At 52.2% G+C, this 69,387-nt stretch overlaps 3 protein-coding genes across 4 annotated transcripts; 2 read left to right on the top strand and 1 right to left on the bottom strand.

Moving 5' to 3' along the window:
• The first annotated feature begins 2,919 nt into the window (after window positions 1-2,919).
• UBL5 (ubiquitin like 5) lies at window positions 2,920-4,507 on the top strand. The gene is made up of 5 exons (XM_044255402.1): window positions 2,920-3,015; window positions 3,293-3,359; window positions 3,558-3,641; window positions 3,790-3,827; window positions 4,318-4,507. Exons 2-5 carry the CDS (start codon window positions 3,304-3,306, stop codon window positions 4,359-4,361), a joined length of 222 nt encoding a protein of 73 aa, XP_044111337.1. The 5' UTR covers window positions 2,920-3,015; window positions 3,293-3,303; the 3' UTR covers window positions 4,362-4,507.
• A 6,490-nt stretch (window positions 4,508-10,997) lies between these two features.
• On the top strand, window positions 10,998-22,495 carry PIN1 (peptidylprolyl cis/trans isomerase, NIMA-interacting 1). The gene is made up of 4 exons (XM_044254263.1): window positions 10,998-11,079; window positions 13,096-13,308; window positions 20,868-20,978; window positions 21,871-22,495. The coding sequence occupies exons 1-4, from the start codon at window positions 11,022-11,024 to the stop codon at window positions 21,978-21,980; spliced, it is 492 nt and encodes a 163-aa protein (XP_044110198.1). The 5' UTR covers window positions 10,998-11,021; the 3' UTR covers window positions 21,981-22,495.
• Window positions 22,496-26,303: 3,808 nt separating this feature from the next.
• OLFM2 (olfactomedin 2) lies at window positions 26,304-69,152 on the bottom strand. Of its 2 annotated transcripts, none has more exons than XM_044254260.1 (6): window positions 69,004-69,152; window positions 30,054-30,203; window positions 28,951-29,097; window positions 28,495-28,714; window positions 28,047-28,153; window positions 26,304-27,017 (listed from the first exon to the last, which is right to left on the bottom strand). In XM_044254260.1, exons 1-6 carry the CDS (start codon window positions 69,136-69,138, stop codon window positions 26,340-26,342), a joined length of 1,437 nt encoding a protein of 478 aa, XP_044110195.1. In that variant the 5' UTR covers window positions 69,139-69,152; the 3' UTR covers window positions 26,304-26,339. The 2 variants fall into 2 exon arrangements, with proteins under 2 accessions (XP_044110195.1, XP_044110197.1); XM_044254262.1 differs by lacking the exon at window positions 69,004-69,152 and adding an exon at window positions 45,332-45,343.
• Window positions 69,153-69,387: the final 235 nt, after the last annotated feature.

The following is a 69,387-nucleotide window of genomic DNA, read 5'->3' as shown; positions in this document are numbered from 1 at the left end:
GCTCCCTGCTCAGCAGGAGGCCTCCTTCTCCCTCTCCCACTTTACCCTACATGTGTCCTCTCTCTCACTGTCTCTCTCCCTGTCAAATCAAGGAATAAAATCTTTTTAAAAAATTAAATTGTCAAATTTGGGGGCAACTGGGTGGTTCAGTTGGTTAAGCATCTGCCTTTGGCTCAGGTCATGGTCTCGGGGTCCTGGGATCGAGTCCCACATCAGGCTCCCTACTCATCAGGGACTCTGCTTCTCCCTCTGCCTCTGCCCCAATCCTTCTGTTCCTGCTAGCTCACTTTCTCTCTCTCAAATAAGACAAAATAAAATCTTTAAAAGAAATAAAAATAAATAAAATTGCCAAATTTGGTTTAAATTGCACCCCTGGGGCAACAGCTTTTAAGTTCAACAAAACCCAGGTGCTCCTGCCCCTGGGGCTCAGTTACAGGGTGGGTACAGAGGGTTCCACCAGCATACAAGGGTGGAGGGAAGGAAAACACACATATAAACTCCTTCCTCTGGGTCAGAAACCCAAAAAACAAGTGGGGAGAGAAGGCCTTCCCAGCTTTCTCCTTGGGCTGTACCCAGAACTCTCCCTCTCAAGAAGCACCTCTCTCCTCACCCCAGCACCTCTGACAGCCAACCTTCTGCTGCTCAGACAGGGGGATGGGGCTGCCCTTGTTCCTCAAGGGGCATTCACTGAGTCCTTTCATGGGATGCTCCAAATTCTAATTACCAGGGTGTGGGGAGGGGTCTCTAAAGTGAGGTGCCATATCTCTCAAGGCCCCTCCCCCTCTCACCTGAATGGGGGTAGGTGTGGAGGGGTGGGGTGGGGGGCAGAGTGGGGGGGCGGGGGGGCACTGTCATGCAGCAGTGACAGCCTAGTCCTGGGACTTCCCATTGCCCACCACCCCCCTCAGGATGGTTTAGCCCAACTGGGGTTGGCAACCCCCCAGTGGATCCTCACCACCTCTGGAACTCAAACTCCCAACAATCCCAGATTTATTCTCATCCCCAGACTTCCCGTTGCCCCTTCACCAGCCTGTAACTCAGCATCATGATCCTGTGCTTGAACAATCTTTGAATCAATTATTGAGAAATTAGAATTTCTCGTTTTAAAAACGTTACATTTACTTTTTTCCCCTGATGACAAGAGTAATATATGTTCATTGTAGATAATCTGGGAAAACCAAAAAGTGCCAAGGAGGAACAGGAGATTCAGCAATTCCACCATGGTAATTCCACAATGGTAACCACCACTAACATCTTGCAGGACACAGTAAATAATGTAAATGCAGTGATTTCCGAAGTTCCCTCAGCTCACCTTTGACATTCCAACCTCTCCGCTTGGCTCATCTGTTCTCGTGCAAATTCTTTAAAAACCGTCAGAAGCTGGTCCAAGACCAATCCTTACTACAATCCTAGGGTGGGAATTGCTATCCATTTTCATAGATAAGGAAAATAAGAATCAGAGAGGGGGGTGCCTGGGTGGCTCAGTGGGTTAAGACGCTGCCTTCGGCTCAGGTCATGATCTCAGAGTCCTGAGATCAAGTCCCGCATCAGGCTCTCTGCTCAGCCTCTCTGCTCAGCGGGGAGCCTGCTTCCTCCTCTCTCTCTGCCTGCCTCTCTGCCTACTTGTGATCTCTCTCTGTCAAATAAATAAATAAAATCTTAAAAAAAAAAAAGAATCAGAGAGGGTAACTGTCTTGCTTGAGATCATACAGTTTAATATTAAGGGGTAAGATTGGGTTTTTCACTCATCTGTCCAAATTCAAAGCTTGTGTCTCCAACCTGAGCAAGTCTTCCATTCAGATTTCCCACCCTCTGGGGCGCGCACAGAACTCTCGGAGAAATGACAGGTCCGAGTTCTGAGCAGGAAGGCCCCTGAGTCTAGTGTTTGTGGTAGGACCTCTTGGGCCAGCTCCCTAAGTCAGGTCAGCCCCCAAAGGGTCACAGAGCGTCCGCTCTTTCCACAGGATGGTCTCTCATGTCTTCCACCTAATCTCACATCCCAGTTTGAGAAGGTGGATTGGGCAAATCAGAAGCAGTGGCTCATTTTCAGAGCAAATTCCTTTAGGCTCAACAAATTGGGAAAATCCCGTCTGCTGAATGGCTCCACGGACAACTGTTTGGTTGAACTTAGAGAAGGGTGCTCCCTGTCCCACCAGCTCTGGACAAGCAGACCAGTCGAGGGGCTGCTTTGGGACTCAAAGCAAGGTTGAGATCCGGTACAAGGAGCTCCCTGCCGGGCCAGGGCGATCTGCTTGAAGACACAAACCTGGGTGATTTTGCCCTTGTGCCGTTTCCAGGTTACTTGCCTGAGATACTGGTCGGCGCGCAACTTGGGCTCCATTCTAATAAATGCTGGGATCCAGCACGAGATCAGGCGGCCCCCCTGCTTATTGACTGTAGTCTGCGCCCCAGTGTCCCGGGGGTTCAGGAGCGATAGCCAAAGAAGAGGGGTGAGCAAAATGCTTCCAAGGCCCGTCGGGCTCCGAATGAAGGTAGCGGGCCAGACGAGATGACTGCACGGCTCCACCCACGCTCCCCATAGCCCTGAGGCTGAGTCTCAACTAGGAGGCTTCGTCGGGCTCAGAAACGGGCAGTCACTACCCCCCACGGGACGTCCCCGGGCTCCCCTGATGTTCCTGTCAAATCCCACACATGACGACGTCTCCCCACATCTAAGGAGCCTCAACCAACAGCTTCCAACGGACTGGGCGCCGACCCCTGACCTCTGACTTCCCTTTCACGCCACTTCCCCAGCCACGCACAGCCCAGAACCCCAACGTGGCCCCACGCAGCGACGTACACGAATCCGCACGGGCCCCCGAAGCCGTGCCTGGGAACCGCAAACCCCTCCTGGAACTTGGGACCGGAAAGAAGTAGGAGGGGTGTGGAGCGGGGAACAAGGAACGGGCACTTCCGGTTGCTCACTTCCGCTTCCGGCTCTTAGAACCCAGTCCGACCCCGGCTCCGCCCTCGAGCGAGGAGGTTGTGGCGTCTGCTGGTTCCAGGCGTTTCGAGGTGAGGGGCCGCGTAGAGAGGTCCGGAATCGGGGGAAACTGATGGGACCCGGCCCTCAAGGGTGTGCGCGCCTGCGAGCGGCGAGGCGGAGCCTTCAGGCGACCTGAGTGGGGAGGCGCGGCTGCCTGGGGTCCGCCGTCCTGGGAGTTGAGGCCCGGAAGGACTCGGATCTGGGAGGTTGAGGAGGGGTAAACGTAAGACTCAAATCCGGAATCTTGGGTCTTTGGAGACCCCTGAAGTCCTGACTCTGCTGCCTTCCACCCCACACCGTGTGTAGCTCCAGACAGGATGATCGAGGTTGTTTGCAACGACCGTCTAGGGAAGAAGGTCCGCGTTAAGTGCAAGTATCCACCGGCGGCGGGGAGGCAGTGTTTCCCGGGGTGCTTGACATGAGGCCGGCAACTCAGTCTGTGTTGTACGGTGACTTTAGTTAAACCCGGGAGAGAGGGCGGTGGGGTCCTGGCAGGGGGCGTTCAGCCCTGGAATGTTCTCTTGCACGTTCTCCCTCTCCCTTCCATTTTCCTTAACTCGTCTGCGCCCAGCACTGATGACACCATCGGGGACCTTAAGAAGCTGATCGCAGCCCAAACTGGCACCCGTTGGAACAAGATCGTCCTGAAGAAGTGGTGAGTGCCGTGGTAGAGCTGGGGGCTGGGCAGGACTAGGTCAGGTCTGGGTTGGAGAGCCCTGCCGGCTCAGGGCGGAGGTTCCTCAGCTTGCCAACAGGGTGAAAAGCCACCTTCGACTTCTGTCTGAAAGGTTTCTATCCCACAGGTACACGATTTTTAAGGATCACGTGTCTCTGGGGGACTGTATCCTTTGTGTGACTTCTTGAGGAAGGGTCTGCATACCAGACTTGGTTCTCTTTGTTCAGGGCTGGCAGTGCATCTATATGAGATGGTGCACATAAAATGTTTAACTTAGTATGCGGCACATGGTAAGCATCTGGAAAATGGGAGCCATGTAATTGTTTTGTTGGGGGAGGAGGGTGGTTGGTGAAATACTTTGACTTGGCTTAGAAGACCCTAAGGTCAAAATATATACATTACTAAACTCTACCTGAGTGTGGACAGGAGGTCAGGGTGGAGTGAGACTCAGGCAGGTCTGTTGTGCAAAGGGAGCACGAACTTTTTTTTCTTTTTTTTTTTTCATGGTTTGGGTTCTTTCCACATCAGAATGACCCAGTTCCAAATGGCTTCCTTGGCCCAGGGTGGAGTCCTCGGGCCACCCTGACCTACCCATGCAAGGTGAGAGGGTGGAGATGGAGGCCACAGTGAGAATTCCTTAACACCTTTACTTCAGATGAAATCCATGATGGGATGAACCTGGAGCTTTATTACCAGTAGAGGAGAATTCCTTCCCCCTGCTGTACCCTGCCTTGTCTTCCCTTCCCCTCTTCTTCCTCCCCCAACTCCTCCTCTCCCATCGTCACCCCCACACAGATATGGATACTTGTTTTTAAAAACTCATGTTAATAAAATCCTAGAAGTTGCTTCATTGTTGTCATCCTTGAGTGAGGCCTTATCTAATGTGGGGAGGGTTGATGACTCGTTGTCACTGTTCTCTCAGTACGCAGCTGCTCAGTAAGAACGCAGCATCAGCTGGGTTGATGAGGGAAGAGTAAGCAAGCAGCCTGGGAACCCCGCCCACAGCTCTGGGATTTGCCATGGGTCCCTGAAGGTCCTAATAGATCAAGGGCTGTCTGGGTACGGACAGTAGATATAGTAGAATACAGGTTCTGGATTCAGACCAAGTATGGTTGGAATCCCAGCTCTGCCACGGAGAGTGATTCTGAGCAGGGTAATTAACTTATCTACACCTTCATTTCCTTATCCAAACTGGAACTGACAGTATTTACTTCATTGCCATGTTATGAAATGCAGATGAGCCAAAGCATGGTGGGTTATGCATCCACAGTTCTGGACTTTTGAAATCCTAGTGGAGAGAGTGAGACAGTGTGGCATAGGCTGAACTTTGGTTATAGTGGTGGGATTTGGGGAAGCTAGCTAGCCCTTTGATCTTCAGATCAATAAAGCACCATGGTGGCACCCACATCTCAATGAGATAATGCAGTCAAAACAGCAGGGTGTCTGGCACAAAGTGTTTTTTAAGCTGTCTTCAGCCTTCCCCCAGGTGGGAGTAGACAGGACACCAAACACCCCATCTGTGTTTCCCTGGCCACAGATCCTAGGGTCGATGTTGGCCTTTCCCCGGAGATGCATTCTGGAGCCTTTCTCCAGAGGTTCACGCAGAAACTTGCCCCATCCCTTTTCCCCTCTACTGTATTGACCTGGCTGATTTCCCGCAGTACATTAACATGCTCAAATCTAGCGTACTGCTCCTTCCCTTCCCCCTAAACGCTATCCAGTCGTCTGCCTTGATTTCACTACCAAGCTTCTTGGGAGGTGGACCTGCCAGATGCCTAGGGTGCTGCTGGCCTGTACCTCATGGAGGATGATTTCTCCTTAGACACCTCTCTACCTGTCCTCTTGGCTTCCCTTCTGTCTTTAGGACTCAGAAGTGTCTGTTTCCTGGTACCTTGCTCTCCCTACTCTTAGAGCTCTCTCTGTCTCCCATATTTGTCTATTTAAAAATAAACCCGACATGGGGCGCCTGGGTGGCTCAGTGGGTTAAGCCGCTGCCTTCGGCTCAGGTCATGATCTCAGGGTCCTGGGATCGAGTCCCGCATCGGGCTCTCTGCTCTGCAGGGAGCCTGCTTCCTCCTCTCCCTCTCTCTGCCTGCCTCTCTGTCTGCTTGTGATCTCAGTCTGTCAAATAAATAAATAAAATCTTAAAAAAAAAAAATAAACCCGACAGGATTTTTCTGATAACACCACAGCCTTGACAAGGTGATTACTTGTTAATTTCAGACAGCATAGAAAAGTACAGGCTGAAAGTAAAATGCTGCTTGTCCCATTCTCTCTCCTGAAGTCAGGTCTTTTCCCATACATTTTATAGAAACGTCATTCTTATTTTTAAAAAATGACCATGCTAATACCTACTTGTAAAAACAATTCAAATGTTTTGTTTAGTAAGTTTCTTAATAACAGCACCCCTCCCACCAGTGGCAATTTTTGACAATATTTGATTAAATCCAGAAATTTTTAAAAATACAACCTATAGTTTTTATACAATTGGGATAATTATGCATTCTGTAATATACACTATTATATATACACCATTTGGTGCTTTTTTGTTTTAAGTAGGCTCTATGCCCAATGTGAGGCTCAAACTCATGACCCAAAGATCAAATCACATTCTCCACCAACCAAGCCAGCCAGGCAGCCCAGTAGCTTGCTTTTTTATGCCTTATTTTTCACCTTTCCACATAAATTACCTCATTCCTTTTCATTAGTTTATTGATACTTGCTTGTTTTTCTCTTTTTACATAAAAAGGAAATATGGAGGGATTTTTGTGATGGAACTCCCCTGTGTAGAACTGTGGTGGTAGATGAAGGACTTTGCATTTGTCAACCAGGATGTAGGAAGAAAGAAAGATGGCTGTGGAATGAATCTGCCTGTATTATAAATGAATCCTGTTTTTCTGAAAATAAATAAATTGAAAAAAATTTTTTTAAATAAATAAATGAATGAATGAATCACATGACCACACCAAAAGGGATTGGGAAGAAAAGAGCTGACCTAAGTAACTTTTGAAAAAGTATTTTAACTGGATACTGTAAGGCTAAAGACAAAAAAGAAAAAAAAAAGGCATTATATGCAAGCCCTGTACTCTAGTTAAGTAAATTCATCAGTGTTATGATCAAGAAATTCTGGGACTACTTTTGTACATATACAACCACACACACACACTTGGACGAATGGGTAGATATATTGTAGATAGAGCCAGACTTCTCACTGCTGGAAGAAGAAGTTACAAATAAAACAAGGTTTGATTTAAAAAAAAAAAAAAAAAAGGAGGTGGCTAGAGTAAACCCTGTGAGGCTGGATTAGAGTTGGAGGCATCAGTATGGACTCATACAAAAACTAAACTTTTTAGTATGTATACAGACATGCAGAAATGCAGATATGTATGTTTGTGTTTCCTTGCTTTACCCACTTGGACCAGAAGCAGTGATACTCCAGTAGCAATGGACATACCCAGCACCTAGATCTTGGTTTCTAAGTACCATTCTCCAGTGGAAGGAACCAAGCCTTAGAGAAGTGATTGGTTCCCAGAACTAGGGCAGAGAATATACAAACTGAGCCTAGAATATCTTGTGGTGCCACAAAGTAAAAAGTGCTCTAATAGAAAGGATCGGAGCATGTAGAAAGGGCACAGAAGCCAACCTGTGATAGAGCTCCCAGTGGCCAAATTTGGAACAACCTGAAAAACCAAATAGTAGTATTGGGCTATGATCAAAAGAACAAAATAAGTATCTTTGAGCCCATGCTTGTATCAAGAAATAATTGAGTGTGTAAATAAATGGGGGAGAAAGGACAATTCTTTATTACAAAAGATTGCAGTTAAATGTAGAAGGAAGGAGGGAAATAAATCACCACTGCATCACCATAGTAATAACTGCCATAGACAAATATTGATAGATGCTAAAATCAGGCAAAAGTTTAAGCAGAAGTAGGATATTAGCACAGCCTCAAAGTATCTCCCAAAAAGAAGAGTAAGTTGACAAGAGGAAAATAGTAAATTCATTACAAAGAAAAATAATAAGTTTAGATACTGCTTTAACCAAGTGATCAAAGTTAATAACATCACAGACAAATTAGGTGGTCCCTAATGATCCTCTTATCCTGGTATTCACATGCTTGTGTAATCTCTTCCTCTTGAGCATAGACCAGACCTAGCTTCTAACAAATAGAACGGTGGCAAAAGTAATGGGATATCATTTCTGGGATTAAGTCGCAAAGAGACTTCTCTCTTGCTTGCTGTCTAAACTTTCTCACTTGTTCACTGATGAAAGCCAGTTGCCTCATACAGAGGTCCTGGCCAAAGCTAGTGAGGAGCTCTGTTCCTCGTCCATGATCCCCTTAGCAACTAAATCCACTGAACGTGAAGGAGCTTAGAAGTAGATTCTGCCCCAGTCAAGCCTTCAAATGAGACCACAGCCATTCCTGCTGACACTGTCTAAACTGTGCCTGGATTCCTGACCCATAGAAACTGACAATACATGTTAATCCACTAAATTGTGGGATAATTTGTTAGGCAGCAGCAGATGAAAGTGAAACCTTGCAACATCATTGATCACCTGCTTTGACACACTGAGAAGGGCACATTGTCTCTGTGATATCCTTCCCAATAACATGTAACTTCAATCAAATCATGAAAATATCAGACAAACACTATCATGGCAAAGCATCAGAATGAGGGACATTCTGCTTTCTGAAAGTATCAAAGGTAATGAAAGTAAGAAAAGACCTAAAAAATATCATGTACTGGAGAAAACTAACAATGTGCAAAAAACTTCCAATGTGCATCCTGGAACATAAAAACAATGTTAGTTGAAAAATAGGAAATTCTTTTCTAAAGTCTAGTTTAATTAATAGTATTGTACTAATGTTGATTTCCAATAGTATTTACAAATGTTTGATAATTATTCTATGGCAGGGTTTCTCAGCTTTGGCACTGTTGATATTGGGGCAAGATAATTCTTCATCGGGGTCACTGTGCATTGTAGGATGTTCAACAACATCCCTGGCCTCTATCCACTAAATGCCAGTAGCATTTCCCTATCCACCATTTGTGACAGCCGAAAAAGATGTAAGACATTGCGAAATGTCCCCTGGGGAACAAAAATAACCCCTAGTGATCTCTGTTCTATTACTTTTTAAAGATTTTAACCAATCTTTACATAGGATGTGGGGTATGAACTCACAACTCCAAGATCAAGAGTCACATGCTCCACCAACTGAGCCAGCCAAGAACCTCACCACCATTCTGTTATTATGTAAGATGTTAACATAATGGATGGCTGGGTAAAGGTATATGAAAAATCTACACTATTTTTGGAACTCTGTGCTAAGTTAAAATCATCTTTTAAAAAAAGATTATGGTTATGATTATGTGCTTAAAAAATCAAAATGTTACATTGAAATTAACATTCCTCAATTTTTCCTTCCCCTGAATTACCAGTGGTAATCATTAACATATTTGAATGAATCCAGAAATTTTGTTAGTTTTTACACAATTGAAATAATTATACATATTCTACTCATACTGTTCAGCAGCTTCCTTTTTATGCTTTTTTAAAGCATTGATAGCTTTCTATAAGAGATCTAATTCTTTTCAATTAATTTTTGTTTATTTTTTGTTTTGTTTTGCTATGCTTTCATACATACTATAATTGCAACATTATACTGTGACTAGCTTTTCTTTTAATCTATCAAACACATATTCCTGCTATGGGCCAGACACTTTTGAGAGCATTCTATATATAGATTAACTCATTTAATCTTTGCATCAAAGGTATGTATGAGATCTATACTTTTTTTTTTTAAGATTTTCTTCTTTTCTTTAAGGTTTTATTTATTTGACACAGAGATACAGAGTACAAGTAGGCAGAGCAGTAGGCAGAGGGAGAGGGAGAAGCAGGCTCTCCACCGAGCAGGGTGCCAGATGTGGGGCTCAATCCCAGGACCCTGACATCATGAACTGAACCAAAAGCAGCCGTTTAGCCGACTGAGCCACCCAGGCACCCCAAGATTTTATTTCTTTATTTGACAGAGCACAAGTAGGCAGAGAGGCTGGGCAGAGAGGGGGAAGCAGGCTCCCTGCTAAGCAGAGAGCCCCATGTAGGGCCAATCCCAGGACCCTAAGATCATGACCTGAGCAGAAGACAGAGGCTTAGCCCACTGAGCCACCCAGGCGCCAAGATATATATTCTTATCCTCATTTGCAGACGGAGAAGCTGAAGCACAGAGTAATTGTTCAAAGTCATAGCAAATGGAGGGCCAGGCTTTGAAACCAGCAATCTGGCTCCTGAATGCTCTTAACCTACTTCGTGTCTCAGATTTCTTGTTGCTGTGTTTCCCTGCGTTTCATATGACTGCGCCTCATTCTTTTTAATGGTCGGTCACATGGGGTCTAGTTATAGATGAATTATCATTGAACTCTGTCCTATTGGTGTTTTTGCCTCTCCTATCTATCTCCAGCCTGTCCCCAGGCACCTTCTCAGTGTCCCACAGGTGCTGCACACTCAATCATAAATCGATTCAAACAGCTCATCATCCTCCTGTCGGCGCGTACTCCCGTGTCCCCAGCTAAGTGGCCATGCCAACACCCACCAGTCACCCAGGACGGAGGCAGGAGCCAGACTGAGAGGGAATAAGTTAGGTAAAGTAGGCTCCAAAGGAAGTAGAAGATGTTTGGGTCAGTGGCATAGGGAAAGGGTTAGTCTTGCAAAAGAAAAAAAAAAAAAAAAAAAAGGTGGGGGTATAGCTTTGGACATCTGGAGGAAACAGGTGGGAAGAGGGAGGATGGAAGAGCCAAATTTAGGCTTCTGGGTTCTTAGCTGCTCATCACCAAGGCAACCACGTTGCTACGGCAACAGCTAAGGCAGCACCGCCTCTTTCAAGTTACCTCGTGGGCTGCCGTCACCTCCAAACCACCCAGACACTTCCGCACGGGGGTGCGGGCCGCTCGGAACGGTTTAAGAAGGCGGGAATTACTGCCGCAGTAGCCAATCGGATGGGGCCTGCGGCGAAGGACGCAAAGGAGGGGTCCGGACTTCTCTGAAGCTCGCCAAAGGATGTTGAGAAGGACGGGCTCCAGCCCCTTCCCTACCAGTTAGGGGCCGAGTGAGGAAGGAGGCGGGATCCGGGTGAGGAGGTACGGGGGCGGGCCCCAGGTAAACTGCGGGGAGGGTCCGCCCAGTCTCGCTGTTACCCAATAGAAAGCCTGAAAGCCTCTCCGGACTGTTTGGGTGCCCAATGAGCATCGTTGCCAGGCCCGGGCGCGAGGCATACCGAGCCAATCAGTGGCGGCGGTGGGCGGGCGCGGGCGGCATAGGCGGTGCGGTGGAGGCGGAGCGGGCGCTGCGGCAGGAGGGAAGATGGCGGACGAGGAGAAGCTGCCGCCCGGCTGGGAGAAGCGCATGAGCCGCAGCTCAGGTGCCGCGGGGGTCGGGGCTGGGGCGGGGCCGCGCGGGCCCGCGGAAGCAGGGCTCGAGCTCGCCCCTCGGGCGCGGCGGCGCCGCCCGATTCCCGTGGGGTCTTGGCTCCTCCGCGTCTTCCCAGGGTAACGGCCCGGGCCCGTCCCGTGGGGGCTGCGAATCTCAGGAGCGGGGATGCCGGAGGAAACTGAGGCAAGGGGCGGGGCCGGAGAGACCCAGCGCGCTGCCGGGGGCGGTAGGGGGGCGGTGAAGGGCCGGTGATCGCGCTGCACTCCCCCGGGTGATGGCTCTGGCCCTACGGATCCCGCTGACACCTTCTGGCCTGATGCACCTGACGTCCCCGGGGAACGTCTCTGCACTCCGCTGGGCCTGGGGGGCACCCCCGGGGAAAAACACCCCAACCCCATGCTCAGGGCGTGGCCCCCAGGGCGGCCTCGGGCCCACAGCCTACTCTTGCTAACTCGCCTGCCATCCCCACCCCATCTCGTGCTGAGTTGGCCGCATCTGGCCCGGTGGTCTTCTGCCTGATGGACCCTGTGCTGGAATCCCGATTTAAGGCTTATCCTCGATAATAATATATCAGTAATAGGGCACGTTCATCTCACCGCCCAGCAGTGCGCCAAGTGTGTTTTAAGTGTGTCCTCTCTGAATGACCACGACTCTGGGAGGTAGGTCGTTATTACCCCCATTTTGCAGGTGGGGAGACTGAAGTCGGAAAACTTAAAGAACTCACCCAAGGTCATTCATTCCAGGGCAGGGGCTGGATTAGAAGCCTGGCTGCAGAGCCCCCTGCCCTTTGTCACTGCAGAGGAGTGAGGAGGGCCCAGCATCTCACCACACCGCCTCCATAACCCATAAAAATCACAGTCACAGCAATTTCTGTTAATTGAGTGCCAGGCCCTCTGGTGAGCACTTCCCAGATAACATCACTGTTCTGCACATTAACGCTAGGAAGTTATGTCCTTAATTCTGTCACTTCACCCCCACTTTTCAGACGAGAAAACCAGGGTTCTGGGAGGCAGAGGCCATTGCTAAGGTTTTAAGGTCAGTCCGTTGCTCAGCTCTCCCCCAGCGTGCTCCAGCTCTGCTCTGTGGCCGCAATCTGCAGCACGAATCTCCTGCCCGGTTCTGGGCCCCTCCTGCCATTTCTGCTTGATTCCACCGTAGTGATTTTCCTCAGCGGTGACAGTCAGCTCTTCACAGTGCTGGGTGCGAGTCATCCATGCAACCCAGGCAAAACCTCAGCCCCTAGAACAATGCCTGGGCTCTCCTGGGTCCTACTTCAGTCTTCTCGCTTGCAGCCTTCACTCCTTCCTGCCCCTCAGGCCCTGGGTAACGTCCAGCCCCCAGGAGTGCAGGGCCCTGGGTGTGGGTTAAGAACAGAGCTTTTGTGTCTGACAACCTGGGAGTAATTCCTGCCTCCAACCACTCGTGCCTGGAGCAGAGTGTACCCTCAGGAAACATTACCAAAGATATGTAAAGTGAGGCCTCCTTTCTGTCCTCTGTAGTAGCTGTCATACTCCTGCGGGGTCCTAGCCACTACCTTTAAGTGTGGGGAGAGCTGTGAGCTTCCTCCATCCTTAGAACGACCCTGCAGGCAGGGACTGTTGTGATATGCATTCTACGGGTGACAAAATCGAGGCCCAGAGAGGGTAGCTCACACGGTGAGTGACAGAGGTGACAGAGCCAGATTTGAACAGGCAGCCTGGCCGCTGGGGGGGGTGCTCCACACCACTCCCTGCCTGGCCCCCCACCTGACTTTCTCTCTCCTGTCACTCTGGGTTATTTTCCTCCTTGAAATTACCAGTAACGGAATTATTACATTGTCTTATTTGCTTGTCGTCTGCCTGTCTGTCCCGACACTGAGAATGTTAGCTCCCTAAGGGCCTGTGGCACGTGGTGGACAGTGGATTTGTTGAACGAAGGCATCCCATTGGCCAGCACCTTATCTTGGCCTCGGGGTGGTGTCCTCTGAGCAGGTCCCCGCTGAATCCCTGCCTCCCCCCTTCTCCAGGCCGGGTGTACTACTTCAATCACATCACTAACGCCAGCCAGTGGGAGCGGCCGAGTGGCAACAGCAGCAGTGGCAGCAAAAATGGACAGGGGGAGCCCACCAGGGTCCGCTGCTCACACCTGCTTGTCAAGCACAGCCAGTCACGGCGGCCCTCGTCCTGGCGGCAGGAGAAGATCACCAGGACCAAGGAGGAGGCCCTGGAGCTGATTAATGGTGAGCAGGGCTGGAAACAGATTGGGGGAAGTTGTGGGTGGGGGGAGCGTAGAAATTACACCAGACCCTGCACCCCAGCCAACTCAGCCGTCCGCATTGACTGACGCAGAAGTGCCTGAACATGACATGAGCCTGGGCCACACAGCTGCCTGTCCTATTTTTTTTCTGTCTGGCATCTGAGGGCGAGCCAGGTTAGACAGGAAGGACCCAGCCTTGGGGGCTGGCAGATCTGGGTTCAGGTGGTAGCTATATCATGTAAGCTCCAGGACCTTGGCGGACCTTGGGTAACCTCCTTAAGACTCAGTTTTCACCTCTGTAAAATGGGCATTTTCACATACCTGCCCCTGAGGCCCAGGTGAGAGTGTTTGGTCCCAGTAGCCCTCAGTCAGTGGGAGCTATTGTTAATGGCAATGTCATCCAGCGGGGTTCTGGGACACATAGGGTGGGTCGGGAGCGAGGTTGGAAAATTAGCAACGTAGAACTTGCTAGCAGAGTCAGTGAATTACTTTGCCTGACAAAGGAAGCTGTTCCTGTCTCTGCTCTGTGTTTCCTCCAGAGTCTAGAGCACTGGTGAGTACACAAACCTTTTCTTTAAGGTCAGACGATAAATAAGTTAGATTTTGTAGGCCGTACGCCATACAGGTCTGCTTTGTAATTGATAGCAGCCCGAGATAATGTGTACACAAGCAGGTGTGTCAGTAAAACTTTATGAAAACAGCAGCATTTAGTTCATTATGGCCGTCAGTTGCAGAACCCTGTTATAGAGCCGCCTGGCATGGCCACCACTACCTACATGGGGCTGTTTCCATTTAAATTAATTAAATTAATTAAAACTAAGGCCTGTTAGAGATGGGTTCCTCACACTGCCATACTTGCAGTGCTCAGTAGCCACATGGGGCGAGCGGCTGTCATCTTCATGCAGATCTAAAACACTTCCACCCTTACAGGAAGTTCTGTGGGACAAGGCTGGTCTGGATCTCATTGTGGTGTCCCCATTCAGGCTCTGCCACCACAGACCCCCAGACCTCTCCTGGGCTGCTTTTTTTTTTTTTTTTAAAGATTTTATTTATTTGACAGACAATGATCACAAGTAGGCAGAGAGGCAGGCAGAGAGAGAGGAGGAAGCAGGCTCCCTGCTGAGCAGAGAGCCTGATGCAGGGCTCGATCCCAGGACCCTGAGATCATGACCCAAGCCGAAGGTAGAGGCTTAACCCATTGAGCCACCCAGGTGCCCCAGAAGTTGTATTTTGATAATAGGACCTACACCCCATAGGGTAGTTGTGAAGACTCTGACCCAGGGCAGTAAAGCGTGAATAACAGTTCTGGTGTCTAGTAAAAGTTCTCGAATTGCTAGCGGTCATGATGATTGTTGCTAGGAGCTCAGGCCTGGCAAAGCGCACACTCGGTCAGTACTGACTGTTGTTCTACTGGTCCAGTTAGCGCTTGGTCCAGGATTTGGCCTCCAGGATATTAGTTACACCCACCCACAGCACCCCCCCACCCGCCCCCGTAAAATGTCTGGCCCCTGCAAGGCTCACACCTCGCCGTTATAAAGAGGAACAGAGTTCACATACAGATCTGGAAGGCAGATTAAAAAGCTCACCTCAGGAGCTCCGTGGGGACGGGGACTGGCTCTCTTCCCTCCATAGTCCCACTGCTCTACACACAGCCTGGCCTGCCACCAGGGCCCACAGCCTTGTTTCAGGAAGCAGCAGGAAGCGAGGATTCCTAGCAGAGAAAGTGGCACAAGTAAAGGCCTGGGGCAAGGCCGTAGCCAGGACTCAGGAAGGCCGTGTAGGGGGACTGCGATGGGATGAGAGCCTTCAAGGGCACGTCCCAGCAGGGTTAAGGGGACCCCTGAGTGAGGCGAAGGCACTTTGCTCTCAGGAAAGAGCTGTGTGGCTGGAGTGTGAAGGGCCAGGGATGCTGGAAGGCCCAGAGCCCAGGCCGGGTGGGTCTGTCGGTGAGTAATGAGGGGGTTCTGGCTGTCCCGGGGAAGAGGAGGAAGTGAGTGGGGAAAGCCCAGGGAATCACACGGTGACTTGGGTCTTCCCAGCTCAAGTGGTCCCTGTTCTGAGGCTTTGGGACCCACAAGAATGGGCAAAAGGCAAGAGACACTTGGAGACTGAGTGGTAAGAGGTGCCGTCGCTGCTGGAGGGGACTTGGGAAGAGGCGCAGTCTGGGGAGGGACTCATTAAGTCTGAGGGGTCCAAGGAAGAGCCGTTGGGGGGCGACTGGGAAAGAGTCTAGATTCAGCAGAGCAGCCAGGCCAGAGATGGAGACCTTTGGGACAGTCTTGGCAAGAGATGGCCGGAGGCTGAGGCAGGAGGGCACGGGGAGATCTGAGCCTGGCGGTCAGGCCACGGGGACCGCCTGGGAGGGGCCGGTGAGAGGGCCTCCCCGTCTTCAGGCTGGACGGGGTGTGCTCTTGCCGGGCTGACGCTGTGGCAAGTGCCGAGGTCAGCTTAGGTCTTGGAGAATGAGGATCGGGGAGGTGCTCCCGGGAGCACCAGGTGCCGGGGCCTAACCTAGGTCAGTGCAGACTCGGGCATGTTAGCAGCGGCTAGACACACGGACTGTGCACATGGCCTGGGAAGAGCTGTGACAGGACGTGCAGGTACAGGCAGTGCTGCCCGAGGGGCCTCGGAGGGGTGAGGGGAGCAGATGGCGGTGAGGTCCGGAGGCAGAATCAGGACTTGGTAGCGGGTTAGCTGGGCGGGGCGGGGCGGGGTGAGGTCAGAACTCATGGGACTCCTCCTGCAGTCACACACAGACGGAGCCTGTGCCAGCCGTGTGGCCCTGGGCAAGTGTCTCAGAGCCTTCCTTGGCTGCATCATCACAGGGGCAGGATGGCCGTGAGATCAGGGGCCGGCCAGCGGAGCACTGGGCTCTGTGCCAGGCTCTTGGTGTCTACATGGGGACCCCAGGCATTCAGGCATGTGTGGTTGGTGGCCAAGGTCAGGACAGTGCATCTGCTGAAAGAGCTCTGGGCAGCCTGATGGGCTCCACATATAGACCATCCAGTGACCTTGGCCTTTCTACTCAGTGTCTTGAGGTGGGGCTGGGGTGGGCCCCCTCAGGGGTCATGAGGTGGCTCAGTGAGACAGCCCAGGCCTCGGTGTGCCTCATGACCGGACGCTCGTGTGCCCGGTCGGCGAGCTGGGGGCGTCCAGGCCCGATGTTCTCTTCCATGAAAGAGGATGTTCCCTCTGTCCTGAGCTTGTTCTGGGCAATCAAAAGATCAGGCTTGGGGCTCGAATCTCATCAGTACCCAGTTAGGTCCAGTTCTCCCCATTGCCCCGAGGGGACAGGCTGCCTGCGGTAAGAGCCAGCGCGTCTGCGTTTTCTGCTGAGGTTCCTTTTCCTCTGCAGCTGCTGGGCTGCGGCCAGGCCCTGTCAGGGATCTGAGGACCAGCTGCCTGTCATTGCCAGTGTCCTTGCCTAAGGAGGCCAGGCTATGGAGAAGCCCTCTCCACCTGCTCCCCATCCCTCCACCCGCATGTGCTCAGGGCCTGAGGGTCCCAGGGAGGCAGCAATCCCCTCAGACATACCCATACCCAGGGTGTGAGGGTCAGTGAGCACTTTGGGCCTAGTGTCCCCACCCAAGGTCTGGGAGTCCCTTCCAGACTGCTGGCTTCAGGCTGGGTCTCTGGTCTCTGTGGGCCCCTCCCCCTGGATCTTGGGTGTTCTAGGACAGCAGATTAATCCCGTCACCTTTTTCTCTGTCTGGGCCCCTTCCCTAGTTTGTCTCTAAATCTTTTTAGGGGTGCTTGGGTGACCCAGTTGGTTAAGCACCCAACTCTTGATTTCAGTTCAGGTCATGATCTCAGGGTTGTGAGATCGAGCCCCACATTGGGCTCTGCCCTTGGGCATGGAGCCTGCTTAGGATTCTCTCTCCCTCTCCCTCTGTGCCTCCCTTCCTTAAAAAAAAAAAAAAAAAAAAGAGAGACCACCCCCTTTGTTTACTCACTTTCCCCTAAATAACTGTGGTGCATTCACTCAGGGTTCTGTACAGAATACCATGGGCTGGGTGTCTATTTGCCACAGTTCTGGGGCTGGAAGTCTGAGATGAAGATTCTGGCGAAGACGCTCTTTCTGGCTTGTGGACCGCTGCCTTCTCACTGTGTGCTCGTCTGGGCTTTCCTTGGTGTGTACACATGGGGAATGAGCCACGGAGCTCTCTAGGATCTCTTCTTGTAAGGACACTAATCCTGTGGGATCAGGGGCCTCCCTTATGACTTCATTTAACCCTGATCACTTGTGTGAAGGCCCCACTCCAAAAACAGGCACATTGGGGATTGAGGCTTCGAAGTATGAATTTGGGGGGACACAGTTCAGTCCGTAATGTAGGGACGGACAGCTGGTAACTCTCAGGCGCTTGCTCTGTGCCAGCAGGAACGACCCCTCCTGGGAGCCTTCCAAGGTGGGAGCTGCTATCATTAGCCCATTTTACAGGCCAGGCCAATAAGCCTCCGAGAGGCAGTCAGCCACCAGGGTCATGGAGCTCAGGAGGGGTAGACCTGAGGTCCGAATGCGGCATCGGTGGTCTGGAGTTTGCCTTTCTCAGCCTCAGAGACGCACTGAGCAGGCCAGCCTGTGATCTGACCACAGGTGCCCTTTTGTCATCAGCCAGTTTCAGGGTCTCCTGAGCTCCCCGAAGCAGGTGGGGGTTCCCTGCTTCAGACTGGGAGCTCCTGGAGAGGCCGCCCCTGGGTCTGCCTCTCTCATCCCGAGTCCCATTGGGTGGATGCTGTCTTGGTGAGGGGAGCAGGCAGGCCAGGGTGTTGTGGGGGCGGAGTGTCTGGTAGGTGCTTCCCTTTTCTCCCCCTCTTGAGCCTTCTGATCTGAGGTGCACGGAGGAAAAACGAGGTTTCAGCGTTCCTGCCTAAAGAGCGGAGGGGTGGATCCCTCCCCCTCCTTCCCCGTGCCCTGTTTCTGTCTCATTTATTGATGGATTCCTTCAGCATTCGCGAGCACCTGTTCTGTGCACGGAGCCGGGTGCTGGGAACACAGCCATGACCAAGGCCAGCTGGCCCTGCCCTCCCAGCGCCAGGCGGGTGACAGACACACAGACGGGGCATGGGCAAATGCAGGGAGGCCCCTCACACAGCAAAGTCTGGGGAAAGGCTCCCAGGTGAGGCCAGAGGATGACACAGGAGCTTCCTGCGGGAAGAGACCATTCAGCAGTGGCCTCAAGGTGGTGGGAGCAGGGCGGGGCTGGGAGAGATGTCCCCAGGGGATGGGGGAATCCTGAGCCAAGGGGACACACAGTGGTCTGAAGCTCCCCTTGCATCTTGGCTTGTGGCCAGCCTGCTGAAAATCAGCTTCTAGAAAGGAGAGATCAGAAAGGAGTGAGGTGTTTTGTTTTTAATCACTTGAGGATCCTATCCAAGCAGAAAGTTTCCCGAGAGTTGGCTGGTCAGAGGAAGATTTGGGTGCTGTGAACCATGGCGGGCAAAAGCTTGGCTTTTATTTGATTTTTAGGCTGATACCTGTGTACCTGGGCCAGGCTATCTAGTCTCAGGGTCCCTGCTGCCCCTCTGTCCCAGCTCCTGGAGCCCGGCCTGGTGGTGCAGGGGCGGGGCTCGGGGCGGGGCCTGGCGCCGCCGGTGCTGGGCATGGCGGACAGGGACGGTGGACCGGCACCGAGGGGAACCCTATGTGCTCAGGATTCTCCAGCCCGCGAATCGAGGTCCAGACAGAAGGGAGAGGAGGCGGAATCTCGAGGCTTCCCAGGTGAGGCGGAGAAACAGCCAGAAGTCCAAGGAGCGGAGATGGGGGGGGTGTCTTAATGACGTTCGCCTCAGGGTGGATCACGGGTGGGTGCAGCTGGCACAGGGGGGCCGCCGAGCAGCCCCAGCGGTGCATGACAGGCAGACACCACCGCTGCCCGCAGAGGGCGGGGCTTGTGTCGCGCTAGCCAGCCTTTCTGGCCAAGCAGCCAATCACACTGACGACCAGACCAGGGTGAGCCCTGCAGGCAAGGGGGCCCCGGGATGGGCACATCACACAGACACAGTGGGAACCTTCCCACTGAGATGTGCAGCCCTCATGGAAGGGAGAACTGTGACAGCGAGTGTCATCTGTCAAGGTCTCCGTGCCTGGCGCTGTGCTGCGTGTTCCTGTGGCCTGCTGGCAAGTGACTAATGGTTCAGAGGCAAAGGGATGGTCAGGACAGGACAGGAGTGACGGGAACCTGGGGAATGCGGGGGTGATGGGGCCAGCCGTGGAAGCAACCAAGCAGATCAGACACCAGGATGCTGGTCGCTGCCGTGTCTTGCATGGTTGTCGTCATGGTTTGCTGTTCAGTTGTGGTCCTTGCAAGGTTTGCACTAGCTCAGCATCCGGCAGATGACCTGACTGGGTTTCTGGGCCTCAGAGCACAGGTGGATTAGCCGGAAGTGTCACGGAGGTGTTGAGAAGCCCACCGGCGGGTGTGACAGAAGAGCCGCACGTTCAGTGTGGCTGGGTGGGTGTGCGGAATGTCCCCGGGAAAGTAGCTGCCGCGGAAGCCATGTGGGACCATTCTGGTGGTCGGGAACTGGGTGTCCTGGGAGCCCACCCTGTGGCTGCCCCGGTGGGCACAGGGACAAGACCAGTGAGAATGGTATTCGTGTGCTGGGCAGCTGGTTGGAGCAGGACGGGGAGTACTTCGGGGAAGAACGGATGGGTTCTGGCTCCAAGGGCTCCTGCCCGAACTCCAGAGCGAGTGGGGGCTCTTCTCCACCAGGCACACACAGTCCTCCTGCACGCTTTGCTCCCCACGTGCTACCCCTGACCTCCCTCACCCCCCAGGGAGAATCGGTCCCCAGCAGGGCAGTTTGTGCCACACAGAGGGTGAAGCCAGTGTGATGCCAGCAGAGCCTTTTCGGGCAGCTGGGAGAAGAACTGTGTCAGCTGCCTCTGGGGCCACGGCCCATGGGAGTGACAGGTGTCCTACCTAGGCTGCCTTGTGGTCTCTTCACGACACCCCAGGAAGCTGCCTAGGCCTTCCTCCCAGTTTCCGTGACGTTGGACAACTGAGGCCCAGGGACTGAGAATTCAGCCGACGCCCCTGGCAGAGCTGGCCTGGTGCCCCAGCCTCCCGCCTTTCTCCTAGAAGCCTCTAGAAAATTTCCCCATCACCACTCTGGGGATCTTGGTGGGGGCCCTGGGTCCCAGCATCCCTCTTCAGTGTCTGCCCTGCCTTCTGTTCTCCTCCCCAGCAGGGCCTGGAAGTAGATTTTTTCCCCCAAAATACGTGTTGGGGGGTGGCAAGAGGTCATGCTATGTTCGGGTTATGTTGGTGGGGAGCGGCAGGGGTGACAGAGGGAGCGGGGCTGGAGGAACGGGTGTGAGACACCACGGGGTCAGGTGTACACGCATGGTGGGGAGGGGGACGCGGCATTTGTGGACGTGTGTGAGGCGAGTGTTCACACATGCGCGTGTGCAGAGTTGGGCTGGGCTGCACGCCTTCCTTCCGAGGGAAGAGCCGTCCTCCACCTGCAGCCCTGCACCCTGTCCTGCGTGCTTTTGCTGCTACGCCTCCCTGTATGTCCCCATGTCATGTGTGTCCACAGGCTACATCCAGAAGATCAAGTCAGGAGAGGAAGACTTTGAATCTCTGGCCTCACAGTTCAGCGACTGCAGCTCGGCCAAGGCCAGGGGAGACCTGGGTGCCTTCAGCAGAGGTGCGTGAGGAGGAGCGGGCCCTACCTAGCTTTAGTGGAGCCTCTGTCCCAGCAGTTGCGAGGGACAGCCCTGGCTACACAGGTGTTCAGGGTCCACTAGGTGGCAGCACAGTCCTGCAAGCTTCAGAGGGACTTGCCCTGCTTTGGTAGGGGGGCGGCGAGGGGAGGGGGAATGCTGCAGAACCTACTGCCTGGTGTCCTTCTCTCCTGAGGTGGGGAGTGGGTCTGAGGGTCTCTCTGTGCAGTTGTTCCCAGCACAGATCCAGCAAAGCAGGTACTGGCTGCCATTTCCCCGTCCTCAGGTTGAGGGGTATAAGGCTGGGTCCCCTGAGAGCCCTGGGGCCTGTCCCTAGGAATGCCCCTCCCAGCACCACCCTCAGGAGTGGGGAAAGCAGTGGGGAGGAGAGGAGAGTTCGGATCAGCAGCCCTGAGTGTAGGCCTCTGGCTCGGTCAGTGGGAAGGGAGCAGGCCACCTCCTCCTCCACCGCCTCCATCCTGGGGTCTGCAGAGCATCAGGCAGGGGCCCAGGATGGGATGAGGAGGGCGGGGAGAGCTGGCAAGGGGCTGTCAGCCGCCTGCCCGCCCCAGGAGGCAGGCGGACGGATGATGCAGCAGGGGCTGCCACCAGGGGCCTTGGGAGGCGAGTTCATCACTGAAATGTGTCTCCGGAGTGCGCGGCGGCGGCAGCCGCTCGGCCTGCCATCCCTCATGCTGTCCCTGGGCTTCCTGGGGCCGCCTTAATGGCTCTGCTGCCCCACTGACAGGGCCATAAACCGCATGACAAATGAGCGTGGGGCTCGGCGCAGGTGGGAGCCCCATCTGCCCGCCCCACCCAGGCTTGGCCTGTGGCTGAGCCTTGACCCTCGCCCCGCCACCCCTGCTGCTTCTCCAGGTCAGATGCAGAAGCCATTTGAAGATGCCTCCTTTGCGCTGCGGACGGGGGAGATGAGCGGCCCCGTGTTCACGGACTCCGGCATCCATATCATCCTACGCACGGAGTGAGGGCTCTGGGTGGCTTAGGCCTAGCCTGCAGGGGCGGGTGGGGCGGAATGGGGGTGGCTGGGCCCACAGACTCTGCTCCCTGCTGTCGGCTGGCCAGCGGGTGCCCCTCCCTGCTGACATCACAGTATTTATTGTTCCCAAAATGGCTGAGGGGAGCGCTTCGCCCTTGGGGGTCCCCCTCTGCCCCCAGCTGGGGCTGTCCCTGCCAGACTCTTCTACCCTTTAGGAACTGACTTCAGAAGGGCAGGTGGGTGGGGAGGCTCCCGGACAGAAGGGGTGGGGATGACCTGTCCCAGAGAGAAGGCCTCGTCAGCTGAGCTGCCCCCTGTGTCCCTCCTCGCCACCCAGGTCCAGGACGGGGGCAGGACGGCCTTGTTTCTGGTTATGCTATATTCCTCTGTTCAGCTGCAAAAAGCAAATGCTCCACGTGGGGCCCAGGCTGCCCACCACCTCGGGGCCCTCACTGGGGGGCAGTGCAGCCCCCTACGCACCCTTGATTAAACTTGGAACCACTACTGTGCTGTCCTGTGTCTCGTTGCCGCCCTGAAGTGAGGGGGGAGCTGTCAGGGGCCACCATCTTCCACTGTCTCTAGCGTCCCAAGTATTCAAGCTGCATTTCATCCCTGAGAAGCCCCCCTTCATCCTGGGCCCGGGGTGGAGGTGGGGGGGGTCCCAGCAGGTAAGTGGGGTACCAGTGTCTGTGGTCCTCAAACTTGGGTGTTTAAGAATGTTCTAGAATGCAGGGGCAGTGCCCTGACCTCACCTCACATATCTGGATTCAGTGGGTCAGGGTGGAGGTGGGGATCTGCAGGGGATCCTTGGCGAGACAGACCGCAGCCCCCCAGCCCTGGCTGTCCTCTGCACGCGCACACACACCCACAAGCCACTCCCGGCTAGAACAAATGACACCCAGCACCCTGAGGCCTGCTTTCCTGTTACCACAAATGTTTCTGGCAGGTTGTTCCTGGGTCCTGCCTCCTTCTCAGGTGCCGTTAACCTTAGCAACAGGGGACCAGCCACGAAGGGAGGGGGCTACTCCTGTGTGACCTGTGGGTGTGCCCCACCTGCTTTCTGTCACCTCCTCACGTGGCTACCTCTGTGCCGGGGCCTGGAGCAGAGCCCCAGCTGAATCAAAAGGTTTCTGGGCTTAGCCCAGTCTGCTCCCCTCATTTAATGGGAACCAGCCCAGATTGGGGGCGGGGGCATGCAGGCCCTCAGGGCTTGAGACCTGAACAAAAGCCTGCCCAGCCTCACCCCAAGGGAGGCCTCTAGGGCTGCCTCGTGTAACAGTCACCTGGGCCAGCTCCCATCTGGCTGGTTTCTAGAGCAATCGCTCTCTGCTTGCTGCCTGCCAGAGTGTATGTCATTAGGAAGGTTTAATGGGCTGCTTCTCCACTCTGGCAGGCTGGAGGGGGAGCTGCGGGCTGACTGCACCTCCAGACGGCATCCCCCATCACCTGTGGGGGCCCGCAGCACCAACAGTTCTGTGGGTCAGGGAGTGATCACACTCCTCCTGACCCCGGAACCTCTGGGATGGAGCAGAAACGAAGGGAGTGGACGGGGCACTGAGACGCTGCTGGGGAGCGTTGTATGTTTTCCTGTGTGAGGCTGGCAGGGAAATGGTCTTTGTGGCTTTCTCTGTCACCTTGGGCATCCAGGCATATGTGTGTGTGTGTGCACGCGCATGCACGCGCACATCTACACCAGCACCCAAGCATGCCTGTGGCCATGGGACTCTCGTTATCCCTAGGTGTGTGTCCTGGGTGACACTAGGGAGTCCCCGTGACCGCCTCCATGCACGGACCTCCTCCTTTGTCTAGCTGTGCAGCCGCCAAACCCAAACACGAACGAACGCCCCTGGTCAGTAGACACGGTTAAGTAGCTGCGGCTTTCTTCACCTGCTCCATACCCCCGCGCCCCACCTGCCTCCTGCCTGGAGGTGGGGTCGTAAATCCCAGGCCTTCTGGATGGTGATAGCGGTGCAGTCTTCCCTCCTGTCCCCTTGGTCTGGCATTCCCCAGCCCAAAATGCCCCGGGGGTGGGGACCGTTTCCAAAGTTCTGCCAAGGGCACCAGCTCAGGCTTCTGCGGCCATGCATGGTTCCTAAGATGGGTCACCTCAACTTGGGATAACCCAGGCACTGCCACGGGATGGGCTATGACACTTCCCCACTGTAGTCGGGCACATGTCTACAAGGGAGCCCGTCAGGGGCAGCGGCCGGCAGCCGAAGGCGCACAGGGATCCTGGCCTGGGTCAGGAATGGGCAGTTACTCCTCCCGCCCATCCCTGGTTGGAAGAAAAGCCACAAACGCAAAAGCCTAAGGGGCACAGGGCCTGCCTGTGTGTGAGAGAGTGAGAGGGCTCTTCTGATGCCACGTGCTTGGCATCTGCTGGGGGACCGGCGTGCAGAGGTGCCACGGACACCCACAGCCAGCCCTGGGTTCTGTGCGCATCTCCAGGGCTGGGAGTGTTTCGAAAGGACAGAGACAGTGGAACTCAGCGGCCCTTGGTCCCCAGCCCTACTTTGGGAGTAAGAGAGACCAGTGAGCTACTCTCCACCCGCACCAGGCTCATTTGGGGGATTTGCCTGCAAATAAACACAGATAGGAGGGCTGGACTGCAGAGGTCCTAAGTGGCCCCCAACTCTCTGCCTTTTTTTTTCTTAAAGCAGGTACAAAGTGCCTCAATGGGCTTATCTGGGAATCAGTTCTTTTTCAATGTCAAACTTGTTAATTTAAATGGAAATTAATTGCTTTTCTTGAAGATTTCTTTAAAAATTGGTTTTAAATGAGTGCATTAGGCAGTCACATTTATTATTCATTGGTTTCATTTGCAGTATGGCCCCGTGTCCCGAGTTCCCGGAGATGCCAGCACGGAGCTGAGATGATTTAATCAGAGAAGCCATTAATTAGAGATGGGCGGGGGATGGTAGCTCCCAGAAGAGTTGGTTTGGCTTCCTCCGTGGTCTCAGTGGGGTGGGATCTAGGCCCCTGGGGCTCTTAACATAATATTCTTCTCCAGACTGAGCAGGGGCCATGTGGTGGGGCGAACGGCGGGGGTGGGGGGCTGGCGGTCAGCAATACCACTCTTGCCCCCAGAGGAGACTCTCCCCACTCTGGCAGTCTCACCTTGGCCACCAGGGTCTGGCTAAAAGAAGGCCATTTGTTCTCCCCCTTCTGTGCCCCCCCACTCCCCACCGCAGTCACATCAGCAAGGCTTCTCCAACCTCCTCCCTGGTCCCTCACACTCCTTCCTGCCTCCTGCCTCCTGTACTTCCTAGCTTGGCCGCTCCTTCCCCTCCAGGAGCTCTTGTCTTCATGTTGCGGCCCATCTCGGCCCAAGCCCCTTTCAGCAAATGGGCTCCAGGCATGGGGTGAGTGTGGGTTCCGCCGAAGGCCCCCAGTGCCCCCCTTCCAGCTGTTTCTACCTTTTTTGTAGTGAACTTAAAACAGGCGACTCATTTAAAATGATTTTGAAATTACAAAGCAAAAAGAGAAAAGGAAAAATCTACTGCCCTACTCTCTCACACCCAAATTCTTAAAAGCAGTCAAATTGTTTAAACAAAAAATTAAAAACTCGCCAGATGTTTCAGGGACGCACCAGTGTGATCAATGAGTGAAAAACCAGTGATGGAGAATATTCATTTGAGGCCTGTTTTCCTCATTGTGATAGAATCCTCGGTTGTTTGGATCAAATTGCCGCCAGACAAAACAACTTTGGCTTGGGTCTCCTCACCTGTCTTCCCCAAGGGCTTGCCCTGCCATGCCCCCCACCTGGCCCCCAGGCTGGGCTTGTCAGCCTCGGACCCAGGGGACCCAGCTGGGATGGGTCTCCAGACTCCCACTTAGCCTCCACCTTGCCTCCTCTGCCCCACTGGGACACACAGAGCAACCAAAGCATCAAATGTCAAAGGTCCCGTTTATTCCAGCAACCTGGAAAGAAAGTGTAAATTAAAAAAGAAACATTCATGCACTCAAATCCTTGAAGGGGAGGAGGGGCTCAGAGGGAGGGCCTGGGGGGGATGGGTGGGAAGCAAGGAAGGAGGGGAAGGAGGGAAGAGAGGGAGACGGAGCCGCAGACAGGGAAAGAACTGGAGAGTCAGATCCATGAAAAGAAAGAGACGAGGGACATCAATAAAAAGGCGGAAAGAGTGAAGTATCAAAATCAGAGACCAACAAAGGAGAAAAGACACAGAGAGAAGCACTAGTAGAAATACAGGGGCAGAGAAGGAAAGCCTGGCGAAAAGGGAGGGAGAGGGGAAAAAATGGACGAGAGAGGGGAGAGAGAGGGCCCGCCAGAGACAGAAAGCTAGAGGGACCCCCAGCGCCCCAGCGCGGGCAGCCAGAGCTCCCGCAGCCGCTAGGGGTCCCCCGCGGTGCTGATGACGTGGAAGAGGGTGACGTTGTAGAGCACCTGGTGGCCGTTGTTCCAGGTGTAAAGGGCCCGCTCCCGGGGGTTGTAATCCAGCATGGAGATGTGGGAGTACTGGTTGTGGAAGGGCACGTCCGTGTACTCGTAACTGGACGTGTTGGTGAAATAGGCGAAGTAGACCTTGGCCCCGGCCAGGTGGGAGTTGGTCACGTAGAGCACGCCGCAGATCATGAAGGCCTCCCCGGCGCTGCGCTTCGGGTAGCCGGTGTCCCAGGAGCGCACGACCTCGAGGGTGTGCGGGTCCAGCCGGCTGACCACGATGTTGCCCGCGTTCTGGTTGGTGGTGTACACGGCCCAGAGCCCGCTCTCATCCACCATGAAGTCCATGTCCGAGAAGCCGCCCCAGGAGTAGGGGAAGGTGTTGTTGTAGCCGGCCCCCGGCAGGCTCCGCTGCACCAGCACCGAGCGCGAGCGAAAATGGTACTTCACCACCACGTTGCTCTGGTACTTGTTGTAGAAGAGGGAGCCGTTGTACACCACGTGGCCGGTGCCCGCCCACGGCTGTGGCAGCAGGTGCTGGATAAAGTTCTGGCCTTTGATGAAGTCCCCCAGGGTGCGGAACTCCAGGACCCGCCGGCCCTTGTAATAGCCATCCATGTACCAGACCTACAAGAGAGCCGCTCGTCGCTGCCCAGCCGCCCCCCGGACCCAGCCACCCAAAGGCCCCAGCAACCACACGGGCATCACCCGAGGTCATCAGGGATCCACAGTCACTAAGTGGTCAGGAGTCCGTCGTGGGATGCCCAACGGCTATTCCTGACCGGTCATAGGCCCAGTAATGACATCATTTGCTCAGGAAACACCACTGGTCTGAAAACAGACACTTGTTACCCAAGGATCAGAGGAAGTCGCGGTCCATGGTGACTCGCGGGGCCCAGGAATTCACCACTCATTGGAGATGGGATGGTTAGTGGCCACGGGACAGGCCTGGGCTGACAAGGTCACTTGAATTCAGCCCTGTAGCCACAGGATGACCTCGCCTGCCAGCAGCGTCTCCTCTCCCATTGCCACCTATGGTCGCCATGTCAGTTAGCAGGCGTGAGTGCCCCCATGAGCGCTGATGATCGGGCCAAGCGTTTTAAAAACTTTCATGCCAACACAATCATGACCATTTTGAAGGTACAGAGATTGAGGCTCAAAGACACTAAGGAACCTACCCAGGGTTCTCTAGCTAAGAATTCGGGGGCAGCAGGATGCAAATCCAAGTCTGATTCCCAAACCCAAGCTCTTCACCACTTGGGTGAACCACCATAATCCCGGGGATCCTAGTGAGACACTGGCTATTGACTACCTCTAGTCTGTGACACTCAGTGACGGCCTGGTGACCAGTGTCAGTCACTAGGATAGTCACTGGACAGTTAGTGGGTGGTTCCTGTGGGTCAGAGGTGATGGGCATTCGTGACCATAGAGACCACTGGAAGTCTGAAGGTCAACAGACTTGGTTATTCTCGGGCCTGGGAGGTCCTCCATCACCTGGTGGTTGCTAGACAGTAGAGGGGAGGGCCAAGGGCCCTGGAGATCCTAGGACACTTCAGGCTACAAGAGAGGCACTGGTGTGGAATTACTGGGCACCTGTGGGCAGCCACAGGTTGTCTCCCCCAGGGTCTGACCCTCAGAGTGGGCACAGTCACTCACCCGGCTATCCGCACTGGGGGCCATTGTGTCGGTCATCCAGGAGCCGAAGCGGGACCCCATGGCCCGAATGGTGATGGGGTTACTGACCCCAGTCAGCTTCCCACAACCTGGGAGGCAGGAACAGGTAGATAAGGGTAAAGGATGGAAGGAGCCCGAGTGGAACAGGGCAAGGATGACGTGGTATGATCCAACTGGGAAGAGCTGGGACCAGGGTAAGGGGGGATCCAGAAACCTGATCCCAAGATGGAGTTAGGTTGCAGGTAAAGGGACTGGGAGTCAAGGGTCAGGGCCATTTCCAGTTTGGGAGTCTATTTTAGGCATTGGATAGAGAACTCAAAGGTCAAAGTTTATAAGTTAGAGGTCAAAACTATGTCCGGCTTTTGGGCCCCCAGGGGGTATTAGGGATGAGCATGGAGGTCAGGGGTCAAAGTCAAGGGTCAAGGCATACCCAGCTTCTGGGCACAGGCATGGAGCCGGGCCTCCAGGGCCATCACCCGCTGCTGCAGGTCCTCGTAGCCGTAGGCGCCCATCTCCTCCTGGATGGCCGCAAGGCTGCTGGAGAGATTCCTCACCTCCTCCCGCAGGCGCACGATGGTGCGCGTGTCCGCCTTGTACTGCTCCAGGACTGAGCTCAAGGGCAACAGCTCCGACATCCTGTCCTTCAGCTCCTGCCCACCAAGAGGGAACCCTCACTGATCCTAACCCCTGACCTTTGACCCAGCCTTTGACCCATAACTTCACCCCCCTATCTCTGATGCACACCTGGCCCTTGACATTTGGTCCACAGTAGACCCTGGAGCCCAGCCTACCCTTGGTCCTTCCTGGACATGACCCCACTCTCAGAACTAATGTTCGCCGATCCCAATTCTTCCCGTGGCCTCTGACCCGACCCAGAAGGACCCACCTGGAAGCTCTTGGTTGAGAGGGACCCGTCGGCGGCCCGGAGTCGTGCGTCCAGGCTTCTCATGAGGGTCTCCATGCTGCGCACGTACTGGAGGTCGCGGTACGTCCGCAACTCAAGGACCTCCATGGACTGGGAGACGTTCTGGACCTAGGTGCTTGGGAACGTTAGGGAGAGCCAGGCTCCTGCCCTCCCCGAGCCCTGAGATGCCACAGAGGAGGCCTGGGGGAGCCGGTCGGAGGCCAACGGCCCCCTCCTAACCCCCTGTCAGTTCTTCACACAGCAGCCAGAGGGAGCTGTTTAAAAGGAAGACCCTGCGGGCCAGTCCTGCCTCCTCACCACGTTCATCCACGGCAACCACCAGCCCCTTTCCTCTCCTGGACTCTAAGCTCCTTCCCTCCTCGGAGCCTTCCCACCTATCGATTCCTCTACCCGGAGCGCTGCTTCCCCTCTTCCTGCCACGCTGGCTCGCTCATCCTTCCAGCCTCATCTCCAGCATCACCCGCTCAGAGTGGCCTTCCCCGACCCCCTGCTTCCAGCAGCCCCCCATCCTTTCTCCCTGGTTATCTTCTCCCCAACTACAGCTACCACCTGGAACATTCTTACTCATCTGCCTCCTTCAGGTGAGATCCTCACGGGCGGACCCAGTGTCTAGCTTGTCCCCAGCGAAATCCCCAGTGCCCAGCATTGGCCTAAATTAGATGCTCAGTAAGTGCTTTGCAGCTATGAATGAACTGAATTCCCTCGCCCTGTGTGCTTCTTGGGTTGGAGGGTGAGACGCCTCCCCAAGGAACACAAGACATTTTCCTCAGCAGGTGAGTCTGGTGAGCTGAAGAGCTGAGCAGGGCATGTGTGGTGAGGCCCGAGATCACACATGGGAGACTCGGATGCGGTCTGTCCCGTCCCCACACAACCCTCAGCTTCTCCAAAGAAGCCCCGAACAGATATTGACTAAAATATCCACGTGAAGGGGAGCCGGGTGATCCACCAGCTCTGAACAATCTGCATGGCTAGATCTAGCCCCCAGCTGGCCTGGATGGGGGCCGAAGGGAGGGTGGGAATTGGGAGATTTTCACGGTCTTCTGGGGCACCCGGAAAGTTCTTACCTTCTCCATCAGCTGCCGCAGCTCCCGGCTCCGACCATCGCGGGAGCAGGTGCTCTGTGCGGGGATCACAGCCGTGCAGATGCATTTCCCATCGGGGGCCTGAGCCGAGGTGTACAACTGCCAGCCTTCCTCTGGGCTTTGGAAGAGGGTCTGCAGGGAAGTCAGGGGTCAGAGAGCAGGAACCCAATGCGGGAGTCACCCTGCCCGTGCTGGGGGAGAAAGAGGACCCAGGGAAATGACAGATGCTCTGGAATGTGCTGGACTATGTGCTGAATACCTGATGTGTGTGATCCCAATCCCTCCTCAAGGAAACCCATTTTACAGATGATGAGACTGAGGTATAGGCTGTTAAGGAACACGGCAAGGAACCGAGGGTTTCAAGCCCTTCCGCAAGACAGGAATTCATTCTCTCCCACATGCTCACATCCACGCAGCACTGCCTCCATAACTGTCAATAGGGCACAGACCCACTGGTATTGATCCCCAAACCTGGACCTCCCTCTCGACTTCCCAGCACACTGTGAAACATGGATTCTGCAGACAACTCAGGGGCTGCTAAGTGCAACCCTACTGCTGTTATCTCCCACCCCACCCCTGCTCCAGAGAAGCCCAAGGTAAGATGATGGCCAAAGGGTGACAGAATCCTTATAGGGACTTCTAGGCCCTTGAAAAGAAAGCATTACGGCGGACTCCTACATTCAACTTCAGGTCAGTTTATAGGTTTATAGGTTTAGAGGTTTAGATAATTCAGGGATCAATCATGGCTGTTGCCCAAGCCACACTCCTTGGAACACTGGTAATCTTTCCAGGCATGCGCAGTGAGCAAATAAACCCAGGCATTGCTGGGTAAAACCAGTCTCTTTGATGCAGGACTTATCAGAGCCCTTGAGGGCTAATGTGCATCAGGGAACTCCAAAATTTTCTACACCTATTAGAAAATACAAGTGCCCATTCTATGCCTGGCATAGGGTCTGGGATAGGGCTAGGAAGAAAGGAATGAAGAGAATGTCTGGCCACTGCCTGTGGATGGAGAAGGCAGACATCAAACATGTAACCCCCCCCAATACTTCCAGAACTACTCACGGCAGTGAATGCTGCAAAGAAAGTGCAAGGAGTAACATGGAGTCTTCCTCAGGCTGGGGATTTCAGAGGAGGTACCCCAAGGAGGAACATTTGAGTTGAACTTGAGAGATGAGTAAGCCAGGAGAAGAGGATAGGGGAAGGGACACTTTTGATAGCACAAATTCAAATCAATATCTGGAGGTATTTAAGAAACATTGCTCAAAAAGCACTAATTAGGGTTGCCTGGGTGGCTCAGTGGGTTAAAGCCTCTGCCTTCGGCTCAGGTCACGATCTCAAGGTCCTGGGATCGGGCCCCGCATAGGGCTCTCTGCTCAGCGGGAAGCCTGCTTCCCCCTCTCTCTCTGCCTGCCTCTCTGCCTACCTGTGATCTCTGTCTGTCAAATAAATAAATAAAATCTTTTTTTTTTAAAGATTTTATTTATTTATTTGACAGAGAGAGATTACAAGTAGGCAAAGAGGCAGGCAGAGAGAGAGGAGGAAGCAGGCTCCCTGCTGAGCAGAGAGCCCGATGCGGGACTCGATCCCAGGACCCTGAGATCATGACCTGAGCCGAAGGCAGCGGCCCAACCCACTGAGCCACCCAGGTGCCCCAAATAAATAAAATCTTTTTTAAAAGAAAGAAACATTGTTCAAAATGCACTGAGTAGGGGCACCTGGGTGGCTCAGTGGGTTAAAGCCTCTGCCTTCGGCTCAGGTCATGATCTCAGGGTCCTGGGATCGAGCTCAGTATCAGGCTCTCTACTCAGCAGGGAGGCTGCTTCCTTCTCTCTCTCTTCCTGCCTTTCTGTCTACTTGTGATCTCTCTCTCTGTCAAATTAAAAAAAAAAAAAAAAAAAAAAAGCACTGAGTAATCACTGGATGGAACATGGTGGGCCCCCAGAGCAGGCCCCCTTGAACTTCCCCAGAACATTCTGGACTTAGTCATAAGTCTCAATCTTTTCGTTTTTATCAGGGCATAATGGTTTCCTTTGTTCAGGAAATATTTGGTAAGTTCCTACTGTGTGTCAGGCTCTACTGTGGACACTGAAAACACAGCAGTAAACAAAATGCGCAAACACAAAAGCTCTTCTAGAAGCTTACGTTAGACAAAGACAGAAATAGACAAGTAAATGCCAAATATTTAAAGGGTGATGAGTGCCACAGAGAAAAGTAATATAGGGAAGTAATGATGGGGGTGGTGGTGCTGTGGTTGGGGGTTGCAATTTTAAGGTGGCCTGAGAGGGCCTCCAAGAAAGTGTCATTTGAGTCAAGGTGAGCCATGCAGATACCTGGGCATGTTCCAGGCAGAGATAAAAGCAGGTGCAAAGGCCCTGAGGCAGTACCATGCCTGGTATGTTAAGGAAACCTGGGAAAGGCTGGCATGGCCGGAGGAGGGAGAAAGGTAGTGGGGCAGAGCGAGGGAACAGGACAGCTTGTGAGGGACCTGTGGGCTATTGGAAGGACTTCGCAGTTTTTCCTGAGGGAGGTGGGAACCACAGATGCTTCCGAACAAAGAGGGAGGTCACCAGATTCAGGTGCTCACCGGCGCCCCCTGGAGGCCATGGGGGGGGGACAGGCTGGGGAGCAAGAACAAGATCAGGGCCAATGAGACCCCATGGGTCCAGGTGAACAGGATGGGCGGCGGCTGTAGAGGCAGGCAATGGAAAATTCTGGTCCTAACCAGGATGTGTTCCTACATACCTGGAAGAAATTTTGATAAAACCCAAGTGTTTTACAGAGAAACAAAGCCCCACAATAATTGTTCATTGGGACAGCTGTTAACTGATTGCCCCACAGAAGCTGTTCCCATGAGCTGTAGCAGAGATAAGCCAGGCTGTGAGTTATGGGCAATGCTGGAGATGCAGCTATTAGCGCACCTTTTTTTTTCTCCTCCACTCAATAAAGTCTTTTTTTAAAGCTGATTGTAATGTGAGCAACTGATGTAATTGTACAGATGAGCTTGACTCCTCCACTAATTTATAAGGGAAACAAACCATTCATAAACGCCATGTGAAATTACTGCAATTAGTCATTCTTTGTGCCTTGGGTTCACCTTTTCGAAGTTGGGGAGATCCCCCTTTTTACCAGTCCACGTCTCCTCCATGGAGCAAAGAAGTCACCCACCTTCCCAGCCTTTCTCGCACACAGGGATGATACAGGTAGAGCCAACACTCATGGCTCCCCAGGCCTTCAGTGCAGCAGCACGCCCGCCCACCCCCCAGCAGTCCCCAACAGTGCCACATAGGAGTTAGTGATAGATGTCAGCTGCCCTCTCACCTCTCCGGTAGGAAGGCTCTGATGGGCCTGCTGCAGACAATTCTCCAGGGGACCCCACTGGGAGCTGTGCTCCAGGTGCCCATGGTGGTGCCCTGCTCCTTAGCTCGCTCTGCATGGGGGTCCTTCACTTCCCCGACCGGTTCCTGGTGGTCTCACTTCCTAGGTGGGTACTTGCACTCAACCCCCTCCACTAGCTCTGCTTCTGAGGGAGTCCCACCTAAGACAAGAAGGGGGAACCCAAGAACACCTTCCGCCTCAATTCCAGCAGAATGTGAGTCTAGCTTTGTTTCCTTTCATCACAAATCCGGTTCTTTAAAACAAAACAAAGAAGTTGGCGCCTAAGCACCCCCATCCGTATTGCCTTGGCTCTGATCTCCAAGCAATTTGGACAGAACCCCCTCCCCCCACCAAGATTCTCATTTGTGCAGAGACAATGCAGCCCGGTTCAACATAATTAACATCTCCTTTCTACAATTCCTGGTGTGTCCTTTGAAGCAAACAAGCCATTTTCTCTCAACATACGAAATATTGAATTGTAAAAGAGAACCAAGATTTAAGTGGCAAGGAGAGAAGGCCTCCACGGCTTTCCTAAAATAATTGTCTGCGTTGGACGCACCTCGCTGAAGTGTTCTCTGCAGCAGTGTAATTAAATGCCTGGGGCTTGGCTGCCAAATCTGAGCACAGCAGAGATCCCCGAGTTTCGCCTGGCAGGTTCAAGTTCAAATCCACGGTCAAGTTCACATCCCCGGGAACCACTGGAAATGTCCTGAAAGGCTCCCTCTTGAAGAGTGCAAATGCCAGCTCTCTAACTGGGTTTAGCTTGGAACCTCGGTCATGAACTCTTGGAGGTAACAGTCCTAGGGACAGAGAATGGCCCATCCTAAGAAAAATGCTTTTAACAGCAGGTGCAAGAACCCAGGAACTGTCCAGGTACAGAAACCTGCAATCAGGTGGCCTGTCTCACCTCAGAAGTGGCAAATGTACTGGCGAAGCCAGCTGCTCTCTTGGCCGAGCTGCTGGTTCTGAGTTTGATATTCCTGCTAATGGGCTCTAAGCGGGTAAGCTCTGAGCTCAAGTAGCTGTTTCTCAAATTGTCTTTTCTGGCTGGGATTTCTTTCAAATACTTTTGCTGAGGATGATGCCCCAATTAAGCAGCAGTCCCCGTAACAGGTCCAGGACTGACACACAGGAAAAATTGTTCTCACTGTCACACCTGGAATCATTATCTCAGCCTCCAGCATTGCCACCTCCCTCTTGGTTCCAACACAGTCCCTGGTTCCTCCAGGGGCGGAGGGGACAGCTATAGAACCTCCGGGAAGCCACCCGTGGAGAACTGGCCATCCGGGGTTAGCCAGCAGGAAGAGAGCAAGCGGCTGCCTCTTAATAAGACAAGGATATTATTGCATTTGAGGCTGGGTAATTTAATCAGGAGGCAGAAGTGGCTTGGAGCTTATGTATTTATTTGTACCCTGCCCTGTTCCAGAGGACTCCGAGTGGTTTACAAGCATATGTAAACTACCACACGATAGCTTCAATTAGATAGCTGAGAAGGAATTCGATGTTTCTGGACGGCAGTCTGCCAATCCCGAGCCAAAGCCTCAAGGTTCCTGCATTTGCATTTAACCCAGCCAATCCCAGAGGAAGAATTTAGCCCAGGGAAATTGTGTGGACCAGCACGCAAGTGTTACAAGGATGCTCATTTAAAGCACTGTTTCAAATTGGACCACTGGAATTTCCCCCCTGCAGTGTTGGAGGGTAGGGGGCTTTTGCACATGCACAGCAGGGAATACTATGCAGCCATGAAAAGGGGAGTTTAGTGGTGATTTTTATTGTCATCTTCAGATTGGTCTTATCTTCTAAATTTCTTGATCCTTTAATTTTTTTTTTTTTTTTTTTTGCAAGGGAGACAAGGAAGGAAGGGAAAAGTGGGGACATAGAGCCAGAAATTAGGCTAAGAACAACTCATCCCTTTAAAACCCGAACAACCAGCATATGGTCAGGCCATAAATTTGGCTCCAAGTTCCTTAGCAGCCAACTCAAAAAGGAAAAGCTGGTCATTTATGCGGCTCCCAGTGTCCCGAAACAAAACGCGCCAGATGCTCAGGGGCTGGCTTCCCTATTTTCGGTACCGAGAACAGGCAAGGATCTCTCCCACGATCCTCCCAAAAAGGAGTCCCTGTGATGTCACCAGCATCTCTCCCGGCAACACTCTTATCCCGGGTGGTGGGGGGAGGGGCAAAACAGGTGACGGGGATGAAGAGGCACAAAATTCCAGTTATAAAATAAATAAGTCACAGGGATGAAAAGCACAGCATAGGGAACGTAGCTGATCTATTGTAACAACGTCATATGGAGACAGATGGTGACTATACTTCTCATCGTGAGCCCTGCATAAAGTATACAATTATCAAATCACTATGTTGTACACCTGAAACTAATATCACATTATATATTTTTTCAATTAAACAAATGTATGCCACGGGACACCTGGGAGGCTCAGTCGGTGAAGCGTCTGCCTTCGGCTCAGTTCATGGTCCCAGGGTGCTGGGTTCGAGCCCTATGGCAGGCTCTGTGCTCGGCGGGGAGCCTGCTTCTCCCTCTCCCTCTGCCTCTCCCCACTGCTCGTGCCCATGTGTGTGCAAGCGCTCTCTCTCTCTCTCTCTCAAATAAATAAATAAAATCTTTGGGGAGGGGGGCTTCTGACAGAAACAACTCATTTCCTTTAGATGTTTCTCACTCCTACTCAGATGGTAGAGCAGAGTCTGGGGGTCAGGCTGCCTGGGTTTAGGTCCTGGCTTGGCTACTGGTTCGACCTCTTTCTGGAGCAAGTTACTTCATCTCTGATGAGAGTCCCGTGGAGCTGGGGCTGAGGCCATGGGATGAGGAACAGCCGCAAAAGGCCAATGTTGGGGAGGAGTGAGCCCCGTGGAAGATGGGAGGAGATGCTTCCTCTGTCTTCAGCCCCATGTGGCTCAGTTGGCTCCCTGTCCTGGAGGGGAGTCCTGTCTCATCTTGGCCAGCCGGCAATCAACAAGTCTACACCGGGGGGGAGGGGGGTTGGGAGAAGGGGAGTAGGGTTATGGACATTGGGGAGGGTATGTGCTTTTGGGTAAATTGGAAGGGGAGATGAACCATGAGAGACTATGGACTCTGAAAAACAATCTGAGGGGTTTGAAGTGGCGGGGGGGTGGGAGGTTGGGGTACCAGGTGGTGGGTATTATAGAGGGCACAGCTTGCATGGAGCACTGGGTGTGGTGAAAAAATAATGAATACTGTTTTTCTGAAAATAAATAAATTGGGAAAAAAAAAAAAAACAAGTCTACACCGCTGGCCCTTGTCTCTGGTCCATCCTTGGGTCTTCCTGAAACACCTGCTTTTCCCACCTCTAGGTCTTTGCCCTGGCTGGACCCTCTGCCATGAAGACTCATGTCCCATCTCATGGCCGGGCTAACCCTTCCCATTCCTGGGGGCTCTTGCGTAAATATCTCTTCCAAAACCAGCCATAAGTAGGTACTTGGCAGGCATTGTCATTCGGGCCTTTGACAGGGGAAGAAACTGGGGCAGAGGGTTCAGATCTCCAGTTCACACCTCCATGCCTTCCCTTCCCAGCACTGCTTCAAGGCCTGATCACAGTGGCCGTTAGGACCTCACAGGGTGGCCACTGGCTCTGTCTGCCTGCCTCTGCCCCTATCTGCTTGGCTCACCGACCACATTCCTTGGGGCCTAGCATGCTGAATGTTTGTTGAATGAATGACTGGACCGTGGCTGGCCAGGGGGGACAGAGAGCAAAGCCCTTGACAGAGCCACCATGCGTTTCCCATTCTGCCACCGAAATAGCTTCTGTCTGTCCTCAGGAAGAATCAGAGATTGTGTGGTATCAGGCTGGAGACAGGCACCCGGCAGGCTCAGAAGTGGTCACAGCTTCTCCCTGACTGCAGGGACGGCAGAAGGGCCGTGATTTATACTCAGGGACATGTCTGCCACATCTGAGCCATGACAGGGGCCGTGTCCCTTCGGAGGGCTTGAGATAACACCAGTCTGCTCCTGTCAGACCTCGAGATATTGGGCAAATGCCCCCCTAAGTGATAAGCTTGACAGGTTTTAAAGACAGTTATCAGCTCACCCGTGCCTCCAGAGCCTAAGCCCCTGGGGCTTTTCCTGCGACAGCCTGTGGCTGGGGGCGACTATGAGCCCATCATTCATTCATTCATTCATTCCCTCCTTCCCATCTTGCCCCAAGCGGCTCTTCAGGCCAGTAGTGCAGCACAACCTTCTACCGTCTGAAGCCACCCACGCCTTGGGGACAGAAGACCCCGAACGCTTGAGCCCAGGCAAAGCCAGGACTAATGTTCCAGGATGTCTTAGTCTCTGCCATCACAGTGCCAATGGGGACCAGTAATCAATGACTCAGACTCTCTTGGGAAATGCAGGAAGAGACCCAGGTCATTCAGTTCGACTGACCTCTGCCACTCAAGTCCAAGTACGGTGTGGGGAAGGCTTGCCTTGCACAAGTATTTACACACTCAGTCCACTCCATCAGAGCGTGGCCCACACTGCATTAGAACCACCATGAATTCCTGCAGACAGCCCTAAAAGTAGGGTGTATGGGCAGGGGTTTGCACGAAGGCCATGGATTCTCATACCAGGGTCACATCAGTCATCACTCAAGCTTGCATTGAGGAAGCGCAAGTCCCCACCATCCCCACCCATAACACTCGAGGACACCCCATTTGAGAACTTTTGGGGCAGGAACAAACCTTCTCCTGAGCCTGCTGAGTCTCCCAGGCCTCCTTTCATGTCCTCTATGACTCCTGAGCTCTTTATCACCCCAGGGCCTTTGAACTTGCTGCTCGCCACACAGTTGTCCAGGTGAACCATAATGCGGGCCTCCCCAGGGTAGATGCAATTGGGACAGGGAGGCCCCAGCTCAGGATCTGCTGAGGGGCCAGACCCGGGTGGGAGAAAAGAGGAGGAAGATGAATGATAGGGTGGGTGGACGGGGGTGTCATTTCCTGAGATGGAGAAGGCTGGAGGAGGAGCCTGTGGCAGACCAAGGGGCAGGTGGGGGGATGGAAATCCAGACTCCAGCCTGACACGTGCATCTGGGGGCTGCCTGCAGAGAGATGGGATTTAAAGTCACAGAACGGATGAAGGAAAGGAGCAGACACCGAGCACCCCCACCGAGGCCTCATATTTTATTTAACACCCATAGAGCTTGCCCTTTGCTTGGACTGAAAGTCTCTGTCTCCCCAAAATTCGTCTGTTGAAACCCCACCCCCAACGTGATGGCATTTGAAGGGGAGTCCTTTGGGAGCAAGATGGGCGCCCCATAAGAGGCCTCAGAGAGCTCCCTCTCTCCTCCTCCTCCTGAGGACACGGCGAGAGGGCGTGGTTTGCGAGCCCGGAATCCGGAACCCGGAATCCGGTTCTCTTCAGACACTGAATCCGCCCGCACACACCTCGATAGACTCTGTAGCCTCCAGGACTGTGAGAAACCGCGGTTGGCTGCTCAAGCCCCTCCATCTGTACCTGTATGTTCTAGAGCCCACACAGATGAAGGCACTAAGCTGCTTTACATGCCAAGCCCTCACGGCCTCCCCCGGCGCAGCGAGGTGGGTACCAACACTAGCTCCGTTTTACAGAAGGGAAAACTGAGGCACAGAGAGGCATGTCCGTTGTCCCAACTCACGCTGTGGATAAGTATCCAAGCCAGGATTTGGACCCTGACCTGTCAGACTCTTAAATCCTTGAATCCTCAAATCCAGAGTCTCAAATCTTAGCCACGATGCTCAGGAGAAGAGTCTCTCCCTCCGCGGAAGCTTGGCCTCAAGACTTGCAGCTCTGATCCACTCTTCCCCGAAAAGCCCGAGCTGGCTTTTGACATGTCACTTCCACATTGAACCTTTTGTGGCTCTAGGTGCCCTCCGCCTAAAGCCAGTCATTAGTCCTACCCTGAGGAGCCCAGCTAAATTCTGAGCCTCCCCACTTGCCTGTCTCTGCCCCACAGTTATTTTAGCTTCCTTTTCCTGCCGCTGGATGTTCCTCTGTACTCTGTTCTTTGCTTAGGACACTCTCCCCCTCCCCTTCACATGGGGAAAACCTGCTAGGGCCTTCAGAGAGTGGGGTGTTCTGGTTTCAATGCTTTAAATGGCATTTTAAAAAAAGATTTTATTTATTTATTTGGCAGAGAGAGAGGAACACATGCAGGGGGAGCCAGAGAGGGAGAAGAAAGCTTCCCACTGAGTAGAGAGCCCAACAGAGGGCTCGATCCCAGGACCCTGGGACCATGACCTGATCTGAAGGAAGATGCTTAATGACTGAGCCACCCAGGCGCCCTTTTAAATGGCATTTTTAGTAATGCCCACACAAGACATATGCACAGAGTCCTGTGACCATGAGACAAGCCCGTTCTATGCAGAGAGGTCCCTCAGCATCATGAAAGTGGTAGTAGTAATAATAATAACAACTGATAATAGCATCATCATCATTATCAGTAAAGCTGACATCAATGGCACACATCCTGTGAGCCAGACCCTATTCTGGGTGTTTTTGCAGCTAATTTTTCACCAATCCTCCTAAGAACCCTGTGCAGTCGAACCAAAATAAATGTTCAAGTCCTGGATATGTGGCTACCCCTTGTGAGTTCCGAAGCTGATCGCTTAGCCTCTGTCATTTGTAAAAAGATCAAAACTGTCCTCTGCTCCCCAATGCGCACACACACTTAGGTGTAAGCTACTGGACAGCTCCCCCTTGCTCTGTATGGTTGGGAACTACATTTCCCACACTGCCTTGCTCTCTGGCTTCCAGGAAGGTCCAGCCAATGGAAGGCATTCGAGGAAGACCTGAGGGTGGGACAAAGGGAGAAGCAGGGGTATTTCCCCCCTTGCTGTGTCTTGTGTTCTGGCCATAGCTACATCCCCTTTGTGGCTTCAGCTTTCACTAATAGTTCCACTCCTGGGCTCTGTACCACCTTTTCTATCTGACCCCAGATACAGGGGTCAGGCTCTCTGCTGTTGCTAATCTCTGGGTTTCATCTCCAATCCTTGTTTAGTTTTATAGCTCTTCCATCATCTTTGTATCCAGTTCCCCAAATTAAAATCCCTACAGTTCCTCAAAGAGATGTTTCTTTAGTCAGACCCTGAAGGAAACAGTAGCTGCTCAATAAATGCATGCACACAGACAGGGAGCTCTAGAGTTTGAACAGCACAGGCTGGTTTCAGTCCAAATTCTGATCTGTTCCTTCCTGTGTGAATTGTGGCAAGTAGCTTAACCCCTCTGTGCCTTTCTTTTTTAAAAAAATATTTTTTAAAGATTTTATTTATTTATTTATTTGACAGACAGAGATCACAAGTAGGCAGAGAGGCAGGCAGAGAGAGAGAGGAAGGGAAGCATGCTCCCTGCTGAGCAGAGAGCCCAGTGAGAGGCTCGATCCCAGGACCCTGGGATCATGACCTGAGCTGAAGGCAGAGATTTTAAAGCACTGAGCCACCCAGGCGCCCCATCTCTGTGCCTTTCTTAACCTTTCTGCTTTCTCATCTAGAAGCTGTAGTTGTAACAGCCAGACTTCACTCAGTTGTCCTCAGGTTGAGGAGTTAGAACATGTCAGGAGTCAACTATAGCTCCCAGCACACTGCATGCTCAGTCAGGAGGACCTTTTCTAGCAACCTGGAACCACCGATGTTCTAGAATAGTTCCATGTCCCCTGCTGACTTTTTCTAAATCATTTTTTTATTCTGGAATAACTTCAGACTTACAGAAAAGTTGTGAAGATCGGATGGAGAGCTCCCATATGCCCTCCACCCAATTTCCCCTGTTGATAACATCTTACATGCCCATGGTACCCTTGTCACAACTAAGAAAGCAACACTGGTGCACCACTATGACGAAATTTCAGATTTTATGGGATTTCCCCAGGTTTTCCACCAATGTCCTTTTCCTGGTCCAGAGTCCCATCCAGAATCCCCCATTGCGTTTAGTCCCCACATCTCCTTCATCTTCCTCTCACGTGTGTGATCGTTTCTTGGTCTTTCCTTTCTCAGGACCTTGACAGTTTTTAGGACTAGTGGTCAAGGACTTTGCACATGCCCCACTGGCTTTGAAGGGCAGGAACCAGGTCTTAATTTCTCCCCGCAGTTCCCTGGCACACCGCCCGATGCCTAGCACACAGTGGCTGCTTCACAGACACTTCCTCCTAAGTGAATGAATACATGAATGGCAATCATTTATTTCTTTATTCTCCCACACCCCGTGTTCTGTAGGCATCCCTGCCAGAGGCTAGATCTAGAAAAGTTCACAGTGAAATAAAAGCTCTTCTCTTTTCAGAAGGGTTCCTTTTTGATCCTTTCTTTGTAGACATCAAGGATTCATTTCTTTAATATTTAGGGGTTTTTGTACCAAAGAGAAGCAGCTACATTTGCATCAGACGTCTCATTTTTCAAGGCAAGGGAGAGAGATCTTTCCTGCAAGATGGGTTTCTTCCTTCCCCAAGCTGTCACTTGATTTCTCTGCCTCTCACTCCCCAGCCTTTGGGCTGCTGGCAGGGGCAGAGTGGGGGTTTGGGGCTCTGGAATCATCCATACTTTGATGTCCTCTCTGTCACAGCCCAAGGAAGCTTAATTAGAACTCCACAAAGTTGCCGAGACCAAACCAGCCTCAGGAACTGGTGCAGGAGCCTGGCTGGTGACGGAGATGAATTAGAAGCTTTATTTCCCATCCCTCTGAATGGCTCAATATTTGCCACGGGGACTTGGAGGCCTGCCTTTGGGTACACAGAGTGTGCCCTCTTTCTAACATTAGCAGGTCAGAAATGGGAACTCCCTTTAGCCATGCAGGCCTGCGGGTCTGGCTGCTTTTTATTTCTCAGCCCTGGCAGGGGATGCTGAACACAGGGACGTGAGAAAAATGCCCCTGTAGAGGTCAATCCCCACCCCTCCTCCACAGTCCCCACTGCTGGAAGACACTGGCCCGGGTTTAATCTCTTGCCTGAAGTTTGTCAGAAGTAAAAATGAGCCTGGGTGAGCTTTTCCGACACTTCCCTCGACTTACAGGAATTCAATTTCTAGACTGGGCATAAATTTGCAGCCATCAGCGCCCGCGGTGGGGGCTGGGGCTGGGCATATTGGCCGGGGATGGATTTCTGAAATCAATCCGTCGGCATGTGGAAAAGGTCGTCATGGGGGAAATTTATCTTCCGTGGCTGGCTGAGGCATTTCACGCCGATAGCCAGGGACGCCCCTGCACAAAATGGAGGTGTTTGCTGCGAGGTTCCCAGATGGGGGCTGGAGGGAGGAAACCTTGAAGGCTGGAGAGTGTGGTCAGGAGGTGACAGGAGACCAACCTGCTGGCTAATAACTCACAGGGACAGCCAGCAGCCAGCACTGCCTGAAAAGCCCCTTCCACTGGCTCCGTGTATGACCCTGGGGGGCGGCGAGTTAATGTGGGGTCCAAACCTTTTGTCATTTGTCTGCATCTTTGACAAACGTCCTGGGGTTTTGGGGAAGTGAGCCATAAATGGCGTTCAGTTCCTCCAGCTCCGGGGAGGTCACAGAGCTTGGTCATTGAGGGCTCCAACTCTGGAGCCAGACACCTGAGTTCAAATTCCAGCTCTGCTGTGTGACCTTGGGCAAGCAACAGGCAGCCCAAGCCTCCGTCTCCCCAACTGTAATGTGGGGCTAAGAATAGGAGTGATGTTATTGAGATTGTTGTTAATGGATTCAGATGGCTTAACACAGGCAATGTCATACACAAGGGAGTGTGATAAAATTGATTATGGAATAAAAATAAGCAGATAGGTGCTGACAGAGAACGCAAAAAGGCAGCCAAGTATCTGGGGGACCTTTAAATCTGCATTTAAATCCTGGCTCTGTGTTACCTTGGACAAGGTACTTATCCTTTCTGAGCCTCAGTTTGCCTGTCTCTCCAAAGTGGGGGGGAGGGGTGATGACAACGTTGGTGTTTTGAGGGTTAAGGGAGCTAATGTATTTGAAAGACAAGGGAAGGGGTGAATATAAAACAGTACGACAAGTGCTGTACTGGGGGGCGGCATGGGGTGCTGTAAGCAGAGGCTGGCTACAGACCCTGGTTGTAAGGGTTCAGGGACAGCCTTCTGGAATAAGCTAGAACCAAACAGACTGGATGAATGGACAGGAGTCCACAGGGTGAGTGAGAGGGTTCTAGGCAGAGGGAGCTGTGTGGGCAAAGACCTGGGTCGGGGGGAGAAAAGGGCATCCTACAAATATTTACTGAGCACCTGCTATGTGCTGGGCACACTTTAGGCACTGGAGACACGGCAGCAAATGAGACAAAGATCTCAGCCCTCCTGTCAGTTCCACTCTGGTAAGAGGAGACGCAGCACATGCAAAAGTTGTGCAATGGAGTGCCAAACCTCGAATCGGGAGGCAGGAGGTGAGCTGGGCATTCTGCCAGTTTATCCAGATCCCCTCTCCCCACTCCTGCAACCTCTCTGTGCTCTGGGAGGCTGATCCCTGCAGCCCTTGCCTCCCAGAAATCCCTGCCCTCCACTGGAAGCTGGTTAATGATGGCAGCCATCAGGGACAGGGGAGCAGAGGAGAGAGAGTTTGGGAGTGGAGGGAGACACAGTTCAACCCATAACCACATATGAGTAGGGGAAGATCTGGTCAGGAACATCGTGGAGGATGGACTGGCCCAAGCAAGACAGAGACAAAGAGAAATCCACCAGGTGAGCACATTGGAGGGCTGACTTGGCCCATCCTTGTAAGTTTTCCAGAGCTCTCAAAGAAATGAATCTCAAAGACAGAAAACGGTCCAGCCACGAGACACTTCCTCCTTTCAGAGGGGAGGGGGCAGTGACAGCCACCAGGGTCACCGGAGCCCTTTGTTAGCGAGAATGGGCCACTTGAAGGGAAATCGATCCCAGCTAAGCGTTGAGCAGCTGCTCCCAGCCAATGCTTCCAGAGAGAGGCCCTTTGCCCCTTCTCCTCCAGGTCTGGGACGGGAGCCAGCAGGAGCCTGATGATTATTCTGCCAGGTGGCAGGTCCCAGAAGGGCCTTCAATCAGCATGCATTGTGGTGTCCATCCCAGGTGGCATTTCGGCATCACCTCCAGCCTCAGTACTAAGCAGAGACCAGCTCCCCATGTAATGATTATTATCATCCCCAGCCTTGCCAAGCACCGCCTGTGTGCCAGGCACTATTCATGCACAGTGCATGCGCAAGAGACCTCCCAGTGTCACCTCCTAGACACGTGACCTTGGGCAAGTGACTTGGAACTCATTGTGCCTCGGTTTCCCCATCTGTGAATCAGGGTTGTCATGGATGTAAATGAGTGCCTGTGCACAGACCTTTGAACCATACAAAGAACCATGTAAGGTGAGGGAGGAAAAGTCAAGAGGTTGAGTCTGATAAGGAAAAGGGGGGAACAGGTGCCACGCTGGATGTTTCCACGGAGGGGATTTAATACGGCGAGTGTGAGACTGAAGAGCCAGAGAGGCTGAAAGAGGGCAGTGGGGGAAGTGAATGATCAAAAGAATAGTAAAGGCAAGAAGCTTCAGTGCTGGCAGGGCAAAGGGAGGAGCCCAGGAGCTGGGACCACTAAGCAGGACTCGTGGCCCCCTGAGTGGAGGGCAGGTGGAGCTGGACCCAGGAGGAGACAAGGCCACAGCCTATGGCAAAGAAAGGAGGGAGAAATCCTCTGGCTTCTCTCTTCCTCCCACCTCCAACTGCTACCACAGCCTATCATTGGCTGAACCTAACAGGAAGCCAGAGAGCAAGGGAACTTGGGAGATGTAGTTTTCAGGGGTCACCTGTCCTTCAGTACAGAAAACAAAGAAAGGGCAAGGAACAGAGCTGAGGGACACCAGGTAAGTGACCAGCCCACAGGCCTGTGGCCCCGTGCCGCCTCTCCCTAAAGTTGTCTTAACCACCAAGCTACAAACTTACAGAACATTTGCTGGGATCACCTCTCCCATTTCCTGTGCCACAATAAGTCTGATGGGACAGAAATAATGCTGGATCCTTCTTGTCCATAGTTAAGAGCGAAGTTTCACCTCCTACAAGAAACATTCCCTGATTACCTCCTTAAAGAAGCCCTTTTCAGTCCCCATCGCCGTGCCTACCGCTTGTCATGGCAGATGCCTTACTATATATATTTGCTGGCTGCTGTGGCTCTTTCCCACAGGGAAGTAAATGTACAAGTACAAACACCTCAGGTCTTGGCAATTACCATGTTCTCAATGCCTAGAACAGCACTTGGCCCATAGCAGGTGCTCAATAAATGTTCGTACAATGTTTTTTGTTTTGTTTTGTTTATAATGCTGCTGGTTTATATATTAAGCGGTGGGGCTAGAACTACAAACATAGGTCTGTGGGGCTACAGAGATGCTGGTGTTTCTACTCTGATGCCCTCCAGCCAGCTACCCAAACTCTGCCTCCTCCAGCACTGAGAGTAAACATCACCGCCTCCAGGAAGCTGCTCTATCCCTACAGACAGATCAGGGACCTCTCCCATCGTGTGTCTCCATAGTTCCCTACCCCTTCCCTCTCACAAGGTTCTTACATTTTATACCTTTACTTGCCTGGGTGGGCGTCTGTTTGCCCTACTAAGCTGTGAGCTCCACAGGGGCAGGGATCCATCTACTTTCCCACTGGGGCCCCCAAACTAGCACATGCTGGACAGAACAGGCAAGCCTCATCAGGACATGAATGAATGAATGAATGAACAAATGCCTCCGGCACACTCCGAGTCCTCCAAGGGACCTCCTTCTTCCACTCTCTGTGCCCACCCTCTCTCAGGCTCACTTCCCTTCTTCCCTCTCCTTCTCAGGGTGGGTATGAGGGCTCTGGGTTTTGAAGGAGTCATGGGATCTAAGGCAGATGGGGGTAGTTTGGAAGCACATAGACCCTGGAGCCTAAAAACTTGAGTTCAAATCCTGGCTGCTCTGCTTTCTAGCTGTGTGACCTTGGGCAAGTGATTTAACCTCTCTGTGCATCTGTTTCCACACCTGCAAAATGGGTACCATAGCAGTGTCTTTCGATAGGACCATGGGAGAATTAAATGAGCTGTCAGAGCAGCATCTGACATTAAATGACCTGCTTCAGAGCAGCATCTCTTCCTCTCAGCTCCCATCTGAAATTCCCAGACAAGTCTGGGAAGCAGAGGGCTGAGTCTCCAGCAGTTAATAAATCCAGAAAGGATCTCAGCTGTGTCAAGGGAGCCCTGGTGCCAAATTGGCCTGATTTTCATCCCGAGAGAGCTGGGAACAGTTCTGGTGTCAGACATCCGTGCTATGATCGGCATAAATGCCTTATGCTCCTGTGACCCTGTTCATTGGAGCCTGGGGGTATAGGAGATGCTCTTGGGTGTCTGCCCAGGTCTCCTCACTGGGCACACCCACCCCACAGACGCTGAGTGGGAGCTCCCAGCACTTGTGATCTTTTCTGGAGACCTGGAGACCTTTTCTGGGCTTTGGGGAATCACCACTCCCTGGAGACCCTGAGAGGCATCACCCGCCCCCCCAGAGCAGCCAAATCAGAATTGACATGGTGGTCCAGAAGCCCACCCTTCTGCAATCCAAGTTACCTTCCAGAGGGGCCTCCACCCCCATGGAGCAGGGAAAAACCGGAATTTACCTGAGGCTTCACCCAGCTCCTCCCCACTGCTGCTTTCCTTACCCTCCACTCACAGTTAACCATGTGCTCCAAATCCCTGACTCGGGATTAGCTTCTCGGGAACCCAACCTAAGATGGGGGGAAACAATGAACATTCAACCTAACGGTATCTGTATGGGTGTCCCTTCAAAGTTCACATTCATACCCAGGCACCACGTTCTGTCATTTCCACCTATACAGGCAATCCACCTGCCAACCCTGAGAGCAGCTTTGGCTTCGAAATGCATCCCAAGTTCTGCCAAGTCCAACCAGTCTCCATGTGCAGGACCATCACTACTCTCCAAGGCTCGCTCTGTTGCATTTTTCACATAAAAGGGCACTACCTCTTGATCCTGCTTTAAAATGAATTTTGCTTCTTGTCTCTCTCCCCCACGATACCATCAGCTCCCCCAGGGCAGGGATGTTTATTGCTTTACTCATTGCTGCGTTCTCAAACTAGAACAGTGCCCAGCACACGGTACGGGCTCAATAAACACTTCTGGACTCAAACAAGGAATCCTTGAATGCATTCGCTTGGAGACTGCTTTAATCGCCTCTTTCTTGTGCAGCTTTACAATTTCTCATTCCTCTGCTCACTTCTCACCATCTCAGCAGTCATCTCCTGGGGGAAGGTGCCTCTGCCCCTGCTGCCAGCCTGGCCCCACAGCAGCCAGAGGGCGCCTGTGAGAACCTCAGGCCATATTCTTCCACTCTCTACAACACTCTATGGCTCCTAGCTCCTCTGGGCAAAATCCTCACCACGGCCCACAGGGCCCTGAGCAATCTGTCCTGTTCCTTCCCTGCCTTGTCCTGCCCCTGTCCCTCTCTCCCCTCCCCCACTCTGCCCCAGCCCTGCGTGTCTGCTCCCCGCTCCTGCAACACCTCGAGCCTGCTTCTTCTCTCTCAAGTCTTGATGCTGGCTGTTCCCTCTGCCTGGAATGTCCTTCCACCTCCTTCAAATCTTTATTTAAATGTCACGGCTTCCAGAGCCCTTCCTTGATGGCTCCCACCCGGGGTCAAAAGTACAAGCGTCTCACCACTACCTACCCCCTTGCTACCTTGCCAGCTTCCGACACGTTTGTACACGGATTGCATGTGTTATCATTCTTCCCTCCAGAACGCCAGGCAGGGATTTTTACCTGTTTCTGCTCACGGCTATGTCACCAGCTCCTACAATAGCGCCTCACACACAACAGCTACTTGGTATCGGTTTGTTAAAATTCTGCACAAACACGCTATGAGGCAGGGACTCGAAGTGTCCCCCTTACACAGATGAGGAAACCAAGGCCCAGCGGGAGGTCACGGGTCAGGCAGTGGCCCATGCACTGGGGCCACAGATGTTTCCCTGGTGTGTGAGATGGTGCGTGACTGTGTGTCATGTGGGCTGGTCTGAGCCTGAGGGGCTGTAACTGCCTGACAGTGGACATGGGAAGCCGCCCGGACACGTTCAAACGGATTTTGCATGAGTCTCTGCGTGCAGAAGGGAGGCAGCGGGCCAGACCACAGGCAGGTGCAAACGTGTGTCTGTGTACTCGCTGTGGGTGTGTGACAGTGCAGGGGAGGATGGGAATTTGTGCAACCAGAGCCAAGCTCTGTGTGTGTGTGTGTGTGTGTGTGTGTGCAGGGGGTAGCTCCGGGAGGCTTGGATGGGGTTGGAACTGAACTTGAAGGAATGTGGTGGGTGAGGGAAGAACCCCGTCAGCCACAGGCCTGTTATTTATAGACGGATCTTGGTTCATAAATTCTAAATGTTTTTTTTTTTTTTATCTCTCTCACTGCCAGGCCCCTATAAATATTCATGAGCTTCCTGCCTTGGAATATTTAAGTAGTTGAAAGGAGGAGTGGGTGGGCCATGAGGGGAAGGAGGGGGTCTCCTATGTTGTTGGAGGACATGCGGGTGGAGAGAACGGGGGTCTCTCTGGATTTGCCTTCTCCCCTCCGGGCTCCCCTTCCAAGCTGCAGCTGGCAAGACGGGGAAGGTTCTCAGCCAATACAGAGATCCCCCAATGCCTATTATTATTCTTCCCCAGTGTCTGTGGAAAAATACCGCCCACTCCGGGGGCAGAGAAGGTGTCTGCGTTGTTTTCTCAGCTCCGGCTTGGAAACTCATTACCCTGGGACCCCCGGCTCCGGAGGGAGGGGGAGGACCCTCAGATGTGCCAGGAGGCAAAGGAACTCTGCAGGCAAGCCACCGGGAGGGCATGTGGAGCCCCGTGCCTGGCCCCGAGGAGAGGGACGGGTCATAAAGGTGGGTCCCTGCAGGAGGAGATGAAGCATGTGCGTGGGACACTGCAGGCGTGAGCGTGCAACTCTCTGAAAGTGTGAGTGACCATGACGGTCAATTCAACTATTCACAACTTTCCCATTTCTTCTCTCTCGGGCGCATCATAGAGCTGTGCTTCTCCAGCGTGGCCCCGTGACTCCCTCTAACCAACGCCACGTGAGTGTCGGTGACTTGCCGGTGACGACTTTAAGAGCCACTGCGTGATCTGCCGCGTTCCTGTCTCCGCCATTGTGGAAGTGTGTGCTGATGAGAAGCCTGTGTCAGCTGGGGTCCCCAAGTAACCATACAAGGCAGAGACCCCTGTCAACTGCACGAGTTCATGTGAAGAGCGCGTGGAGGTGTGGCACCTCTGGGTGGCCGAGAACACACTACGGTGCGTAGCCACTTATAAGCCCAAGTGTGGGAGCATCAGCGAGTGTGTGAAATTACACATATGCACGCGTCAACCAGAGACAAGGAAGAGCGTGCAAGACTGTGGGGGAAAGATGGAGTGGAAAAGGCAAGGCACTGCACTGCACACCTCCAGGGGGCGCTCTTCTCAGAGCACACCACGCCCCTAGAATCATGCCATCGTCACAAATACGACAGTGTCGTCACGGGGGAGGCAGTGTCTGAGTGTGCTGCTTTGGCCGGCTGACCGTGTGTCTGTGAGACCGTGATGCGGTCTCTGCATGTGGTACATGAGGATTTGTGTGCGGCTGTTGTGTCACTATGTACATCTGTGCAAAGCATGTTGCTGTGTGTCTGAGCCACAGGCATGGGTTTGGGGCTCTGTGTGTGTGTGTGTGTGTGTGTGTGTGTGTCTGCTGCAGTGTGGATGTGTGAGGCCCTGTGTGTTACATGCCTGTGGAATGTAGGGACCGCTCTAGTCTGCACCAGACAGGTCACAGTCAACATGGAAGGGTGGATGGCCACCTTCAGCATTCCCGAGCTGTCGGCTCCACTGAGCGTGTTTCCCAGCTCATGGTTCTGCACTGGCTCCAACTCAGGTCCTAGGATGATCTTACATTGAAAAATAAAATTCATGCCCCCTCCTTAGTCCTGGGACATGCCATGTCACTTGCAATGGCTATTAATCACAGAGGTACTCAACAGTTCAAGGGAGGAGTCTCAAAAAGCCGGGAGATCCCCACAAAGCAAATCTGCTCTCCCTCATCTGCCCCAAGATAAGCCTGTTCTCTGTTTCTGTCATCCTGAGCTCTGCTCTGGTCTACCCCAGGACCTGGGTTTGGCCTTGTCTATCTCAGGTTTCCACTATAGCTCTGATGTACTCAGGACCTGAATTTGTTCAGGCTTATCTTGGGTCTTTCCCTAGACCCCAAGTTTAGCCTCTGTGTTCCCAGGGTTTGGGGCTGACCCTCATCTGTCTCAGAGTCAACCATGGAGTATCTTAAGACCTCAAGGGTATATCCCTGCTCTGTCCCAGGACTTGAACTAACCCCCAGTCTTGGAACCTGAGTTGAGCCTGGTCTATCTCAGTATCGGGTTCCACCTTGACTGAGCTTGACTTCATAACCGGCTGAGAAGTCCATTAGCTGAAGCTTCCTCTTCCTGAGCATCTCCCCACTCACGGAGCTCAGGCCTCTGAATGTCCACTGCAACTGAGTCTTGTGTCCCGGGATTAACGAGGGTAAGGGAACTTTATTTTCCAATGCCATTACCTGAAGTTCATCAAAGTGGATTTTATGGGTCTTTTTCAAGGATTATTACAAGGCTTTTTTGATGGGCTATTACAAACGGCATTAATCTTCAAGAACAGGGGACTTTATGGGAACCAATCACAAGTCTTACCTCATAAATTCTGGAGCTGGACATGTGAGCTCTCTCTAGGCCCAGAGGCCAACCCTCAGGCCAGGAGTTCAGGAAGGGACTTTGAAGAAGGCTTTCTTCATTGTGGTGCAGCACAGGTGTCATGGGGCCACTTGAACTAAGCAGAAAGACTCTAGACATTCTCCATTCTCCTCTAACCTTCCTTGATTTCCCAGGGAAAATTAGAGGCATAAAACAGAATCCCGGGGCACCTGGGTGGCTCAGTGGGTTAAAGCCTCTGCCTTCGGCTCAGGTCATGATCCCAGCATCCTGGGATTGAACCCCGCATCAGGCTCTCTGCTCGGTAGGGAGCCTGCTTCTCCCTCTCTCTGCCTGCCTCTCTGCCTACTTGTGATCTCGGTCTGCCAAATAAATAAATAAAATCTTTAAAAAAAAAGAATCCCTCTTCTCCTGTCATTATCTCCAAACTTCTTCCCCATCCTGGCCCTTACTTCCTGCTGCAGTGGAGGAACTGCCCTGCATCTTAAGGTTCACCCAGCTGTTCTTGTTTTGTCGCTTTCTCCCTTCTTGGGAGTCTTACACAATCAATATCCTGTCTTTGTCTTGCATATTCAACTTCTCCCTTTCAGGCAGATCTCTCTCATTAGTTTTTAAAGAACTCAAGTCTATCCTATTAAAAAACCAAAATACCTTACTTGATTCCTCCTTCCATCTGTCTCCCACTTCTTCCCTCTCCCTAGTTGCCTACACTAACTCCCTCCTCTACCACTCCTACCTAGTTTTTGACCCCACCATATGACCAACACAGCTCTTGCGAAGTCCACCAACAGCCTCCATGTTTCTAAATCCAATGGACATACTTCTCAGCCCACCACCTTTCTTGACCTCTCAGCAGGATTTGACTCTGTTGAGTGTTCTCTCTTTCTTGATATATTTCCTTCCCTTGGACACTATGACACACGCTTGCATGGTTCCCTCCTACATCGACACATCTCCTTTTCTTCATCATCCACCTAGTCATTAAATGTTACTCTAAACCAGGGATTCTCAACCTCAGCACTAGTGATATTTTGGCTGGTAACAATTCTGCACCCTGTAGGGTGTTCAGCAGTTTCCACCCACTAGACGCCAGAACTACCCCATCCCAGCTGTGACAATAAATGTCTCCAGATATTGCCAAATGTCTCCTGGGTGTGAAATCGCCTCCCAGTTGAGAAGCACTTACCCTTGCCAAAGCTTCCATCACCACCTGCATGCGTAAATGTCTTCAGAACTCCAAACCCATATATACCGCTGACTCTTTGACCTGCCCCACTTTGGTTGTCTCAAAAGCATCTCAATCCCAACATACTCAAAATGAAATGCAAGATCTCCTCTCTTGAACCTAGTTCTCATCATCTTCACAGCACCTCCCCCTCCCACTGCCACCAAGTCAGTGGTTGAGATGCCCGGGCGTGATCCTCACCCCCATTTCCATTCCCTCATCAAGTCTCATTGATTTTAACTTCCTGGTATTTTGTGTTCATGCATGGCTCTCCATCTTTTTTTTTTTTTAAGTTTGATTGATTGATTGATTGATTGACTGATTTGACAGGGGGGCAGAAAAGAGGGAGAGAGAATCTCAAGCAGGCTCCCTGCTGAGCGTGAAGTCTGACACGGGGGCTCAATCCCACACCCCAATATCATGACCTGAGCTGAAATCAAAAGTCAGACACTCAACAGAGTGAGCCACTCAGGCACCCTGGTTCTCTATCTTTATCACCACTCAGTAGTCCAATTGAGTCCAAATGGTCTACTCTCACAGTTCAGAAAGTCTGTCTGGTCTACCCTGATAGACCTTTTCTTTTGCCTTTCTACTCTACAGATGAGAACCTCAGGGAACTTTCACAATGCGTATCTGATTATAACATCCTCCCAATCGAAACCTCATTAGTAGATTCCCTTTTTTCTTAGAATACAGACAAAAGTCCTTAACACAACCATAAAGCCCTGCAGGTTTACCGTAACTTTACTTATCTCTGCTTTCATCCCACACAGTCCTTCCCCTCCAAGGTCTTCTTTAATCTGTCATACTGTCCACACTTTCTCTCACCCCAGAGCCTTTGCATAAGAAGTTCCCTCTGTCCAGAGCACCCTTTGCTCTTAGCTTCAGATCCCAGCTCTTGCTTTCTACACCTTTCCAAATTACATCAAATCCCTTTATTAGAAGTTCCTATAACACCATGGATCTTTTCCTGAAAGCTGTTACCATAGCTGCCATTTATACTTATTTGTGAATATTTGACAATTACCTGTCTCCCCATTTTGAAGGATGCCCCACGCGCTCTGTCTGCCTGACTCACCTCTTCTCTCCTGTGATGTACATAGTAGGTCCTCACAAGTACTTGTTGAATAAATACATGGCTGGAAAAATGGCCCCACTGCTCTCAGGATGAAGTTTGAGTGTCTTCCCTGGCATTTAAAGCTCTCCATCACCTCGAGGACTGAGCTCTCAGTCTATGTAAAAGGTCAGGGCAGACACCAAAGGGCACAAGATGCCAAATAGAGAATAATAATTCAGCAGAAGCAGGGCATTGAAGACAAGGGATGATCAAGAGAATATACGTCCCATTGGGAAGGGGGAAATCTTGTGGAGACACTGGCTTTCCATAGAGCACAGAAGGGGGTGCAGACCACCATCTCTTCCTGGCTATTAAGAGGTAGGATGACCTAGCTGTCATCTGGCCAGTTCTGGTCCCCACTTCTTTTAGAAATTCTCCTTAGGGGGGACATAGGTGGTTCAGTCGGTTAAGCATCTACCTTCAGCTCAGGTCAGGATCCCAGGGTCCTGAGATCAAGTTCCACATCGGGATCCCTGCTCAGCAGGGAGCCTGCTTCTCCCTCTCATTCTGCCTATCCCCCTGCTTGTCCTCTCTCTCTCTCTCTCAAATAAATAAATAAAATCTTTTTTAAAAGGAAAGAAAGAAAAGAAATTCTCCTTGGGCCTCATGTTTCTCTCCAGCTACCATCCCATTCCTGTGTTCCTTTTTCTCACCCTCACATATGATCCATCAGCAAGTCCTGGTGGCTCTACTTCAAACATGTACCAAATCTGCCCACTGCTCACCATTCTGGATGCTTCTATCTTGGCACAGCCACAACTGGTTTTGCTTGGACTCCTGTAGTTACCTCCTCCCTCACCTCCCTGCTTCCACCCTCACTCCCTGAAACCCATTCCCTAACAAGGAAGTTAGAGGGATCTTCCAACAATGTGAGTCAGTCAGATCATGGCACTCTTCCCCACTGCAACTGGTCCAGCAACTTCTCGTTGCACTTAGAATAAAAACCAACAACTCAGACTCCTGGGTGGCTCAGTCGGTTGGACGTCTGCCTCCGGCTCAGGTCGTGATCCCAGGACCAGGCACAGCCCCGCTTGGGCTCTTGGCTCAGCGGGGAGTCTGCTTCTCCCTCTCCCTCTGACCCTCCCCTCCTGCTTGTCACGGTCTCTCTCTCAAATAAATAAATAAAATCTTTTTCTTTTTTTAAAGTTGCTAAGAAAGTGGATCTTCAGTTGTCACACACACACATACACACACACACAGGTAATTATGTGATGGAGATGTTAACTAACCCTATTGTGGTAATCATTTCACAATATATATGTGTATCAAATCATGTCATCGTACACCTTAAACTTGCACAATGTTAGATGCCAGTTACATCTCAATGAAGACGGAAAAACATGTCACCTCCCCAGAGAGCCTGCCCAGATGTCCTGACAAAACAAGACTCCTGGCTATTTCTTCCCCATCTCCTTGTTGTCTTTACAGCGCTTATCTATCTGAAATGAACCTGTTTATATTTATTTGCTTACATGTTTAGTTTGTGTCCAGTATAAAATACACATTGCAAGACTGAAACAGATCCATCACATTCACAGCTGTGTCTCAGCACCTACAATAGCATCTGGGACTCTAGGTATATCCAATCAGCTTGTGCAGTGAATGAATGAATGCATGAGTAAAAGATGGGTGTCTATCACTGCCTCCCCACCCCAGGTCCCCTTCCAAGAGAAGGCTCCTACCTGTAAATCCCTACTGAGAAAGAGACCTCCATAACAACATGTTCCCTGGTACCCAAGGTATCCAGTCTCAGTGAACTGGACAAGTTGATTCCGGATACACATTGAAACAGGCAAATTCTCCATTCCAGGGAGATGGGTTTAGAACGTGAAGGTCAAGGCAAGTGGAGGGGGATAGGAGAGAAGGGATTCATTCCTGAATCCAAAGCATCCCGACCTCTGCCACCATGCCTTGCCCAGGTTTAACTCTTGGCACAGTGCTATTACAGGATTATAACTTCTCCCCGTTACCACTAAAATGCAAGCTCCACGGGAGCAAGGGTCTTGTTTCTCTTTCTACCTGGTGCATAGTAAGTGCGCGGTAAGTATTTGCTACTGAATTGAAGTGAGTGTGTGAGCGATGGCTTTCCAAGGTCCTGGAGCCCTGGGCACTGGGTTTTGTGAGACTCCCTGCATTCCTTATCTAAAGCTCCTCTTAAAGCAGGCCATTTTAGGGGGCTTTCTATTCCAAACACATTCTGACACCCACCCAAACTGAGGCAGACAGACCAGACTGTGATGCTTAGAGGCAAATGAGAACAAAGAGGGATGTCAGGGAAGAACCAACCAACGAGAAAGGAAACCATGGCTTTCAAGGACTGATTCTCTGAAGCGAGAGCAGGAGAGAAACAGACAAAGCTGGAAGCCCTAAGGGACGCCGCGGTGGGTGCCAGGACAGGACCGTCGGGGGGATGAGAGAAAAGGCTGGAAAACTAGACACAAAGGACAAGGATCTCTTTGCATTTCAAGGAGAATATTCATAATGGTAATAATGATGCTACTCAGTGATAATTATGGTCCCTAACATTCACTGGGCTCTTCCTTGTGCCAAGCACTCCAACCGTTTGCCAGCACTGGCCACCATCATTAGCTCTGATGGGAGGAGGGCATCAATAGGGGAGAATCTCAACTGAGACAGTCTGGTGAGTGAGGCTGGGCTCAGGACACTATATTCCTGGATGGTGTCACTGGGCCACCCAGGTCCCCAGGTGACTTTGGATTTCCCCTCCCTGTTCTTCTGAAAAGAACCTGGGGACTCCAAGGCCATTTCTATTGGCTTTGAGATCTCACTTTGCCAGGAATCCAAGAAACTGAGGGGAGGAGGAGAGCTTGGTCATTCACTTCCCAAATAGTAGCATGTGGAGGGACACCTGGGTGGCTCAGTCAGTTAAGCATCTGCCTTCCACTTAGATTATGATCCTAGGGTCCTGGGATCAAGTACCGAGTTGGGAATCCTTGCTCAGAGAGGAGCCTGCTTCTCCCTCTGCCTGCCATCCCCCCTTCTGGTTCTCACTCTCTGACAAATAAATAAATAAAAATCTTAAAAAAAAAAAAAAAAGGAGGAGGGCACCTGGGTGGCTCAGTGGGTTAAGCCTCTGCCTTCAGCTCAGGTCATGATTTCGGGGTCCTGGGATCGAGCCCCACGTCGGGCTCTCTGCTCAGCAAGGAGCCTGCTTCCCCCCCTTCTCTCTCTGCCTACTTGTGATCTCTGTCTATCAAATAAATAAATAAAATCTTTTCTTTAAAAAGTAGCTTGTGGACACTGGGGTACACAGGAGTTCTGACTGTGTAGACATCTGTGTTTATCTACAGGCACCGGTGAGCATCTGTGTTCTGGACACACAGAACATCCAGGCTCATCTGTGAACAGCCATGTCTACAAGAGCACACTCGTGTAAACCCAGGCAAAGCCTGATGTGCCTCAGTGGACAAGTGCAAGTGTGTGTGTCTCACACTGTCGCCGACTGGCCATGAACATTCCCTTCACTCTGAAACGGTCATCAGCGTTCTGTTCCCATATGCTCTGCGCACAATTCACGAGCCCCCAAATCAATCTGCATAATCGGTCTTCATGTGTGCACAGACACATATGTTTGTGTTTCCTGCCTTCTCCCTGAGTGTCCGCGTCCGTGTCCACGCGCGGCTCTAGATCCACGTCCGTAAATGCATGTTGCCTATTCCCACAACCAGTTCCACCACCATGTGTGATCACATGTGAATGCCTCCCTATAAGATACCCATGACCCTCTACGTGACCCCACATGCATGTCTCCCCAGAAGCCACGAACATGTCACAGATCTGCATCCATCCAAGAACACCAGGTGAAACAGGTGAATTCACTGGAATTAAACCTTAAAGAAGAGTCATGCTTTCGCACGTATAATTCTCAATGTCCGTCTGTGTCTACCTGCATCCACGAACATTCGCACCCTTCTCTCAGGAACTGAGAGGAACTGACATCTGTGCACATTCTGTCAGTGGTGCTCTTAGGTCTCCCTGACTAACTCATTAGCATTGCAGTCAGTCCTGAAATATTCCTGCAGAATCTATGCTTTACTAATAAGCCTGATGTCCTGCTGAGGTCACATGGCACTTGTGAGGGCTAATGGAGCCAGCCTCAGCCAGCAGGGTTGGGGAATCCTGGCCTCCTGGAAGAGCCAGAGAATGCACTCACCGTAATGAGCAAACTCTTCTTGCTTCTCACTGCACCAAGGCGTCCCAGCCACTGCCTGTTGAGATGTTTACAGCCCCCAAACCACCACGGAATTGCACAAAGGGGTGCATCTCCAGAGCTGTCATTGTACAGAAGACTGCATCACCCATCAGAGTGCTCCATTGAGGGCTACATCAACAGATGGGTCATTATACTGTGGGCTGCATTACCTTGTCGGGCATTACACTGAGGGCTACATCATCAAACCTGTCTTTATACGTGAAGATGGGCTCATCCTTTTGGTCGGAACACTGAGGGCCCCAATCCCAGGCTGTTGAGCATTATACTGAGGAGCTTACTAGCCAGAAAATAAAACTCGAGAAGCAACTTTTTCCCTTTGCATTGATAACTTCTCTGAGTAAGGCTGAGAAGTAATCCTAAGGGAACTGGTAGGACCACAGTAGTGGGGGAACCAGGGATCCTGAAGCAATGCACTGGGGAAGGGAAGCTGCTGCAGACAGAGGAGCACACGGTACATCGAGGGCTGGAATTCAACCCTGCTGACCCAGCGATGCTGGAGGGGCTGGGGAAATTCCGAGTGTGTAGCTGCAGGGCTGCCTGACTAGTTCCTCCTGGAAGCCATAGATACTGTCACGCCTCTGCTATTCCTGCCACCGAGGTCTGCAAGACACATCTTGTCCTGCCTTCGAGGACAGACGCCTCGCCTGCCAGTGCAGAGCTCCAGAGCATGGCATGTGAGCCTGCATGCTATGACAGGCCCTGGCATGAGCCACATCCTCTGCTGGGCTCCATGTGTCCTGTGGCACCCCGACACCCTCAGGCGTGCTATGCTCAGACGTTCCCACGTGAGAGACACGCTCCGCCCTGCTCCAACACGTCCCATGGGCTCAGACATGCCCGGCCGCCATCAGATTCTCCTTCTACAAAGGGGCACGCCTGCCATGAAGACATGTCCTGTCACGTTCAAACACGCTAGGACACATAACAGCATGCAGGGCAGTCTCCAACAGACATCCATGTGCTCCAGCAGGCTCGGGGGAGCTGGCAGGTCTCCAGCTTCCGCCCCTGAGGCCACACGCCTGTGGCCACCTTGCCCTTCCAGATGGATGGATGGGGCAGCGGGGAGAAGGCTGTTATAAATTAAACATTGAGACACCGCCTGAGCACCAGACTCCTGCTATCTATTCATTGGCTGGTTCTCTCCCAGGAGGCTGCAGGACCACAGGGTGGGGAAGAGGGCAGGGGAAGTGGCTCATTTAATTAATTAGTCCTAATTGAGATAGCTTTATAAATATCCCTTTATTGAAGGACAGGAACCCATTGTTTCCTGAGAATTTGCTGTCTCCATCTCTAGCCCCTGAGTATCGCAGAAACGACAAGAAAAGAAAGAGCAATCCAAAGGGCTGCTTGAACCCTAGCCGTGCTTCTGACAATGACAGCAGCGCCGAGGGACAGACAGGGAGGCTCGGAGAGACGGAGATCCAGGCGGAATTGCGGCGGAGAGACCAAGAGATATGGGTGGAGAGAGATGAGGAAACAACACAGGACAGGAGACAGCACAGCAGGCAACAGGGGGGTCACAAGATGCCAGCAGAGTCAGGATGCAGGCCCCAAAATGAGGGAAGTGGGAGAGGCTGCCGGAGACGGGAGGAGAAACTTCACAACAGGGAGACCAGAAGTGGGGACAGATGGACCACAGCTCCTCTGCCTTTTCCTGCCTCACCTGGTCTCCCCATCTCTTGGGCAAACTAGCCACTGCAGCAGCAGCAACAATCAAGCCTGATTCCTCTTTGGCCCCTGCTACTCTCCTCTTCTCTCTCCCTCCCCCAATCACCCCTGCAATCATCTCCCTTGTTCAAAATGAGCTTCTGCAGCTGCAGCCCAGACAGCTGTTCCATCTTGGAGCCAGTGCTGGGGCCTGATGGCTGGGTCCTAGAGGGAGGCCTTCCTAGGTGGCAGCAGGGGAGGAGGAATGGGGGGTGGAGGAAAGGGGCTCACCTGGAGCTCAGGCGCCCACCCACACCTCACTGTGAGATCCCATGAAAGCTTGGCTCTAATCCCCGGCACCCTTGGGGGTCCAGATATCCCAGGCCCCCTCTAGGGCCTTCATGGTCTCACACTGGTCTGGCTCATCCCGTCCCATTCACTGAATCCTGCCAACACCCACCACGAGTTCTGGCTCTGTCCTGTCTCAAGAGCCCTCTCAGGTCTGAGAATTCCGGTTTCTCCCCCGACCCCTATAAGAGACCTGGGCTGTGATACAGCAACTATAGTAACATAGAAACAGGATCCCAGAGACAGACAGACAGACAGACAGACATAGACCTAGAGATAAGGAAGGAACAGATATAGAGACAGAGACACCAAGAGGCAGAGATGACAGAATCAGAGACAGAAGGGAAACGGAGAGGCAAAGACAGAGACACACAGAAAGGACTTAGGGACAGACAGAAACATAGAGACAAGACAGAGAGTATGAGAAAGAGAGGCAGACACTGAGACACAGGCAGACAGAGATAATCACCAACGTTCACTTAACAAACATTTACTGAATGTCAACCATGTGTTGTAAATACACAGTTAAGACAGAGAGAGGGGAATATGGCTGAGACAAAAATGTGAGAAAAAGATGGACAGAAACAGAGACTCAAAAGACAGAATTTAAAAACAGTGAAGTATCCAGGGTGAGGCAGAGAGAGACAAGATTGGGAACCAGCCTGCCCCCTGAGATCTCCCCGTGGCAGCCTCTTCCCTCCCACACACAGAAAGACCCGAGCCCACATCAAACTCTCAGAAAGCGCCTGGGGCTCCCCCAGATGGCTGCTTTTCTTCCTCGCCCAGCTTTGTGGCTGCTCCCCACTGGTACTGCACAAAGAGGTGTCAGCCATCCAGAGTCAGAGGGGAGAAGGATGCTGGGGGCATGAAAGACACCAAGAAACAGAAACCAGATCCTCCCTCTGGAAGAGAAAGACGACAGTTTTAGCCACACAGGAGTGGCCCTAAAGCCTAGACCACCATCCCTTTGTGGCTGTCCATGGTGCTGACTGTAGAGACATGCTGCACCTCAAGCCATTTCTTATGTTGGCGTCAAACTCGGGGTGCACAAGATCTAGGTAGTCAGGAACACCCTATGGGCTCAGGCCGCTACCTACTCACCAGCTCCTCAGACACACCACCTGCCATCCCACCTCAACACCTTCCCATACCCTGTTCTCTCGGCCTCCCTCCCTCCACCTCACCAGCTCCGTCTCTGCCCAACTCTTACTGAACCTTCATATCTCAGGGCAAATGTCACCTCTTCAGGGAAGCCTTCCCTGACCACCCCTTCCCAATCTCGGCTACATATCTTCTCCTCCGTGGCCCCTACCAAACTGTGATTATATAGCCATTTGCACAATTCCACATTCCCTATGTCTCCCTATGAAGCTCTAAGAGGGAAGAGACAGTCTCCCTTTTCACTGCTCTATTTCCAGTCCCTAGCACAGGACTTGGCATATGGAGGGACTCAGTGATTGCGGGGTGGGAATGACTCTGCTCTCTGATGGCAAGACTACTCCATGCCTTGATGTGGGAAGTTGGCAAAGTGCACATCGTCAGACATCCGTTCAAACAGAGAAGGATTGAAAAACAAGGGCACATGAAAAGAAGCTTTAAGAAACAGATGCTTCTGGGATGCCTGGGTGGCTCAAATTTGTTAAGCGTCCAACTCTTGATTTCAGCTCAGGTTATGGTCTCAGGGTTGGGAGACTGAGCCCCATGTTGAGCCCTACATCAGGCTCTGCATTCAGTGGGGAACCTGCTCAAGATTCTCTCTCCCTCCCCCTCTGCCCCTCCTCCCGCTTTCTCTCTCTCTCTCTCAAAATAAATCTTTAAAAAGAAGGAAGGAAGGAGAGAAAGGGAGGAAGGGAGGGAGGGAGGAGGGAGGAGGAAGGGAGGGAGGAGGAAGGAAAAAGGGAGGGAAAGGGAGGGAGGATGGAAAGAGGGAAGGAAGGAAGGAAGAAAAACAGACACTTCTGATCCATAGGAAAAGATTCAGAAATCACAGAAATACTCTTCAAAGTTCAGAGGTGCCATCAGGAGGAAGAAGGGGAAGTAGTCTCATGGGGGAAGGAAGAACTGAGACCACTGAGGACACACCTACTGCCCTAAAGGAGAAAATCCCAGTAATAAACAAAAGGGACAAAGTGCTTGCATGGCACTTCTATTCTGTTGGTGGCAAATAATTATCAAGATGATTTCAGATAATTATGAGTGCTGGGCAGAAAATAGAACAGGTCCAAATAACAGTGTGGGGACATTCTAGCTGGGGTGGTCAAAGGAGTTCTCTTTGAGGAGGTAACATTTGAGTTGGGACCTGTGTGGTGAGAAGGAGCAGGCTAGAAGACATTCTCCGAGATGGCAAAGCAAATGCAAAGTTCCAGAGGTGACAGGAATAAGAGGAGGGATGGAAGAGTGGTCCAAGACCTGAGACTCAGGTAAGTAGGGTCTTGAAATAATGACAGCAATAATAATTAAAATTGTTAACCTTTATAGGCACCTTCCATGTGTCAGGTACACTGCTAAGCACAGTGTTACATGGAACATTCTACCATTATCCCCACTTCATAGATAAAGAAACTGAGGCTTAGTAAGTTGGACCAGCATCAGCAGTTTAGATTTGGTTCAAGTAAGGTAGGCATAAGTTCAAAGGAGGCAAATTTCACACTCACAATCTAGAAGGATTTTCTAACAACTAAAGAGCTCTTTAAAAATGCAACAGGGAGGGGCGCCTGGGTGGCACAGTCAGTTGAGGGCTGACTCTTGGTTTCAGCTCAGGTTGTGATCTTAGGGTCGTGAGATCGAGCCCCGTGACAGGCTCCACACTCAGTGCATTATCAGCTTGAGATTCTCTCTCCCTCTCCCCCTGCCGTTCCCACTCATGCTCACTCTCTTTCTCTAAAATAAGGAAATACTTTTTTTTAAAAAGGCAACAGGCAACTTCATATTCCTTTTCTGCTCCAAATCCCTCCAAATCTGCCATCCTTTGACACTCAGAATGGTGTGCAGGTTCCTCCAACCAAATCCTTTCATGATACGGACCCCTGTGGTGCCTCAGGCCACTCCCACACTCCTCCCAGCATAAAACATAGATCTCCAGGAACTCTGAACTGCTTGGTCTCTCTGTGCACACCAGGATGCCCCTTGCCTCTGAGCCTTTGTTCATTCTGTTCCTTCTTGCTCTGTCTTTGCCTGGCCAATTCCTTCTCAACTGTAAGACTTGGTGTGAGTACCATCACCTCCAGGAAACCTCAGCCGCACCCTGGCTAGTTTCAGTGTCCTCCTCTGCACCCCTATAACACTCCAGAAATATCCTTATTATCACACATACCATGTCACGTCACTGTTGAAAAGGCTGCAATCTGACTGAAGTTGGGGATGTTATTCATCTCTATGTCCCATAGTCCAGAACCCTTCCCGGTACAAAGTAGGTGCTCAATAAATGTTTCCTCCTGCTTTGAAGTGTTTGAGCAAAAGCTGGAAGTTCACAATTTAGGAGCAGGTAAATACGGTAGGTGGGGGCTCAAATCCACAGTATGCCTACTTATCTCCACTCCCTTGGCCCCCACCTTGGTCCAGCTCCCATCATCACTCACCTGGACCAGCACAGTGGCCTCCTCCCTGGTCTTCTGGCTCCTGCCCTCATACGCTTCCCCCCACCCCGGGTCTGCCCTCCTCATAGGGGCCAGCGGGAAACTGAACATCTGAGCCATGTCCTATTCCTCTTCTGCTCAGAACCTTCCCTGGAATTCCACTTATTCACTCAACAAGTATTTACTGAGCACCTACTATTGCTAGGCCCTAAGCCAGGCACTAGGGCCACAACATTTAATTAAATTTTTAAAAAGCCCTGCCCTCGTGGAGCTGACATTATAGCGGGAGTGAACCAGGTAGCAAGATAAACAATGGACTGTCCAGAGTATCTTAGAAGGTTGCAAGGAGGAATGGAAAGCATGACCAGTTCCAGGTTAAAAACTAAAATCCCAGGGCGCCTGGATGGCTCAATCATTAAGCATCTGCCTTCACCTCAGGTCATGATCCCAGGGTACTTGGATCAAGCCCTGCATTGGGCTCCCTGCTCAGTGGGCAGCCTGCTTCTTCCTCTCCCACTCCCCCTGCTTGTGTTCCCTCTCTCACCGTGTGTGTGTCTCTCTCTCTGTCAAATAATAAATAAAATCTTTAAAAAATAATAAAATTAAAAAATAAAAAATAACTAACATCCCTACAAGGTTGCCCCATCCCTGAACATGACGCAGCTCCCCCACCACCTCCCTGTCCTCATCTCTGACTGCTTTCCCCCCTTCTCTCACTCTGCTTTGGCCACTGGTTTCCTCAGTTTCTCCAAAATTTCAGGCATGTTACCACCTCAGGGCCTTTGCACTTGCTCTTCCCTCTGTTTGTAACTCTCTTCCTTTAGATACGAGCCCTCTCTCGCTTCCTTCAGATCTCTGGCCAAATGTCACCTGCTCAGAGGGGCCACTCAATCTAAAATAATCCCTCCTCACTCTCCACTCCCCTTACTCTGCTCTTATGCTTCTTCACTGTACATGCATCACCATCTAAAATATTATATTTATATTTATTTCTCCCTATCCCGGCTCTAGAATGTCAGCTCCCTGAGGACAAGGGTATTTGTCCATTTTGTTCACTGTTTTGCCCCTGGTCCCTAGAATAGTTGACACGCATAAAGTATGTGGTCGAAAAGAATTTGTTGAATAAATGAGTGAATGAACAAGTGGAGATATGCTCCAAGAGAGCTCCTGTTAATTCAGATAAGAGGGGGAGGGATCAGCAGAGTAGGGTGCTGTTTAGGGCTGTTCACAAGGATCTGGCCACCCCTCTCTCTGTTCAGGTCAAGGTAGAACCACACTTCTCACCCTCTTTGAGGTTAGGCATGCCACGTGGCTTGTGTGAACCAAGGAAATGTGACAAAGTAACATTCCAGGGTAGAGCCTTAGGAACTGAGGCAGGATTTGCTGTGCCTCTCCCTTTTCTGTTTTTTTTTTTTTTTAAGATTTTATTTATTTATTTGACAGACAGAGATCACTAGGCAGAGAGGCAGGCAGAGAGGAGGAAGCACGCTCCCTGCTGAGCAGAGAGCCCGATGTAGGGCTCGATCCCAGGCCCCCAGGATCATGACCCGAACTGAAGGCAGAGGCTTTAACCCACTGAGCCACCCAGGCACCCCTCCCTTTTTTGTTTCAATGATCATTCCCCACACAGCCTCCATCCTCCTGAGTCCCTGAATGACTACTGTGGATCAAGTTCTCCAGTCAACAATGGATATAAAGTGCAAGGGAGAAATGAACCTGTGTTGTGTTAAACCACATTGTACCTTATGTACCTTGACCTCTCTTGACTGATATGGAGTCTCTGGTGCCTTCCACCCCAACCCCCACCTCCACCCCCACCCCCACCCTGCCCAGGAAACTGCCAAGAAAAGACATGGAATCTGGACATAGCTGCTCAGACCCTCCCCCCCCCATTCCTCCCATGAGGAAAAGGGTCCTCCGAAACGGAATACCTCTTGTTCATCTCCCCTTCCTTTTTCTAGCCTTTAAGGAAGGGTGAGTGGATGGGCAAGGGCATAACGTATAAGATGCAGGTAATTCTCCTAGGTCGCTGTAATGACAGCAGCCACTGGCAAGGGGCTGACAGCTTTTAGTCTGGTTCTGGATTTATGACGCCCAGGTGAGGAGCCATTCCACCGAGGGCTCCCACCCCACAGGGATGGTTTATGGCTGAGCGCTGGCCAAAGGCAGAAGCGGTGGAAGCTTCTTCCCCATTCCTTTCCAGAGACGGCCCGTAATAGCATTCTTAGAATCTCTTAGAATGCTAAGCTGCTTCTCTAGATTGAATCAGGGAGGGAAATCCTGAGACAAGAATGTCCAGAGGGTCTGGGCTCACCCCCACCTCAGCACAGAGCTGAGGTCAAACACCAACATCCAATCTTCTGCCCTATGACTGGGAATTCTTGCTACATGGGTCCCTAAACCCCTCCGTTAACCCATATTGGTGGACTAGACTCTTCTACAACTCCTTACTGAGCACCTCAGATGTGCCTAGTAATTTCCATTTGTTCTCCCCAACCCTTGGAAGGTGCATTCTTTTTTTTTTTTTTTTTTTAGCATTTTATTTTTAAGTCATCTCTACATCCTACATGGGGCTCGAACTCACAACCCCGCGATCAAGAGTCACATGCTCCACTGACCGAGCCGGCCAGGAGCCCCAGGAGGGCAGATTCTTGATTTAGACACTTGACAGATATTTCTTCTGTGCCTCCTATGCACTTGGCTATCACAGCAAACAAAGCAATTCCTTCTTACTGAACACCTACTATGCTCCTGGCCATTGGCTTCCATTTGACGGTGGGATCCATGAAACTTTATGAAGATCTGATGTTGGTTCAGTCACTTGGCAAATATTTATTGTAGCATTCCTATGCATCAGGTCTTAGGGTTTGGTAAGGAGCAAAGCACAGGAGTCCTCTGTGGTTTCTCATGGATCCCATAGTCTAATGGGGACTCTAAACTCTCCTTGACTAATGAAGGTAATGAATCTTAGAGAGATTAAATAACTTCCCCACGGGCATACTGCTAGTAAAGCGCAGGGCCAGGATTCAAATACAGGTATGTATGACTTAGAGCCCTATCATTAACTGAGCATCTACTATGTCAGGCACTGAGCTGGAGATTTTAAGCATAAACATGCTTGACAGAGAGGAGGCAAATCAATAGTTTTGCTGAATAAGCAAAATGGATGGAAGGGTGGGTGTATAGAGGATAGATGAAGAGATGGCTGGATGATGGACGGAGAGAGGGATGGCTGGATACACGGACAGAGATGGAGGGATGGAGGGATGGATGCATGGAAGGAGAGATGGAGAGACAGATGATGATGGATAATGGCTGGCTGAAGAGACAGGTGGATGGAGAGATGTAAGGGTGGATAAAGAGATGGACAGATGGAGAGATGATGGATGGATGGGTGTGTGGGTGGGTGGGGAGCTGAGCTATAGATCTGTTACCCACAAGAGTTCTGTGAGGTAGGAGTTATCATCCCATTTTATATATGAAGAAACCACAGCTCAGAATCATGAACTCACTGGTGCCCAGAGTCAAGAACAAGTCACAGAGCAAGATGGGGGAGAGTGGATTCCAACCTTAGCCTACCAGACTCCCAAAACCCTTTCTAGAGCACTGTCTTGTCACAGTTCCCCTTCAGGTCCTATCCTAAGTCTCCTGGCATCTCACTCTAGAGAGCCTTATGCAAGGCTCAGTGGGATTGAGGGACGGGGTGGGGATCAGGGATGGGAGTAATACTTTCAGATGGTAACGTCATGGAAGCACTAGATTGTGGTCCTATTAGCTACAGATAGGTCAGAATGAAGACCAGTTCTATTTGGGTACACATACATGTACACACACTTATAGAAAACCCATGGTTCACACAGGAATCTGCTCACATGCATACAAGGTAGACACACACACCATTCATACACACACATATGCACACCCTTCTAAAGACACATGTCACACTTACATGCACACACACACACATATTAGCACAGACAAAATCATAACTCAGAGACATACTCTTCCACACTTATGCACACTTTCCTCACACACCATATGCTAGACATATTACACGCACACATTTACACAGACGCACACTCCGTCAGAGTGAGGGAAGGGAAAGCAGCTTCCGAATTCAATGAGACACATCTCTCTTCCCCCTCAGAAGGCAAGAGCAAGAAGGCTGTCACAAGTCCCTACATGCACATGCAATCGTGGAACACATGCAAACCCACAGTTAGGAACACAGAACTGCAGACACACACTTAGACACATCCACACCCAGACACACTCAGGGACACACAATGAGGGACACGCTCATCCTGGGACACACCTTCACACACAGGAAGACACACCTGGACCCTCACGCTGGCAAAGCTCCTAAACTTTCTCCCTTGATTCCCACCCAACCCCATTCACACACCGAAACTCATGCCGAAATAAACACACCAGGATATACTCAAATCATATCACGGGATGTGACAGACACAAAGAAAGACATTGTTTCACACATTAGCTTCAAGTCTGAGAATTTGGACTGAAAGCCCTCACCAGCACCAAGCCCGATATCATTTCCCCCCAGGGGTGGGACAAAGCCTGGGCACAGTGTTTGGGGCCACCAACAAAGCCCCCCAACTTGCCTTCAACCCTTGGGAGCAAAGACTTCCTTTCAGCAAGGAGAAAGAAAGAAGGGGGGGTGGCCGCTGTGGGGCTGAACCAGGGAGCTGGTGAAGTTAGGGAAATACTGGGCAGGAGAGGGAGCTCCATGCATCCCAGTTCCACCTACTGGGAGGAGTCCCACAAACAGACTGAAGAGGGGAAACGATGGGGGGGGGGCATATCTAGAGGACTCCGAGGTAAGTTTGCAGTGGAGGGTGCCTTCTCCCCTCTCCCCAGGACACCAGGAACACCGTTACTGATCACCACTGAATCTCCCTGCCCCTTCCCCAAAAAAACCTCTGTGGCAAGGGAAGCTGGAGGATGAAGGTGACGGAGGAGGACAGGATGGGCTGAGGGAAGGGGCAATCCTGTGCTTCTGGGGGCTGTGCCAGCCCTTGCCCCTACCCCAGTCTTGAGAGCCATCTGCCTCCTAGAGAGAGCAAGTTCTGGGAATAAATATTCGGCACATGGTGAAGCAGATAACCAGGAAAAAGATGCTGCGGTGGGGGTGGGGGGTGCAGGGGAAAGAAAAAGACAGACAAAAAGAGATACAAAAAGTCAGAGACAGAGCAAAAGAGATAGAGACAAAGACAGGGAGAGACAGTGAGAAGCAAACCAGAGGGGAAAGAATAGATAGAGACAGAGAGAAAAAGACAGAGAGGGAGACGGGACGACTCAGAAACAGGCAGCAATCCTGAAGGTGGAGACGCTCGGAGACCCCGTGGTTCCCCCATTCAGAGGCAAGGTCCCTCCCAGCCCCCCGAATCTACCCTCCCGCTCCGCCCCACTCGGCCGGACCCGGCTCAGTTGCGCAGCCCTTGCCGCCTGCGCGGGGAGCGGAGCGAGCCTAGTACGTTGTTGCCGCTCGGACACTGCTCCCTAATAATGAGAAGCAGTAATAATAATAACAAGAATAAACGGTGCGGGGTGGGGGGCTCGGGGTCCCGGGGCTCCTCCGCATCCAGCCCCCAGCCCCCAGCCCCGGGAGGGCGCCCCCAGGCCGGGGGCTCAGGGAAGCTGGGGGGCGGGGGCCCCCGGGGGCTGCGGCGGCGCCGGCGCGGGCACCACGCCCCCCGGGAGTGCCCCCCGCGCGGCGGCCACTCACGATTTTCTCCGAGGCGCCCGCGCGGGACACGGTGCCGTTGAGCCCCACGAGCGAGGGCAGCGTCTGCGACATCCAGTTGGTGACCATGGCCATGGTGCTCAGCACGGCCCCGATCTTGAGCAGCGGCACCGACATCGCGCCCCCGCCTCATGCCCCGCGGCCGCCCGCCGCGCGTCCCTTCTCCGGCCCGCCGCCTGGCGCTCGGTCCCTCGCCACCCAGCCGCCCCGGGGGCGCGAGCGCGAGCTGGGGGCCGGGGCCGGGGCCGGCCGGGGGGCTCGCGGACGCGGGCTGCGGCTCGGCGCGCCTGGCGGGCTCCGCTTATAAAGCGCCGGCTCGGCCCCCCACCCCCTCCCGCGCCTCCGCGCCGGGCACTTCCAGCCGCC

This window comes from Neovison vison, chromosome 6, assembly GCF_020171115.1.
Source record: "Neovison vison isolate M4711 chromosome 6, ASM_NN_V1, whole genome shotgun sequence".
NCBI lineage: Eukaryota > Metazoa > Chordata > Mammalia > Carnivora > Mustelidae > Neogale > Neogale vison.
This window is presented reverse-complemented; position numbering and strand designations above follow the sequence as displayed.

What these genes read in the sequence shown, in the direction of transcription:
- PIN1 (XM_044254263.1), top strand. Translation starts at nt 11,022, where the DNA reads ATGGCGGACGAGGAGAAGCTGCCGCCCGGCTGGGAGAAGCGCATGAGC. An exon ending in GCGCATGAGCCGCAGCTCAG is followed by an intron (nt 11,080 to 13,095) that starts GTGCCGCGGGGG and finishes CCCCTTCTCCAG; the next exon opens with GCCGGGTGTACTACTTCAAT. An exon ending in GGCCCTGGAGCTGATTAATG is followed by an intron (nt 13,309 to 20,867) that starts GTGAGCAGGGCT and finishes GTGTGTCCACAG; the next exon opens with GCTACATCCAGAAGATCAAG.
- OLFM2 (XM_044254260.1), bottom strand. Translation starts at nt 69,138, where the DNA reads ATGTCGGTGCCGCTGCTCAAGATCGGGGCCGTGCTGAGCACCATGGCC. An exon ending in CGGGCGCCTCGGAGAAAATC is followed by an intron (nt 30,204 to 69,003) that starts GTGAGTGGCCGC and finishes ACTTCCCTGCAG; the next exon opens with ACCCTCTTCCAAAGCCCAGA. An exon ending in TGCCTGTGCCCAGAAGCTGG is followed by an intron (nt 28,154 to 28,494) that starts GTATGCCTTGAC and finishes CCTGCCTCCCAG; the next exon opens with GTTGTGGGAAGCTGACTGGG.
- UBL5 (XM_044255402.1), top strand. Translation starts at nt 3,304, where the DNA reads ATGATCGAGGTTGTTTGCAACGACCGTCTAGGGAAGAAGGTCCGCGTT. An exon ending in AAGGTCCGCGTTAAGTGCAA is followed by an intron (nt 3,360 to 3,557) that starts GTATCCACCGGC and finishes GTCTGCGCCCAG; the next exon opens with CACTGATGACACCATCGGGG. An exon ending in TCACGTGTCTCTGGGGGACT is followed by an intron (nt 3,828 to 4,317) that starts GTATCCTTTGTG and finishes CCTTTACTTCAG; the next exon opens with ATGAAATCCATGATGGGATG.